Source organism: Myxine glutinosa, chromosome 4 (genome assembly GCF_964187855.1).
Source record: "Myxine glutinosa chromosome 4, kmMyxGlut1.1, whole genome shotgun sequence".
Taxonomy (NCBI): Eukaryota; Metazoa; Chordata; class Myxini; order Myxiniformes; family Myxinidae; genus Myxine; species Myxine glutinosa.
This window is the reverse complement of record NC_136264.1, coordinates 115,344,716-115,416,804: the sequence shown is the minus strand read 5'-3', so window position 1 is coordinate 115,416,804 and position 72,089 is coordinate 115,344,716. Positions and strand designations below refer to the sequence as shown.

At 45.9% G+C, this 72,089-nt stretch overlaps 1 protein-coding gene across 3 annotated transcripts; it reads right to left on the bottom strand.

The window, feature by feature from the left end:
• Nucleotides 1–14,648: 14,648 nt before the first annotated feature.
• On the bottom strand, nucleotides 14,649–60,702 carry LOC137425112 (glucoside xylosyltransferase 1). 3 transcript variants are annotated; one of them, XR_013623136.1, is made up of 10 exons: nucleotides 60,417–60,702; nucleotides 40,700–40,768; nucleotides 37,743–37,917; nucleotides 32,316–32,447; nucleotides 31,309–31,400; nucleotides 30,978–31,137; nucleotides 30,764–30,887; nucleotides 30,341–30,513; nucleotides 19,904–20,255; nucleotides 14,649–16,640 (listed from the first exon to the last, which is right to left on the bottom strand). XR_013623136.1 is itself a non-coding variant. In XM_068113213.2 (9 exons), exons 1-9 carry the CDS (start codon nucleotides 60,551–60,553, stop codon nucleotides 20,115–20,117), a joined length of 1,203 nt encoding a protein of 400 aa, XP_067969314.2. In that variant the 5' UTR covers nucleotides 60,554–60,702; the 3' UTR covers nucleotides 18,798–20,114. The 3 variants fall into 3 exon arrangements, 2 of the variants coding, with proteins under 2 accessions (XP_067969314.2, XP_078632455.1); XM_068113213.2 differs by lacking the exon at nucleotides 14,649–16,640 and having other exon boundaries at nucleotides 18,798–20,255; XM_078776329.1 differs by lacking the exons at nucleotides 14,649–16,640; nucleotides 19,904–20,255; nucleotides 30,341–30,513; ... (4 more) ...; nucleotides 37,743–37,917; nucleotides 40,700–40,768 and adding exons at nucleotides 52,317–55,410; nucleotides 55,953–56,199 and having other exon boundaries at nucleotides 60,417–60,676.
• Between the last annotated feature and the right edge of the window lie 11,387 nt (nucleotides 60,703–72,089).

The following is a 72,089-nucleotide window of genomic DNA, read 5'->3' as shown; positions in this document are numbered from 1 at the left end:
TTTTTGCCCATCTACAAGGACGCGTAAGGGTCGCACTCGGGGCCTCGCGCACGTTGGACGCCGCGCTGGGTTTGCCCCGTGGCTTGGCAAGGAGGTGCGCTGCAGCCGCGGCCCCAGTACGAGACTGCACGTTGGGAGCACGTCCGCCCGGGGTTCGTCCAACCGCCCGTGTGCGGAGAGGAGAGACATTGACCACGGAGGGAGTCAGGAGTGGGGCTCACGTGAGGAAGGTATAAGATTAAGATGGCCATCTTAGAGTTTGTGTAGATGAGTTCACATGGTTGTAATATTGATTGTGCCTGGTTGTGTATTGTTGATTGCTCGGGGAAAATCTCCGTGGTTGTGTCTTTGAAAGTGTTTGGTATCATTACCAGTGGAATTATATACTTGCACATCAGTTGTCTCCTGGGTGAAATTCCTATAGACTGCGTGGCGAATGCGCCTATATAATACTATTTGCTGGCGAGGGTCCTCTCACGGTCCGGGGGTCACCGAGACCTGGTATGCACTGAGGGGACCACGTAACAGTAGTATATTTGCATAAAATCTGGTTAAACTTAGTCAAAGGTCAAGGTCAAGACCATCCGAAACATGTAAAACACCTATTAGGTGGCAATTCGAAATTGCATCAACCAAATTTGCTACGCATAATATTCAATCATGTAAAACACTTGATAGGTCAAATTTTCAAAATTACCAAATTGCTGTTTCCATAACAACGGTTGTTAATTTGGAATTTGCAAGTATCGTGCTATGCATGACATCTTTCTTGTTTATTCATTTGTCTGTTTCTTTGTCTGCACAGAACGTATGTCTATTTGTTACATACTATTGAAATGATAACGATACAAAATGATAATGATAATTACAATCTTATTATAATAGAGCAAACGTATATGGTTATGGATGTCGCTATGTATGTTTATATGCTACGGAAACGTCTTCTTATTCTTCTTCAAATAAAATTACCACCCTCTTAATTCCGTTAAGACTGCTGAGACCCCTCAGACCTTTGACGACCCTTTAATTCCCCCAAGACCCTTCAGACCACCAAGACCCCAGAAGACCTAAAATACCCTGAAGACCCCCAAAGACCCAAAACACCCCAAAGACCCAAAATACCCTTCAAGGCCCTGAGGCTCAAAAAGACCCAAAACACCCCGAAGACCCAAAACACCCCAAAGACCCAAAACACCCCGAAGACCCAAAACACCCAGAAGACCCAAAACACCCCAAAGAACCAAAACACCCCGAAGACCCAAAACACCCAGAAAACCCAAAACACCCTGAAGACCAAAAAGACCCAAAAGACCATGAAGACCAAAAATAACCCAAAGACCCCGAAGACCCAAAGACCCTTAAAAACCAAGAAGAACCAAAAGACCCTGAAGACCCAAAAGACCCTGAAGACCAAAAAGACACAGAAGACCCTTAAGACCCAAAAGCCTCTGAAGACACCAAAGACCCAAAAGACCCTGAAGACCAAAAAAAACCTCAAAGGCCCAAAATACCCTTAAGGGTCCAGAGGATCCAAAAGACCCTGAAGACCCAAATGGCCCTGAAGACCCAAAACACCATGAAGACCCAAAAGATACCGAAATGGTCAAAGATGCCTACCCCTCTGAAACGACGTGTGGTGAGGCGCACAGAGCGCGCCGAGTCACGCTGGTGGTATGTATTAATAATGATAATTGTACATAATAATATTAATAGAAATGACAATATTGATAGTGATAATAATAACGATAATGGTACATGGTAATAATGGTGAGTACATCTATTAATTACATACTATTGGAACATGTGTATATCCATTAATTACATGCTAATGCATGTGAGTACGTCTACTAATTACATGCTAATGAGATGTAATATGTCTATTGAGTACATTTCATTGGAATGTATGCCTATTAAATACGTACTATTGAAATATGAGTCCGTCTATTAATTACGTATTGTTTGGATGTGAGCTGGACCGTGAGTACATCTATTAAATTGGTGTTATTGGACCGTAACTACATCTATTAATTATGTCCTTTTAACATTGGGAGGGGGTGGAGAGTTTGTGCAGAGCTAACAAACATATTGTTGGAACATACCTTTTAGACCTTTCAAACCTTTACACCCTTCGATCCCTTATACCCCTCAGACATCTTTCTACCCTTTCTACCCATTAGACCTTCACACCTTTCAAACCATTTAACACCCTTTGACCTTTGGACCCTTTTTAGACATCTTAAGACCCTTCAGACCTAACATTATTCCTTTTAGACCCTTTTGACCGTTTAAGACCCTTTCGACTCCTTTGATCGAACTATTCAGATCTTTACACCCGTAGACCTTTCCAGCCCATTGCCCTTTAGATCATTTAGACCTTTCATTTGCAATCAACGACCTTTTATTTAGTAAATCCTTCCATGTATTTGCCACACAAAATACACAACACAAAACTAGTCCTGGCGAGTGTCTGCAATCTCTGATTGCTCTTTCTAGTTTACTTATGGGTTTCTTTGCCCAATAGCAATGCATGGTTTGCATACACATATCTAATATATGTCTGAACTGTTAATCCATAGTTTAATTTGGAATTTAAAAGTTGTTGCTTAATGGTTTGTGAGAAGTTGGGTGTACGTGTTGGGTGTATGAGATTACATGCTACATGCACTTGTGTTTTATTTAAACTTTTCACATCACATAAAGACAAAAACAGAATTATATTTCAGGAAACTATTTTCCACAAGTACTCAGCATCAATTATCTGCACATGTAGTGGACATTTTGTAATCCTTTCCACAATAACCTGAAGATGGGATGTGTGTGTGTGTGTGTGTGTGTGTGTGTGTGTGTGTGTGTGTGTGTGTGTGTGTGTGTGTGTGTGTGTACAGAGAGAGAGAGAGAGAGAGAGAGAGAGAGTTTGTGAGTTTGTGTGGAAGAATTCCCAGGATGAGTTAACATCAGGAACAGTAGATATATGGGAGACCAGTCCTGAAGAGGGATCACTGCTTGCAGTCCCTGCCAATCTGCCTGAGTTGTTGCCAGATTCGCCAGCATTGAGGTAGCTCTCTGAGAATAGGTAGAGAAACGTTGACTTTCACAAGCACATGATCAGATGAACCAATTGGAGTGGAGGAAAAGCAGGAGACATTTGTGGGAAAGTTAGTCATCACGAAGTCCAGAAGGGAGGATTTGCCATTGGGCAATTTGCCACTTTGTTTTCTCCAATACTTTATTTCCATGCACCACTCAACCCAGGTTAAAAATCGTGCTGCCCCCATCCTAGTTTCTCCCATGGCCATATGTGATTATCTATCTGAACTGAGTGAAAAGCTTTCCATTCAGTTTATGTGTGTTTTAGCCGGTTTCCCACATAGGGGGAGATGGGGTTTTGCAATTGTGTGTGTATGTGTGTTTGTATGTGTCGTTGGTTGTTATCTCCATTTGTGGGTTTCAGGAGGTCCTTCCAGGACCCATAGTATCCAGCTCTGCTTTGGTAAGGGATCACGGTTCATGGACCAAGCTGCTCAACTTTTTCAGAGTTTTGTTCCAAGGGCTCTTTTCAGGATCATCACCGAACCCCGGATTACCTCCAGTTGTAGTTCATTTGTGGTAATATTCCCGGGGATGGTTTTTAAAATCTCAGTAAGGTTCTTCGTTATCATTCCCGTTGCTCCAATTATCACTGGTACAATTTTGACGTTCTTCAGCTTCCAAGATCTCTTGACCTTATTTTTGAGGTCTTGGTATTTGGTCATTTTTTTTGATTTCTGCGTTGTTTAGGCCAAACGATTTAGGCGATTTCTGCGTATTTCTGCATTGTTTCTGCGCTGGGTACTGATATCTCAATCAGCAATGTTGTCTTTCCCTTTTTTTCCTGAGTACAATGTCCGGATGCAATGCTTTGTTTTCTATGTTCACGCTCTATGGAATCATCAGGTAGTATGTGAGCATGACGTCCTCATTTTCAATGATTGCCCTTGGTTCATGTTTCCATGAGTTTTCTGGTTCTGAAATGTTTAAGTTTTTGCAAATATGCCAATGAATCACTTTGCATACTTTATTGTGCTGTTGTGTGTAAAGTTGTTCTGATATAGTGGGGCGGCTTAGCCCAAATATTCAAAAGAATTGTGCATTTTGTGATACAAGCACCAAATTTGGCACAAATGTACATTAATATGTTGCGAACATTTTCAGATATTGGGCCACTTGAAATTCCGTAATTTTTTTTTTCAAATTTTTTCAAATTTCGTAATTTCAAATTTTTCGGGTGACACCGTCACAATTTCGGTCTTCGAGGCCGGCCGATAGGCAAAGTGTGACCGGAAGGGACGAGGTTCTCCTGACCACGTGGCCCTCGATCTGGGAAGCGAGAGGCATTCCATTAGTGGACGCGCCCCTCACGCCCGACTTTTGGGCGGCCCCGGCAGGCCGTTTGTTTTGACGTTCCGTGACAGGCCCCGCACCCCCACCTCCGGGCCGACCGGAAGCTTGTGCTGAGTACATCATACCTGAACAACTCAGTGAGGCAGAACACAGCAGTGCACACCAGGGTGACCCCTTCAGTGCATAAACCAATTAACCTGTCCACTGCAGGGCATATAGAAATGAAGTTATTTTCTGCATATAATAATAATATAAGTTCAGTTCTATATAACAATTTCTGTTATAACCACTACCACTACAACTACCACTACTACAAGCTTTGTCTGGAATTTTGTGGACTAACAGACAAACAGACATACAGACAAGCTGGGATCAAAACATTACCTCCTTCCACCATTGAGTGTAGAGGTAAACATCATGGAAATTATATCATGCCCTAGATTTAATTCATGCTTACCCGTGTATTTGCTTCACTGGTTCACAAGGTCTTTTGCATACATGTAATTCAGACTCTCGTCTTCATTGCTGACCACACAATGTTCGCAACATATTAATGTACATTTGTGCAAAATTTGGTGCTTGTATCACAAAATGCACAATTCTTTTGAATATTTGGGCTAAGCCGCCCCACTATATCGGCCGGCCTCGAAGACCGAAATTGTGACGGTGTCACCCGAAAAATTTGAAATTACGAAATTTGAAAAAATTTGAAAAAAAAAATTACGGAATTTCAAGTGGCCCAATATCTGAAAATGTTCGCAACATATTAATGTACATTTGTGCCAAATTTGGTGCTTGTATCACAAAATGCACAACAGGTTTGCTATGCTGCTACACTAATAATAGTTATTTGCATCCCGAGAGCAGGTGACGATAACTCTCTGTTTCTGTCTTGCAGAATCTACACTTGTCCGTCTGGCTCAATCCCGCCATATTTTTAAATCCATTGGTGTCGTGTCCTTGATCTTGGGCATTATTATGATTTGTTCGCCGTCCCAGGTGTGTGTGTGTGTGTTATATTATTTTTTAAATTTATCACTGATATGAAACAGTCCAAAAACTGCTGTAGGTGCTCATTGTTGCAGCATCTGATAATTGGTAGGAAAACATCTCAAGATCAATGGCAAGAGACTACCAAAAACTTAATATATTGTTATGGCCCGGGGTTCAAGTCTACTACCAGGGGGTTAGCCTCCGTTCCCTCCTGAACTTACCGGACCTGAGGCTGCCACACACGAATAACACACATGAATAACTTCGTACTTCGGCAGGTTTCGAACCAGCAACTACGAACGCGAATTGGTCCATCGCGCGATAGCAGGGTCCAATCGTCTAACACCACTTACCTGTACCATGTGACGGTTTCAATCTGGGGAACGTACCTTCCCTCCGGTGGTGTAGCACTTTCTTTTGTTCCTGGATGGAAATTTAGACAGTCGGGCAACCGTTGATACCCGCCGGGTTAATGCCAATTTTGTTATGGCCGATCGCTACTCTGGGTGTGAACAATGGTGGACCAATAGAAGAAAAGACATTCACGGACAGAGGGAAGGAAACATTTAACGATTTGATTTATTTACAAATACTAGGGCATGCCCGTACTATATATATATCTAAAATTATATCCCCCCCCCTCTATTTACATGAAATGGTTTGGTCCAAAGCGAACGGCTTGCGAGTACGGTGACAATCCCCCCCCTCTATTTACATGAAATGGTTTGGTCCAAAGCGAACGGCTTGCGAGTACGGTGACAATCCCCCCCCTCTATTTACATGAAATGGTTTGGTCCAAAGCGAACGGCTTGCGGAGTTTGGTAAAGAAATCGCCATAGCGTGCACAAACGCGCAGGACAGCGAAAGAATCGCAAATTAGTTTTAATTAGTTTTAAAACATAGTTTAACGCCAACATAGTTTGCCAACGTGAAATAAATGAATACGCTCTCAAATGTGCCGTCCGAGGCAGAGTCTGTTCGGCACGTTCGGCACACGTGATAGCTCGCTGCTCTCTGATTGGTTGAATCGTTTTTTGGACATAGCTCGGTAACTACTTGTCCGATTAATATGAAACCTTGAAAAGGCACATCCTCGGGTCCCCAGCAATATACCTGGCAAGTTTAAAGTATATCGGACCCGTGGTTGTCGAGAAACAGCGGTCACAGACATACATACATACATACATACATACATACATACATACACACAGAGATTACTGGAATTATAGATAGACTAGGGCATGCCCGTACGTGGGTGCAATGCCCGTACGTGGGTATGTGGGTACGTGGGTGCGAGTACGGTGACAATCCCCCCCCCCCCTCTATTTACATGAAATGGTTTGGTCCATGAAATGTTTTGGTCCATTCGCAACGCCAAAGCGAACGGCGAACGGCTTGCGAGTACGGTGACAATCCCCCCCTCTATTTACATGAAATGGTTTGGTCCATTCGCAACGACCACAGAACCTTCCCCCTCTATTTACATGAAATGGTTTGGTCCATTCGCAACGCCAAAGCGAACGGCGAACGGCTAAATCGCCATAGCTCGGTAACTACTTGTCCGATTAATTTCAAACCTTGAAAAGGCACATCCTCGGGTCCCCAGCAATATACCTGGCAAGTTTCAAGTATATCGGACCCGTGGTTGTCGAGAAACAGCGGTCACAGACAAACATACACACATACAGAGATTAGTGGAATTATAGATAGATGAAATGTTTTGGTCCATTCGCAACGCCAAAGCGAACGGCGAACGGCTTGCGAGTACGGTGACAATCCCCCCCCTCTATTTACATGAAATGGTTTGGTCCATTCGCAACGACCACAGAACCTTCCCCCTCTATTTACATGAAATGGTTTGGTCCATTCGCAACGCCAAAGCGAACGGCGAACGGCTAAATCGCCATAGCTCGGTAACTACTTGTCCGATTAATTTCAAACCTTGAAAAGGCACATCCTCGGGTCCCCAGCAATATACCTGGCAAGTTTCAAGTATATCGGACCCGTGGTTGTCGAGAAACAGCGGTCACAGACAAACATACACACATACAGAGATTAGTGGAATTATAGATAGATGAAATGTTTTGGTCCATTCGCAACGCCAAAGCGAACGGCGAACGGCTTGCGAGTACGGTGACAATCCCCCCCCCTCTATTTACATGAAATGGTTTGGTCCATTCGCAACGACCACAGAACCCCCCCCCTCTATTTACATGAAATGGTTTGGTCCATTCGCAACGCCAAAGCGAACGGCGAACGGCTAAATCGCCATAGCTCGGTAACTACTTGTCCGATTAATTTCAAACCTTGAAAAGGCACATCCTCGGGTCCCCAGCAATATACCTGGCAAGTTTCAAGTATATCGGACCCGTGGTTGTCGAGAAACAGCGGTCACAGACAAACATACAAACATACAAACATACAAACATACAAACATACACACACACAGAGATTAGTGGAATTATAGATAGATAGATGTACAATGCAACTTATCGGTAGGAAAGAAAAAAGGACAAGAGGCAGAAACTTAGCTTATTCTATACCTTATGAGGATTACTACGAATAAACACAACAAGGGCGCCCAGCACTCATTCACGGGGGAGGGGAGGGGAGGAGGAACGAACGTTGGGATCCTGTTCGCAAAATAGTTACGATTTTACCAGATGCTTCTCCTCACGACGACCTTTGTCTTGACCTCACTAACGAGCACCAGGCCGGGAAATGACAGTCCCCAACACGAGCAGGCAAAAGTGATCCCCAGCACAAACTCGAGCAGGTAAAAAATGTCGGTAACTCGGCAGATTGAGTGTGTCGAGACCCGTGCAGGTAAAAGCCAGTACATGTGGAGAGAGCATGTTGTGATCTCGTGCAGAGTAATACCCCCAATCCACTTATGCCGATCGACCCCGATCTGCACAACGGGAACGATCCTATTTGGAACGGGATCAATCGGCATGATCGTAAACGGAACGTCTTCGATCTTTGTCGATCGGGACAAAAAAATAGATCGGGGCGATTTTTTAAACATGTTTAAAATTTCCATCCCGATCTGAAATAGCGGGACTGATCGTGATTACAGCGTGAATGCAACGTAGTCCATCGGAATGATCGTAGTTAGAACGGCTTGATCGTAGTTAGAACGGCTTGATCTTGATTACAGCGTCGTTGCAGCGGGAGGATTATCTTGTGCCGTTTCGACGACGATCGTTACCTGTCCGTCCCGCTCCAATGCCGATCAAAGCCGCTGTATATAAATCGGTCCGGATTGCATCAGCCTCACCCGATCAAGTATTTCGACACGACAATTTTTGTCGACGTTGTTAAGTGGAATTGATAACTGCATGAGCCAAATTGCATTGCCAAATAACCCCATGGTCTAAAATTAAAAGCGGTACAAGTTAAACAAATATTATTAATGATCAATTTTACCGCTTTTAATTTTATGACCTTTTAATTAAGTGAATGCAAACTTTGATCCCCTCTACCCAGCAAAAACTTGTCAAATTTTTAGCTTTTATTTTGAAGACCTTTCATTTTGCAATGCATTTTCATCCCCTCAACCCTTCTGTCAACCATGGCCGGACCCAGAACTGAGGGGCTCTTCTTCTTCTTCTCATTCTTCTTCTCACTTGAGCAGCTCTTCTTTCATTAATTGCATGTTGTTGGAGAAGTAGAGCGAGCTGCAGACGGCCATTTCTCTGATGTTGATCCATGGCTGTCTTCGACGATACTGATGATCGGCAAGCAAATCGGGCCCTATTTATATGGATCGGGACCTGAAATCTGCTTTTTAGTCGGCTTAAAGACGGGAATAGAGCGTAGTTAGATCGGTTTGGTCGGGAATGACGTAGTTGAAACGGCAATAGATCGGCAGCATCGGCGTTGGATCAGTTTTAGATCGGCGGCGATCGGGAATGCATCGTGGTTACAGCGTACGCGAGCGGGAACACAGCGGCTCTAAACGGCTTCGATCGGGTCTTCAGGGACCCGATCTACCCACGATGAGCGTGGTTACAGCGTAGTGATCGTAATCGGAGCGTACTTAGGGCGTAGATACAGCGTAGATGACCAGTTTTTTCCCAAAGTGTCCCGATCACTCCCGACCTGGAGATCGGGGCTAATCGGGGCCAATCGGCATAAGTGGAATGGGGGCATATGAGTACGTAGTAGCCTCGTGCAGAGTAAGAGTATGTTGTGGCCTCATGCAGCGTAAGAGTACGTCATGGCCTCGTGCAGCAAGAAGGATACGTCGTCGCCTCGTGCAGCAAGAGAGGGAGCAGAGATAAAGATCTGTCGGCAGGCCACGTGCACAGAGAGCAAAAAAAAACACATGCCCAGAGCAAACAAAGTCCCAGGCCTTTCTATCCAGCAGAGCGTCATGCAGGCACGTGCAGAGCTAACAAAGTCCAAGGCCAAGAGAGACATGCACACATGTAGAGGGGGCGGAGAGAGACCGACCAAGACCCCAAGTGCACAGCCAACCAAGTCCAAGGCCAAGAGAAAGAAAAACACGTGTGCCAGACCTTTTTGTCCAGCCCTCACTGAGGGTGGGGGGTGGGGTAGGGGTAGGTGGTTTCCAGGCTCCTGATTGGTTGAGTTTGTCACCCTCCCCGTACAAGCCCTCTCAAAGTTCCTCAGGCCCTGATTGGTGCATTTGAAAAGTTCCCTGTCCACAAAATGTTGCTGGCATCCACCCTTTCGAGGCCTTCAGCCTGTCTTCTGTCTTTCAAGACTTTGAATCAATAACTGTGGATGCAATATTGGTGCATCTGCCTGGCTAATTATCCCTTATGAGTGGAGCGCCTGTCTTTCCCTCCCCAAAGCATAAAGACATACGAACCCGAAATAAGGGGAAGGGGCTAAGATAATTGTCTGCTATGAAATAACTATTCTAAGGGACCTGTATGGTGGTTGCGATTACTTCTCACCGTTTTCCCAAAACCGCAACAATATTATATTGCTTGCCTCGTCAGTATTCAAATTGAGTATTAGTGGAACCAATAGTGAAAGTCAAACAATTAAAAAGAAAACCTGTGCATCTCCAACAGACATTTCCGAAACATGCATGGCTATTATTTACTGGATGTTTTTGCCAAGTTGGATTTTATAATTATTATTTAACAAACAGTAATTTTGCAATGCTGTTTCAGTGTTTCCATTTTGTGTCTGTCTGTCTTTGTCTGCATTCCCATTCAAAATCTCAGGAAGGGAAACCTGCCATTATCATGGATGTGTAGTGCAGGCAACCTGCGAGGATTTCAGAATTATTTCTTCAAATTTGGGTTTCTCGGTGCTGGCGAGAAGCAGGGGGAAATCATACCTGGAGCAAATTTTCCAGGCTCTGATTAAATAAAAATATTCACGTAAGACGTCATTAAGCATTGAGGGGTGACCTTCAAATTTTTTGTTCCACCACCGAGGCACTCGAGTATGGATGTTGGGACAATGAGGGTGATGACCACCTAGGGTGAATAGGAACAGGCGCCATCATTTGATGAAGGTCATCCGCTGCTCATTGATGACCAAAACGAGCATTGCCACTAATTGGCCTGTTCACAGATGAGCTAATGAATGGTCAGTCTCACTGATTGCTTTAGCGCCGTAAAATGTGACACAAGAGAAGGACTATAAGAATAGACAGCGCAGAGCAATTTATTGGATGAACGTTGCATTGAGCACGGAGGTGGGAGGTGGGCGAGCGGAGGGGACAACCGTGTCACTCTTCATGAGAAAGGCACTGTTAGCTGTGTTCAGGCGGTGTCATTGCTAGACCAAAGGTCCATTTAGTTCAAACCTTCTCCTGCTTGGGGACATTGTGCTGGGTTGTGGTCATACTGGACGTGTAAACATCATAATGCTTGTTGCTCTTCAAAGCTGGTGCATTGCATGGTTCCTAAGAGATTCCAAATGCCATGTTCCTTTCTGACTCTCTACACTTGTTCTTCTAGAATCCGGAAGCAAAAACCCGCTTAGCTATATTGCAAATGCCCCCGCGCTCATGATGGTGCTTCTTAAAAAAGGAACTTAACACAAATTAACTTTTGGACAGTGGAAGACAAGGTGTACTCATTTTTTTTTAATTACGGGAGTAATTTCAAAAGGGAAAGTCCAAAACTAATAAAGCTTTCAGAAATTCAATTAAAAGTGAATTTTGTCTTCGCACACCTACAAAAGTTAACTCCAAGTACCATTAACAGCATATTATTAAATGTAACATTGAAAATTTACGATTCTCATTTTGACTGGTAATTTCAGCTTCAGATGAAGCTCCAATAAAACTGTGTAAGTGGCCTGTCATAAAGTAATTACCACAGTCCGTATATTTTATCCATTAGTGTCAATATAATTGTTTTTTCCTCACCCGCTTTTAATAATGTATTTGGCAATCTGTATTATTAGAATGCCAGATGTTGAAATTACCGCAATGAAATGGAGACTGGTTATAAATATCACCGAGCCTTTATCATGTCTCTGGTTCCCAGCCCCGTCGACCCGAAGGCCAGGGAAGGCCTGCTGTCACAGATTTTGGGCCTTTAATTAGCGAGGTCTGTGAATTAATGCCTACCGTGCCTATGTGTGAGCACGCACAGCCTGTCGTTAACCCGCCATGGAGGCAAGGGAGATAACGCCCCTCATTACCGACATCCCAATATTTCGAAGGTCAAGGCTGACTTTGGTAAGCGTTGGAGACCGAAACAGGGTGACCTCCAGTCGGGCATTTTCACCTCGACGACACCCACCCCATTTCTCGAAAAAAAAATTTGCAGCATGGACACAATATTTTAAATCCTTTTTAAAAAGTACATAGTTTGACAATGTGTCAAGCCAAATTTAATACCAACAAGCAAGAGCAATCAGAGATTGCAGACCCTTGCCAGCACTAATTTTGTGTGGTGTTTGTGTTTTTTGTGTGGCGTATACATGATGCGTTGACAACATACAGTGTCTTCAGAAAGTATTCACACCCCTTGACTTTTTCACTTTTGTTGTGTTACAGCCTCAATTTAAAATGGATTAAATTGACTTTTTTTTTTGTCACACATCTGCACATAATACCATAAAAAAGGCACATAAAAATGAAAAGCTCAAATGTCAATAAGTATTCTACCCCTTTGCTATGACACTCCAAATTGAGCTCAGGTGCATCCCTTTCATCACCCGTGAACTGTCTCTCAAAGTTGACTGGAGTCCACCTGTGGAGAAATTCAATTGATTAGACATGATTTAGAAAGAATCACACCTTTCCATATAAGGTCCCAAAGTTGACAGTGCATGTCAGAGAAAACCTACACCATGAAGTCCAAGGACCTGTCCGTAGAACGCCGATTTATAATTGTGCGGATGCATAGATCTGGGGAAGGGTATGAAACAATTTCCTGTGTTGAAAGTTCCCAAGAGCACAATGAGCTCCATCATTAGGAAATGGAAAGAATGTAGGACTACCCAGACTCTTCTTAGAGCTGGCCATCCAACCAAACACAGCAACTGGGCAAGAAGAATATTGGTCAGGGATGTGACCAAGAACCCAATGATCACTCTGACAAAACTACAGAGTTCCTTGGCTAAGATGGGAGAACCTGCTGGATGGACAACAGTCTTTGCAGCATTTCACAAATCTAAGCTTTATGGGAGAGTAAAATCTTTTTGGAAAACCACATTTCAAATCTGGCCTCCAAAGCCAGTCACCGACTGGGCATCCTCCATCGTGCGAAGTCCTTCCTTGGCACACCTGAGCTCCTCACCACATACAAGGCTTTCATCCGCAGCTCAATGGAATACTGTTCCCCCCCTCTGGGCTGGTGCTCCTGCCTCACACCTTGCTCGGCTTCACGCTGTTGAAACCAAAGCTTTCAGAATCATTGGAATCTCCCGCGATGAAGCTATCTCCGAGGGCCTTTCACTTACTCACCGCAGGCAGGTTGGTGGTCTTTCCGTCTTCGACCGACTCCTCTCCGGCCTTGCTCCCCCAGCTCTCTCTGGGCTCTGTCCCCAAATATTCCTACAGGTCGCACAAGATCTGCCTGCAACCCTCTTATGGTTAAACTGCCAAAATCAAGACTCTCTGCTCACCTTCACTCCTTCATTCCCATTTTCTCCCGCCTCTGGAACAAACTCCCTCACTCTCTTCAATCCCACTCCTCCCTCCAGGTCTTTAAAACAGCTGTTCACCACCATCTCTTATCAAGAATCCAAAACCTTGATCTTTTCTACCCCCGCTAATTTCACCCCAAATCCACTTTTTTGAAATACCAACTTCTTTCCTGGAAGTCCTTGGTGTCCTTGTGTTTTATACTCCTCCCACCCCCCCCCCACCCCCTTCCCACGCCTCCTCCCCCCAAGCCCTCTCCCTCCCACAGATCTCCCGATGTCCCTGCTCTCAAATGTTGTGTTTGTGTGCTTCCCCTTCTCTCCCCATCTTGTCTACCGCTCCCCTTTTTATATACATTGTTTGTCTGTTTAATTTGTTTGTGTGATAAATGTTAGCTCTTTCATGAGCCTCGATTCTGGATACAAAAAAAATAAATAGTAGCCAGACAGAAGCCACTCCCGAGAAAAAGGCACATGACAGCATGCCAGGAGTTTGCAAAAAGGCACGTGAAAACTCTGAGAGCATGAAGTAAAACATTCTGAGGACGAAAATTGAACTCTTTGGCCTGAATGCAAAGCAATATGTACGGTGGTAGCCGAGCACAGCTCATCACCGATCTATCACCATCCCTATCGTGAAGCATGGCAGTGCCAGCATCATGCTACTGTATGGGAATGCTTTTCAACAGCAGGGAGTGGGAGACTTGAAGGAGAGATTGGAGCCAAATACAGGCAAATCATTGAGGAGAACCTGCTTCAGAGTGCAAAAGACGTTAGATTGCGGTGAAAATTTACTTTCCAACAGGACAATAACCCCAAGCATCCAGCCAAAGCAACACTGGAATGGCTTCATGAAAATAATGTGAAAGCCCTTGCGTGGTCCAGCTAAAGCCCAGACGAATCCCATTGAGAATCTGTGGAAAGACTTGAAGATTTCTGTTCACCGACGCTCCCCATCCAACTTCACAGAGCCAAAGCAAATCTGTAAGGAACAATGCGAGAAACTCCCCAAATCCAGATGTGCAAAGCTCATACAGACATACCCAAGAAGGCTCGAAGCTGTAATCGCTGCCAAAAGCGCTTCTACGAATAGTAAGGGCATTTTATGAGATATTTCACAAATCTGTTAACTAAATTGTTACCAAAAAATTTCTTCACCAATATGTTTGTAAAGGTGTGTAATAACATGTGTTAAAATGTTGAAGTTCAACTCCCGTGGGAAACCCAGAAAAAAAGCTGTTGAATTCGGGTACCGAAAAATTATTTTCGAGAATTTTTATTTTTTTAAATCGGCCCTTAAGTAACTTATGAGGGGTCAAATAAGGGTTTTTCATGATTCTGAGTTGATTGTTAACATTTATATTTTCACTTTTACATTTACACACAAAGTAGCTTTTATTTCACATACATATATAATACTCAAGAGTTATTTCTCATTCACAATGTCAGAAGTTTCAACAGTCATTGTCTATGTCTTCTTCAGACTCAACAACATCATGACTGCAGTTTCTGCATGTAATGCCATTACAGAATCCACAGGCCGAGATGCACGTGACCCCATTCTTCTTGCAGCTGCATCGCCGGTTGCTGCAATCTCCATGACAATTACAGCTCGTGAACTGCAATAGCTCCTCAGGAGCCGTGGGGTCCAGTGTTGGAACTGGCTCATACCCATGCACACCTATTGTCCATCCATAGTCACTGGGGTTCAGAGACATGCTCTGTAGAAGGATCCAGTCCCGGGTCTGCAGGTAGGCACGGAGTGAATGTTGTGCAGCTGCACCCTCTGTTGGAGGTTGGACTATTAAGAAAGCAGTATTTGTAGTTTTGTGTCTCCGTGTAAGACTCAGTGTATCCCAGCCGGTGGAACTTGTTGAGCATCCATTTTGACCCAAATCTATGATCAAGTTGTATGGCAAGCACCATTTGGTGTGGCAATACTCCAGACCGAGGTCGACAGGCCTTAATAAAATTCTGCCCCCAAACGGCAACTCTTTCGTCTGTCTTGACAATCGGTCTCAAGAACATCTGAAGGCTTGCAGGAACAAGTGTCAGCTGACTATAGTCATCGATGTCAGTAGCTATCGATAGCTATCGATGTCAGTCATACTGTGTGTGGTGGGGTATGACTTTGGACCTAAATCAATCAAGGCAATATCATTGGATATGAACTTGAGTGCCGTCTTTATGATCTGAGTCTTCTCATCTCCATGGTCAAGATTAGCATGATGCTCTCGCAGAATATTGTCGGTGCCATCTTTGAGACAGAGTACATCTGCCCTTCTTTCCTGTGTTGTGAAATACAAGGTGTCTTCGTATTTCTCTAGAAGTTTTATCTTTAGCCAATGCTTTGAATAAGAAAGGCTCTTCTCTGGTGACTGATCAAACTCCTGCAGCTTTTCATGGACTTGGTCCATGTTCTTTACCCCATGCTCCAATTCTGAGTCTAACCATTCGCAGAATTCAATAAAAACTGCCTCTCGCTCCTCATCAATACTCCTCTGTCCTCTCTTCCTTTTTCCTTCCTCATCAGTCTTGGACAAACTGTCACCTCTCGCAAACATAAGTTTGCATCGCAAATGGTACAGTGTTTCTTCTGCTACCAAGTCGTTGATCCCTTCCAGGCGTCCAGTGACTTCAGTGCCCCAGTCATCCCCGCGACTCCGTGCTGTCTTCAAGCTTGCCTTCAGTGTATCTGCAGTCAAATTATCTGGCACTCTGCATTTCTTTCTAGCTTGTGCTGGATTATTTTTGTAGAGCTGGGCTGGTTGGTTGCAAAGAATGCATACATCCTTATACAGGAGGTCAACTGACTGTGATCTTCTAGAACTGCAGCCAGTTGATGAACTGAACTCACAAGTAGTGCGTCTTCTCTTCAACTTTGATGACTCTTTCTCTGCCTTTGATGCTTGAGCTGACTTCTTGGTGGTTGCAACAAAGTTGTTGTACAGATCATTTTTACACTTCTGGTGGTACCTCAGTTTTCCTTCCTTTTGAGCCTCCTTCATACGTTCCACAACAGTAACATTTTCGACAGTTTCTGCTTGTTTCAATAAAGTTGAGTATCCCTTTGGAGTTGCCTGTATGAGCCCTTCAGCTGGTGTATCCGAGCGTGCACAGATGAAGCAATTGAGCACAGGTGGAGTAACGTCTTCATCCATATTGCTAGACTCCATGTCCTTCAAAGTAGAAAATGAGATATATTTAGAAATTATTTTTCCACAAAGGAGTGTCTGTGGTGAAATATAAATGTTAACAATAAACTCAGAATCATGAAAAACCCTTATTTGACCCCTCATAAGTTACTTAAGGGCCGATTTAAAAAAATAAAAATTCTCGAAAATAATTTTTCGGTACCCGAATTCAACAGCATTTTTTCTGGGTTTCCCACAGGAGTTGACCTTCAACATTTTAACACATGTTATTACACACCTTTACAAACATATTGGTGAAGAAATTTTTTGGTAGCAATTTAGTTAACAGATTTTCATATGTTTCCCTTACTAGAAGTATTGACTCAGGGGGTTTGAATACTTTTGGAAATTAGATATTTGTGAGCCTGAGTGAGCACAGGACCAGATGCAGGGTGCTATCCATGTGGACACTGTCCAGATTTAATCCGTTTGCAAAGTTGTCAACATTGAGAAAAGAAAATGCGGGAGGATTGAAAGGTCCCATGATGCGAGAAAGGGGTGTGGGTGGCTGGGAGGTGTGGGGGCAGATGGGGGTGTGGGGGTGAGTGGGGGTGGATGGATGTGTAGGGGTCTGGGAGCATAAGGTGATGGTCTGGGGAAGGGGGTTGAGTATCTGGAGGGGATTGAGGGGCTGGGGGGGGTATAAAGTGTCTGGGATGGGATGAAGGGTCTGGTAGGGGGTGAAGGGTCTGGTAGGGGGTGAAGGGTCTGGGATGGGGATGAAGGGTCTGGGATGGGTAGGAAGGTCTGGGAGGGGTGTGGGGTGGGTGAGGAGGGTCTGAGAAGGGGGTGTCTCCTCTCCCCAGGTAGGGAAATTTTGTAACCCAATATAAACCAAACATCGGCACTTTCATTGTGTGAAATGAACTAAGGTATGAATCAAGGATTTGCTGCGATATCTTTGTTGTTAAGAAATGTAATTTTAATTTTTTGAGCTCTTTCAATTTGAGCTCTTTCAATCTTTCAATTCCTTTTCATGCCTCCGCCGACGAAGGCATTATGTTTTCGGGTCGTCCGTCCGTCCTTCCGCCTGTCTGTCTGTCTGTCTGTCTGTCTGTCCGTCCGTCCGTACGTACGGTCTAAACCTAGTTTTTCTCAGCAACCATATGTCCGATCGAGACGAAACTTTCAGGATAGGAGTGACACCCATGCAGAATGTTTTATGATGATTGTGATGTCATAGGTCACGTGGTATGGCAGCCATCTTGGATTAAAAGCAAATAATAAAAAATTATTTCTCGGAAACCGCTGAATGGAAAAATTTGAGACTTGGCACATTGTCAAGTACTCCCAATGGGGAACAAAAGCATCTAATGATGACATCATAGGTGAAGTGGTATACCAGCCAAAAATGTTTTAATTGAAATCCTTATCCTAAAAAATCTGAAATTGCATGCACATGATCTATGACCCATTTGTATTCATATATTTTAAATTTATGACATCATAGGTCACATGGTTTGGCAGCCATATTGCATTGAAGGAAAATATGAAATAATTATATCTCTGAAACCACTCATCCTATCGATGCAAAATTTTACAAATCATCTAACAGCACTGTTGCATATAGTTGGAAAATGATGATGTCGTAGGTCACATGGTTTGGCAGCCATCTTGGGTAGAAAAACGAACCTTATCCGATCAACACGAAACATCACAAACGTGATCCCCTACTCATACATATGCAGAGTGCCATTCTTTAAGGTAATATGTCATGTGATATGGCAGCCATATTAGCTTGAAAGCCGATATTTAAAAAAATCCTTTCTCTGAAACTGCTTCACCGATCGTTGTGAAACCTGTCATTTCTGGTAAAAATGTGATACTTGAGAGAACAGCTGAAGGGATTTAAATCAAACTTGTTTATTTTTGGACAGTGAGCGATGGAATTTACCCGTTGTGGGACTATGCGGAGACATATTGGCAACACAGTCACATTGTTCTAGTTTTTTTTTTCTTTTTCCATCATGGTATTTTACCATGGGCTTCCAGCTAGGAACACCTAATCTTAGGACCATTCACATCTTCATGTTATGAAAAAGGTCAATGTATGGATTTAACGGAACACGATCTTCATACTGAAGAGCTTCTTCAGAACCTATACACTTAATTACATGAAGCAACGGCAAGGACTTCAACATATGGTAGTTAGGATTTTTTCGAATGTTAATTTTATTGTCAGTTTTATACGCCATTTAAAAAAATCAGATTAAAAAACAAAAAACAAAAAACAAAACCTTATTCCATTTTATAAACGATTAATTTTAAAAACTTCATCAGCAGTTGAGCATGGAAACTCCCAATCTAAAAAAAAAAAAAATTAAAAAAAGTCCCAATCTTTGATGTCTCACAAACCTGAACCCCACAACAACTTGTCACCTTTTTCTTTCTCTCTGACATTGTTGAGACATACATACATTCCATCACCACAAATTTCTCACTACTCCACATTTGGTATGATACTACTCCATCCTCAATCACTGTACTCTACAAGCCTTCTACTTTACCTAGGATTAGGTAGAAAAAAAAAACATGAATAAAAAATATATAGATATTGTTATTCAGAAAGACAGCATCACAAAGTTATTTGAAAAACAAAACTAAAACCAAAATGTGTGTCCCTGAATACCTCGTACATCATTTACTCTCCGTTAGTTGACCATTATGGCAACAAGTGTGAAATGGGGTGAGGTGGGGAAAGGGGAATTTTAAAATGCTCGTACGATTTCTAAAATGCCTACTGTACTCCAAAAAATGAATACAAATAAATATACACATACTCACCTAATAGAATTATACATCCTATGAAGAGACAAAGGAAAGGACTAAATTACCAGGAATTAAATACAGTAGTAAAAAAAAAGAAGAGAAAAATAAAGGAGGGTAGGATATGTCTGTGGAGGGCAGCATCAAATCCAGGACCTAAAATAACCTTTTCAAGTTGACAACATGAAGAATAGTCTTATTGGTCAGAAGCAGAGAGTGCCAGTCAATCACAAACATATTTGCTAAGGCAATAGGAAAGGTGGCAAATGATGATAAATAGAAAGGAACATCATCATGTTCAAATGATGTTAAACAAAGGATTAGGCAGGAAAAAAAACGGTTAAAGACAAAATTGCATTTGTTAAATGAGTTTATAGTTCACATTTGGGAAGTGCATGGAAAGACAGTTCAACCAAGAAAAACGTCATTGAGAGAGGCCAAAAAAGTAGCTTTGAAATAAATCACAGAGAATTATTAGTTACCTCTGGTGTGGTTTTCAAGCTTCAATGCTGTATGGTGTTTTGCCTTGACGGGCCAAAATCCTTCCAACAGATTATAGTTTCACCACCAACTTCAGAGCTTCTACACACCTCGGATGACTGCAAAGTGTACTTGCTTCTGGCTGTGCTGATGCAACTCTGATAATGTGTGCTTCAACCCACCACTGTGCCACCTCCCCCAATCAATCGAGTGCTAAGAAGAAGTCAAAGTGCTGCACTGCAGGGATGCTGTGAAGACGGCAGGCATACGTCCACAGTATGTGTGCTCAGTTCCTTGCAGGGCCGCCCGAAGAGGAGCGAGCAGGTGTCTCTCCACGTCCCCACCGAAGGGAAACTGCGAACAAACAAGCAAAAGAGCAGGCAAAGCCACAGAACATTGAACATAAGCCAAGATGAGGGAAACCAGGGGGAAAAGGTAATACAAACAGTTTCCCAGAACAAAGCAAATCTCTTCACAATTCACAACAAAAATTTCAGCAACAAAAGCCTTCAAAAATACAAAGATCGCCCTCACCACAGCTCTCAAAAACAACTTTTAAACAAATGTGTTGCTAAACTGCAGCCTCTGTAAACACCAAATTAATTTGCAGTACCTTTCCCATATAGAAAGATCCTTACAATAATTAATGGACCAGTGCGTGTGTGTTTGTTTGTGTGTTTGTCGCACTAGTTACTACTCCTTCAGTTCTGGACCGATTACATCCTCCAGACTTTCTACGTAGGATCATCATGATCCCAATTAGTGCATCGGGGTGTTTCTATCTTTGCCAGTAATCTTGGGGGAGGGGGATGAGGGGTATGCAAATTCTCGATATAAATGTGCATCGTCTGCAGGTGGGAGAGGTTATGACAAATCCCCACCCTTTGCAGTATAGTATTCCTTGTCCCCACATTTACCAGTGCAGTGAGGTGTTTTGAATTAAGCAGCAAGAGGTATTTTTAATTACAAGTTTGAATAAGGATAATAACATAACCCCCCACCACCACCTAACCCCCTCCCCTTCCCCGCCTTCCCCCTGGCCACTCTCCCTTGCGGAGCGGGTGCTTCTAGTGTTCTATAATAATTTATTATCTAGTTCTGTCAAGTCGTGTTTGACATCTGGTGATATTCATGATCAGATTTCTCCAAACATCCCTATCCTGCACTGTTTGCTGAATCTCTGGCAGAGACAGATTTGTTGCAGCCTTTACCTCATCCATCCAGCACATACAAGGTCTGCCTCTTCCTATATTGTTCCCTCCACTACATCCAGCTTGGTTGATTTCGCCAGAGTTTTCTTTTCTGCACGCATCATGTGTCCAAAGTATGACAGTTTCTGTTTCAGCATCAGCGCTTCCAATGCACATGAAGGTCAAATTTATTCAAGCACTGATTTGTTTGTTCTTCTTCCTTTCTTTCTTTTTCCCTGTCCATGGCTCCCATCCATACATTACAACTGGAAATACCAGAGCATTCACCAGCCTCCTCCAGGTTTATAAGGTCACATATTTGTCTTTCCCAGATCTTTGTCAATCCTGACATTGCTGTTCTTCCCATTGCTAACCGTCTATTCATTCCTCCGCTGTTCCCCACTCATTTCAATCTTAGAACCCAGGAAGATGAAACTTTACACTATTTCCACGTGATCGTCTCTCAATCGGAACACATCGAGTTTCGCAGTTGACAAGCAAGATATTAGTCTTTTTTATGTGTAAATAAAGACCAGCTTTTGTACTTTCCCTCTTCACTGTGTGCTGCTCTCTCAATAAGTCCTCTTAACTTTCTGTCAAAAGAGAGGTATCGTCAGCATACTTTCTGTTGTTGATAGATCTTCCTCCAATCCTAACTCAATCCTCTATGTCATCAAAGTTTGATTTCCTCATGATGTGATCACTATACAGATTGAAAAGTAAGGGGAGAGAATGCACCCCTGTCTGACCCCTTTTCCAATCGATGTTCTTACCATAGCTTCTTGTCTAGTGTACAGAGCTCTTATCAGACATATCAGGTGCTCCGACAACCCCATTCCTCTCAGAATAATCCACATCAATTCATCATCAACACATTCGAAAGCTTTGTTATAATCTATAAAACATACACCTTCCTTTGATATTCCCTTGCTTTTTCCATGATCCACCGCAGACTTGCGATTTGATCTGTAGTACCTCTTCCTCTTCTGAAACCTGCTTGCTCAACGGGCATTTCTCATTTCATGAAGTCTTATATTCCGTGTTGAATGATCTTTAGTAAATATCTTGCTGGTATGTGAAATCAAGGGAATGATTTTTCTTAATTGAACTTTCTCTTGCATCCCCTTCCTTTGGCCATGGTATGTAGACTGACTGCTTCCACGTTTTAGGCCACACAATCCTGATCCGGATCTGCGTACAGGTAGCTGTTCATATTTTGTTTGCCTCCTCCCCAACTATCTTAAAGAGGTCCATTTAATTTCATCGGTACTTGGTGCATTTCCGTTTGCCTGCTCTTTCAAGGCTCTACATGCCTCACATCCTCTCACTATTGGTTCATGCTCGTATTCTCTTTCTTTGAAGGTTGCCATCATATTGCGATCTCGCTTGTATAGAGTTTCAGTATATTTCGGTATTCGGTATAGTGCTTCCATCTTTATTTCAACCTGCGTTTCTTCTCCAATATCTTTTCCTTTTCCACTCTTAAGGACCTCAACCCGAGACCTAAACTTTCCTATGATCTCTGATCTTTCTAAAAAGATCTCTTGCTTTTCCCCACTCTGTCACTTTCTATCTCTATGCATGCCTCTGAAATATTTTGTTGTTTTTCCCAGCTTGTCATTACAAGTCGGCACTTAGCCACTTAATGTCCCTTTGGTTTTCATCTCTCTTCTTCTGTCTGCAATATTTATTGTCTCCTCTGACAGCTATTCAGCTAGCAGCCTTATTGGATAGAAAAATAAACCTCATATGATCGATGCGAAACTTTAATGTGTATAAAGATTTTCTTTCAATGAGGAAAATTAAAAATAAATGAGAAAAATAAAACAAGAGGCATTAATTTTGGCCAAACACTCATACATCTGTCCACACGAATAAACATAGTACACCCATCCCTTTCACCTCAAATTACAATTCTACTTGACCTTTTATTTAATTAGCATGCATGAGCTCGTTGCAAGAGATTTTGACTCAAAAAACATGAAGGTAAATATTTTAGCTTACTGATATGGGTCAACGGCCGACCCAGAAAGAGGTGGTATGCTTGGTTAAGGGGGAGTAAAAAAAGGGGTGGAAAACAGAGGAAGCTGGAAATGAAATTGATGGGGGAGAAGGAGAAGTGGAGAGGATAGAGAATCGAGTAGGGGAGGTGAGGTAAAGAGGAAGAAGTAACTGCATTGGGAAATTATCACATTTTTGCGCTGATATTATAGATGTCCGCAATGCCTACTCACCAATCAGCGTGTAGGCGTTGATCATACATCAAAGGAATTTGATTTATCATGACATGACATCTTTTTGGTACAATTGATGTGTTTTGAGATACCAACAAAATAATTGTCTTTCTAAAACAACTGAAGTTACAGCCAGAGAGAATGACACTCGCAATAGGATTCAACCTACATGGCGCACTCAGGTTCAAGCATCGTTTCGGAAATACCAGTTATGAACATAACCCTTGTGTAGGGATTGTGGGGTAAAACACCCTTGTGGATGCATACCTCGTATTTAAATGCATGACAGTGAACCAGCAGCAAGCAAGTGGGATTAAATACAAAACACTAGCTGTATTTGCTGTCTGTCTTCGTCTTTCCGGCCAAGGCTTTTTTTTTTTTAACACAGCAGGATTTCTATTATCACATCCACCTTCACCTCAACCTGCTGTTCAACATAGACTTGACCAAGATATCGTTCTCTCTAATGAGGGAGAAACTATTTACGGAATAAATACATAGAATGAGTAATAAAGGAGAACTGGTACAAACCTTTCTAATTTCACTGATCAGGAACACTGACATGACAAGAACAGCACTCGGTAGAGAGCATACCTCCACCAGGCTGAACATTTTACATTTCGTATCCCACTGATAGGCCGGATCTGGATTCGGACCTGAACCAAAATCTAATCGGCTTGTTCTCGTCACCTAACCAACTCGTCCACCAAGTTTAGTCGTAACTCAACCACAACTTTTTTAAAAATATTTTCCTCCACCACCAAAGGTGGATGGAGGTTATGTTTTCACCCCTGTCTGTCTGTCTGTTTGATGTCCATTTTAAGACTGAATCAACCTGTCTTCTATCATAAGTTACTTTTTGAAGAAACAAAGCTACATTTTGATTACAACTCATGCAAAGGAAACAAGGTAATCCATGTTTAGTTTGGAGCGACCGTGGCAGTGGTCTATTATACACCGCCCAAAGAAGATGTGTTTTCATAATGCAGAGGAAATAAAATCATGAGGTCTGTAGCAGAAAAAGTTTTGGTTTTCACATGAGTTTTCAAGGCTGAATCATGTGCAAGTACAGGACATGTAATCCACAATGTGAAATAAATAAATTCACACAGAGGGAAAATTGCCGAGATATAAAAAAAATTGCGGCAGTATATAATTATACACCACCCAAATATATGTTTTCATAATGCAGAAGAAAGAAAATAGTGTTTGAAAAATAAAACTTTTGGTTTTCGCATGAGTGAAGGCTGAATCGTGTGCAAGTACAGGACATGGAATCCACAATGTGAAATAAATAAACAAACACAGAGCGGAAATTGCACATGTGGAGAGGGGCAGAGCTTCATTCTCCAAAGACCAGTGCCGAACCTGCAGATGAGGTTGAGTGTTCATGCTGGAACAGATTGAATCTGGTCTGGTAATTGCTGCGGAAGTGGCCGCTGCCGTTCGTCATGATCCCGTGCTGCCACATGTTGTGCAGGTTGTTTTGTCAGGTTCTTGATGCGAGTTGCTCTCGATGTCAGAATATGCTCCATAAGCTTTGCGTGCGTGCGAGCTGTCTTTGGCTCAAGGTTGTGTAATGTGAGGCATGAGGGTAGTCATTCCTGCTTTTTTATGTCAGCGCTGTCTCAATGAGTTGGATGAGAGTCATTTGTAACTGCCATTTCCAAAATGAATAAAAGAATGAGGGAATAGAACGAGATCACCAATGAACGTCATTATCCTCTCCCCATCTCCAGTGTGTGTAATACTCTCCCCGGTGTGTGACCCACTCCCCTATGTGTGACCCACTCCCCTGTGTGTGACCCACTCCCCTGTGTGTGACCCACTCCCCTGTGTGTGACCCACTCCTCTGTGTGTGACCTACTCCCCTGTGTGTGACCTACTCCCCTGTGTGTGACCCACTCCCCTGTGTGTAACCCACTCCCCTGTGTGTAACCCACTCCCCTGTGTGTGACCCACTCCCCTGTGTGTGACCCACTCCCCTGTGTGTGACTCGCTCCCCTGTGTGTGAACCGCTCCCCTGTGTGTGACCCGCTCCCCTGTGTGTGACCCGCTCCACTGTGTGTGACCCGCTCCCCTGTGTGTGACCCGCTCCCCTGTGTGTGACCCACTCCCCTGTGTGTGACCCGCTCCCCTGTGTGTAACCCACTCCCCTGTGTGTGACCTGCTCCCCTGTGTGTGACCCGCTCCACTGTGTGTGACCCACTCCCCTGTGTGTGACCCGCTCCCCTGTGTGTAACCCGCTCCCCTGTGTGTGACCTGCTCCCCTGTGTGTGACCCACTCCCCTGTGTGTGACCCACTCCCCTGTGTGTGACCCGCTCCCTTGTGTGTGACCCGCTCCCCTGTGTGTGACCGGCACCCCTGTTTGTGACCGGCAGCCCTGTGTGTGACCGGCTCCCCTGTGTGTGACCGGCAGCCCTGTGTGTGACCGGATCCCCTGTATGTGACCGGCTCCCCTGTGTGTGACCCGCTCCCCCCGTGTGTGACCCGCTCCCCCCGTGTGTGACCCACTCCCCGGTGCAGTGTGCGTGATGTGGGAGGGTTCGGGGCGGGGAGGGAGAGGATTTAAGCTCTTGAAGTTACATTTTACATTAGGACGAGATCACCACCACCAAACTCCCCCACTCCCTTCAATCCCACTCCTCCCTCCAGGTCTTTAAAACAGCTGTTCACCACCATCTCTTATCTTCCCCCATCGAAAACCTTGATCTTTTCTACCCCCGGTAATTCACCCCAGAGTCCTTGCAGTGTTCATATGTTTTAATCCTCTCCCACCTCCCCCCAAGTCCTCCCGATGTCCCTGCTCTCAAATGTTGTGTTTGTGTCCTTCCCCTTCTTCCCCCTCTCTTTTGTGTCCTCCCCCCTCTCTCCCCATCTTGTCTGCCGCTCCCCTTGTTTTTTGTGTTTTGTGTGTCGGTTTGTCTTTTTGTGTGATTAATGTTTGCTCTTTCACGAGCCTCGATCTTGTATACAAAAAAAAAAAAAAAAAAAAAAAAGAAGGTGTAATTACACATTTCAAACTGTATTTCCCATGATAAGCACATGCATTCTCTCACCATTTACCGGTCACTATATTTATTATTTGAAAGCACAATTCAAAATAAATTTTGTGGATTACCTCAATGTAACCATTTTGTAATACTGAATGTGCAGGTGCAGCACCCAAATGAAGATGTCCAAATGTCACACACCTCCATGCCCGTGGGATTCCCACGGCTGCCCCCACTAGTGTTATATATCGTTTTTTGCCCGATCTCTCAATGGTGAAGAATCACTTGGAAGGGAAATAATTCACCTATCCGAATCCAAAATCCATCCGTAACTTTTTGAGATATTGTGCTATATACAGTCGTGGCCAAAAATATTGGCACCCTTGGACTTTTTTCAAATAATGCACCATTTCTTCCAGAAAATTGTTGAAATTAAAAAACATTTTGGTATCCACATATGTATTTCTTTGTTTTGCAGTGGAACAAAACAAAAAAAGCCGAAACAATGACTAAATCTTAGCTTATTCCACGCAGAAATCCTAAAATGGTCCGGACAATATTATTGGCACCTTTTAGAAGTTGTTAGAAATAATTATATTTCAAGGAGGTGATTCTCTTTTACTTTCGAATTGAACGCGACCATGGTGAGTTGCAAGTGTCTGCAATATAAAAATCATTCATTCACCCAGTTTGAATAGAGAAAAGGAGTCATTCTGCTGTTTTGTATCACCGTGTACACCGCAATGAGCATGGAGAAAAGAAAGAAAAACTAGAGAATTGTCTGAGGAGGTCAGACACAAGATTGTAGCCAAGCATGGACCATCTCAAAGCTACATGTCCATCTCCAAAGACCTTGATGGTCCTGTGTCCACCCTATGCAATGTTATCAGGAAGTTTAAGTCCCATGGCACTGTAGCCAACATCCCTGGACGTGGCTGCAAGAGAAAACTTGATCATAGATTGCAGTGAAGGATTGTTCGAATGGTGGAGAAAGCACCTCAATCAACTGCCAAACAGATTCAAGCTGATCTTCAGACACAAGGTACGACAGTTTCAACTTGCACCATCCGTCGCCAACTCAATGAAAGGGAGTTCGATGGGAGGAGACCCAGGAGGACCCCACTGCTGAGAGACAGACATATGTAAGTAAGCCTGACTGGAGTTTGCCAAAACACACCGGAACAAGCAAAAATCCTTCTGGGAGAATGTCCTGTGGACAGATGAGACCAAGTTAGAGCTTTTTGGTAAAGCACATGATGTCTATGTTTTCAGAAAACAAAATGAAGCCTTCAAAGAAAAGAACACCTTCCCCACAGACAAACATAGATAAGGTTCAGTGATGTTTGGGGTTGCTGTGCAGCCTCTGGCACTGGGTGCCTTGAATGTGTGCATGGCATCATGAAATCAGGAGATAACCAAGGCATTTTGGAGCGCAATGTTCAACTCAGTGTCAGAACGCTGGGTCTCCGTCGAAGGTCATGGGTCTTGCAGCAGGACAATGACCCCAAACACACTTCAAAAAGCACACAGGAATGGTTCACTACAAAACGCTGGACTGTTCTGAAGTGGCCAGCAATGAGTCCAGATATAAATCCCATTGAACACCCGTGGGGAGATCTGAAAACAGCCGTTGGGAGAAAGCACCCTTCATATCTGGGAGAACTGGAGCAGTTTGCACAAGCAGAGTGGGCAAAACTGCCAGTAGAGAGGTGTAGGAAGCTCATTCATGGCTATAGGAAGCACTTGACTGCAGTTATTTTGTCCAAAGTCGGTGCTACCAAATATTAAGTCTTGGGTGTCAATAATTTTGTCAATGCCCTTTCTTTTTATTTCCTGAATTAAAAGGATATATTAAGTTCTGAATCAAAAACAAAGGTTCTGCAATATTAACAGTGAAATAAAGAATTGTGGAGACCAAATACTTTTGTCAATTTCAACTTCTTTTCAGAGAAAATTGTGAGTTATTTGAAAAAAGGGCAAGGGTGCCAATATTTTTGGCCACGACTGTATCAGGTTTAGTCCTATCATTGAATGATGAAGAATGACTTAAAAAATTATCTCATCCGGATCTGGATTCCAATCTTCACCAAATTTAACCGATTTGTCCATGTCACACAACCAATCTGTCCACCAAGATTCGTCCGAATCCGTCCACAACTTTTTGAGATATCCTGCTATATATCGTTTTTGGCCCTATCTCCCAATGGTGAAGAATCATTTTAAAAATTATACTAGCCAGATCCGGATCTTCACCTAAATCTCATCATTTAGTCCTTATCACATAAGCTACCTCTTCACCAAAGTTCGGCTGAATCCATGCACAACTTTTTGAAACATCCTGTTCACAGACAGAGACAAATGAAAAATCACTCATAGAGCGACACTTGGCAAAATAGAACAAAGAATTATGGCACTCAGTAGAGCATCTTTTTGACCTAAAAAAAAAAAAAAAAGTTGATTGTTAGGCGCACTGAAATGAAAAAGTCTCATTTTATACTAAAGGTCACGCCTTACAATCGTGTAAATAAGATGTTTTCAGTGCCTTCAGAAAGTATTCACACCCCTTGACTTTTTCACATTTTGTTGTTACAGCCTGAATTTAAAATGGATTAAATTGAGATTTACTTTCACTGATCTACACATAATACCCCATAATGTCAAAGTGGAATTTTATTTTTAAAGACATTTTTAGAGATAAATTGAAAACGAAAAGCTGAAATGTCTTGAGTCAATAAGTACTGTATTCAACCCCTTTGCTCTGACACTCCAAATTGAGATCAGGTGCATCCAATTTCCTTTGATCATCCTTAAGATGTCCCTACAACTTGAATGGAATAAACCTGTGGCCAATTTAATTGATTGGACGTGATTTTAAAAAAACACCCCTTTCTATATAAAGTCCCACAGTTGACAGTGCATTTCAGAGCAGAAACTCAACAATGGAGTCCAAGGAAATGACTGTAGAACTCCGAGATAAAATTGTGAGGAGGCATGGATCTGGGGAAGGGTATAAAACAATTTCTAGAGTGTTGAAAGTTCCCAAGAGTACAATGAGCTAAATCATGAGGAAATGGGAAGAATATAGAATTATCCAGACTTCCAAGAGCTGGCCATCCGACCAGACTGAGTAACTGGGTATGAAGGACCTCAGTCAGGCAGGTGACCAATAACCCAACGATCAACCACTTTGACAGAACTATAGAGCTCCTTGGTTGAGATGGGAGAACTTTCCAGAAGGACAACAGTCTCTGCAGCACTTCACAAATCTATACTTTATGGGAGAGTGGCCAGAAAGAAGCCACTCAAGAAAAAGGCACATGGCAGCATGCCTGGAGTTTGCAAAAAGGCATGTGAAAGACTTTGGGAGTTATGAGACTTAAAGGGCCACAGACACAGAAAATCATGTTTGGTTTAATTAATAGATATTGCTTCACTTAACACTTAATCGTCCTTTTTTTGAATAAATATCACTCGATTGGCCCCCGCCACCCAAAAAACGGCGATTTGATTGCTCATGTGACTGGCTACGTCATCGAGGGAATTTTTGTTGCTGCTGGTAGTTTTTAATAATGATTTTGACTATCAGAAGATTCTTGGTCAGGCAGTTATCATTGCGTGCTGAGAAACCTTTCCCTCGATTGCATCACACAGGTGACATCATGAATGAACATCACGATTTTAGGGGCGGGACTCCACTACCAGCTAAAAACTACCATTAGGCAAAGATCCTGCAACCAGGATCTTTGCCTAATTCCCTCAGAACAACCAGGTTCCTTAACTGGACAACCTCATGATAAGAGTATGGAAATGCATTACACGAAATAAAAAAACAATTCTTAAAGAACAAATTAATCCTAACTTCCACTTATTCAGAGGCAAGCACTTAGACCACAAAGCGAAGTGCCCATCAGGGCAAATACAATTACAAAGTGCCGACACAGACACCAAAAAGTACATTTAAAAATCTTTTTCGACAACATTAAAGTCGCAACCAACAAAGAATGGTTATATGTAAACTCACATGGCGAATGGCTTCATATACAGCACTGAAGGCCGGCTGCTTATCATTGTGGTACACTCCACGATTTCCATGCAAAACATGAGCCCCGAGTGGCAGAGCTGTTGCACAGTTGAGTCCATACATACAGTGATCAGGGCGGAAGTTCCACTGGCAGGGCAACACGTACAGTTTTTCTGCATGCAGAAACATGGTGGAAACTGAGCCTAAGCACAAAGGATGTGCCCGCCCAAAACAAAACAGCTGTCCACATTTGCTTTTGAGATTTGCCATCCAAACTTCCACACCAAATGGCAACTTAGCCAATAGATAATTTCTCACTCCTCCATCGCCTTTCCTTTCTGACTCCATCATGTACCTCGAATGCTGAAAAGAACATCGGTGTGAAAATTGTATCTCCATTCATTGATGGGGTGTGGAAGGTACCTGAGTTGTGGTGAAAGATGATATTGAGTAGATCCTGGTCTCCCCACGTGAGGTTGAGCCGGTACTTGTGGTACAGAGGCAGCAGCAAGTCATCCCATGGGAGAGGAGATGGACTCAGGTCATTCTGAGGATAAGGCAAGTTCAGACTAAGGAATTGTTTTCAATACATTAAACCTAACCACATGCTCATAAATTGAACAAACAATTATCTTGCCTTAAAGAAAGTCTGTCGGACACGAGTGAGGTTGAAAAGCATCACACCGGAGTTGATGCCTGTTTTGCCAAAGTATGGATGCCGTGCAAAGCGGTTGTACCAGCCAATCTGTGTTGCTTCATGCTCTGGCGCCATTCCCGCAAGTTGGCTCGAGTTGAACCTACCATGGTGAAAGATACTTTAGAAATATAGTGCCATGGCATTTTCCATGGGGAAATGTTTTTGACCTGCAATGGAAAAATAATCAAAAGGACACAGCAGCACACTGCCATGTGTGTTACCTCTCCTCCTCATGCATCACTTCATCCTCAATAATGTGCTGCCATTGTACCTGTAGAAGTAACTCCAGAGATCCTCCACCGGTGACAAAAATAGAATGTCAGTATCCACGTACAGCACGGCATCCAGAGACTGTAGAATAAGCTGCAGAGAAGATGGCATTTGGATTGATTGCAGGCCCTAAGAGTCTACTTCCACCAGTACTTCTTTAATGACCCCAATAATTCCCACCGGCTTGTGGTGTTAGCCAGGGAAAGTTTGTGGCGCAAGTCTTTCATGATTTGGCTGGCCAGGCCTGATGCTTGACTGAAGGTGCTAACAATTTGGAATTGTTCAAGATGTCATCGATAACTCACCTACAATTCATAAAAGACCCCTCGGGATATTCACCATCCATCAATTAATGCTAGCAGATGGGACAATCAGATTAACTTCTATCCAAGGGCCAGCACACTTTGTGATGCAACACCCTGCCTTTGAAGCACCAATCCAAAAGTTTATAATCATGTGAAGAATCAAACCCAGACTAGACAGCTCAAAGGTAAGTATGCTACATCTGCTCTATCCTGTCAGACTCTTGCAGGCCTTAAGAGTAATGGTAAATAATGTGACAAGAACCAGAGTTCCATGGGCTAGCTTCATATTACATATAGAAAAAATATTGGGTTTTTTGTTCCCTTTATCCCGGTCCCATGTCGTATACATCCTCAATCACTCTCCTCTCTCAACCCCTTATATAATCATGACCTTCTTTTCCTTCACGCCACTCACAATGGAAACTCTACTAATCTTTATTTTCTTCCCTATCCTCCCGACTTTCTTTCCTTTTCCAAATTGACCTCTATCTCCATCGTCTGCATAGGCACTATATTTTGCCGCCATCATGTTTTACCAAAATATGTTTGCTTGGTCAGCGGTTTTCACGTGACGCAATGGCAACACCCCTATTCAAACATCAGAAAAAGTAGGTTGATAAATTTGAAGCAGAATACATCATTGATTGCCAAAAAGGCACAACATTATACTGCATCAGCAAAGAGCCACTTATATACAACTCACCGGGAGAAACAAACGCTGGGATGCACATGGCTTGAAGAGCTGCTTCCAATTTGCAGTATGGCTTTGTGGAAAGCTGATGGCATACATGGTAAAGGAAAAACTCTTCTTGAAAGCCGCCGGCCATGCAGCCAACTGTAACAGAAAAATGGTTCGATAGATAGTATGTTTCTATTTGAACTGGGTTCACATCCACCATCATCTAAATCAAATAATACATCTATCTATAATTCCAGTAATCTCTGTGTGTATGTATGTATGTATGTATGTATGTATGTATGTCTGTGACCGCTGTTTCTCGACAACCACGGGTTCGATATACTTGAAACTTGCCAGGTATATTGCTGGGGACCCGAGGATGTGCCTTTTCAAGGTTTCATATTAATCGGACAAGTAGTTACCGAGCTATGTCCAAAAAACGATTCAACCAATCAGAGAGCAGCGAGCTATCACGTGTGCCGAACGTGCCGAACAGACTCTGCCTCGGACGGCACATTTGAGAGCGTATTCATTTATTTCACGTTGGCAAACTATGTTGCCGCTATGTTGGCGTTAAACTATGTTTTAAAACTAATTAAAACTAATTTGTGATTCTTTCGCTTTCCTGCGCATTTGTGCACGTTATGGCGATTTCTTTACCAAACTCCGCAAGCCGTTCGCTTTGGACCAAACCATTTCATGTAAATAGAGGGGGGGGGATTGTCACCGTACTCGCAAGCCGTTCGCTTTGGACCAAACCATTTCATGTAAATAGAGGGGGGGGATTGTCACCGTACTCGCAAGCCGTTCGCTTTGGACCAAACCATTTCATGTAAATAGAGGGGGGGGATATAATTTTAGATATATATATAGTACGGGCATGCCCTAGTATCTTCAATGAGATCAATCTTGTCAGGACCAGTCGATATAATTGATGCCATATCTCAATTCCTCACTTCCATAATTAACCGATGGATGTCAAAATAGAATTTAGAAAATTATTCTGGCCAAACCTAACTCTCCACTGGATCAAAATCACAACTAAAGTGATTATCGTCACTCTGATCCATGCAGGCTTAAGAATTTAAACCTAAAAAAAACCTCCTTGTATACCAACGGAAAAATTTCCTGTGCATCATTTACACCGATGTGAAATGAGAAATAAATAAAAAAACACACCACGTTGTTTGGTCATATCGATATTAAGTGTTTGACAAAGATGAAATCGACACGAGAATGTCAACACATATGTGCAAGACATGTCTCCAGAGGCTCAAAGAGGGGTACAGTCAAAAGTCAGTTAACAGCTCAGTATCTGGTGTGACCACCATTTGCATTGACACACATTGGCAACGGCACCTTATTGAGGACACAGGAGGGTTGAAGAAGGCTTGAGGGATGTCATTCCAGATCAGTACCACGGCCTGCTCCAGTTAGGCCAACACCACAGGGTGGTTTTGAAGACGGTGTAATTGTCATTCAATTTCATCCCACGCATGTACTATGGGAGAAAGATCAGGATGGCGATGAAGTCGTTGACCACTTGTGCGACACAAAGGGTGTGCATTATCTTGTTGAAGTGTGACGTGATGTCCATGAATCTGTAGCAAAGGGAGGACGTCAGAACAGAGAACTTCATTTATAGTGTGAAGGTACCGAATACCTATCAAATTGCCATTAATGACTTCTGGCTGGGATCTGTGATGTGCGGTGATGCCTCTCCATACCATCACACTTCCACTAACGAATGTTGCAGAACACATACGTCAGCGTAACATTCCCCTTCCCATCATTAAACGTGACAACGGCCATCACTACTGTCAAGATGGAAGCTCGACTCATCTGCAAGAGGATAGTACCCCATTTTTGCCTCCTGAACATCATACATTGTCTCCACCAAGCTAGGCATGCATGTCGATGACATGGCAACAAAATCAGACATACTGCTGGTCGGCATGGTCAGATGCTATGCTCGCATAACCAATTTCTGACAGTTCTGGCACTGATTAGAGTCACAAGCCAGGGATGCTGTGAGCTGTCAAACTTGCTGCCTGGAACTGATTCCTAAGGTGCACAAACTGGATATGGTTATCCTGCCGACGTGACGTCACACGTGGTCTCCTGGAATGTGGACGGTCTTTGATGTTGACAGTTGGTCGATAATGTCTCTAAATTGTATGATGTTGCGATGAATACCAAAACTCGTAGCCACAACGTGTTGTGGCACTGCTGTCTCAGGCATGCCAATATTACATAGACACTCATATTTGGAAAGGCATGGCATCACATTTACAACGTTTAGATGTCAATATTAATGTTTTCCACAGCTTGAATGGTTTACCGAATCGTGCCACGGTCCAATTTTGTCAGTAGCATGTGTAGCTCTGTCACATGATTCAGCACACGTGCATGGCAATTTGTGCATTCAGTGCACAGTATGCACGAGAAAATCCCAGATATTCATGGGTAAACTGGGAAACATGTCAAGGCACATGTTGGCTGACCATAATATTGCTAGGGTACATTTCAGTATCATTTTGTGTAATTTCTTATGGTGCACAGGAACTTTTTTCCGTTCGTATACCGTACATCCCCCCACATGCACTGCTCATACCCTTCCTCACACAAAAACAACTGACACATTCGCTACCCAAACTCATTTAAAGCTATATTCGTGTGTAAAATAAAAGGAGGGCGATTTGATAATTATATCAAGGGAACCAAAATGATATTCAAAAATTGTATTCATAAATTTCAAAAACAAATAAAGGGCTGAAGACATTGTTTTCTCTCGCCCTAAGAGGAGCAAGGTGTGAAGCAGAAGCACAAGAAAAAAGGTGGGGAGCCACAATCCATGGGGCTCCATATGAAAGCCTTGCATATCATGATGAGCTCAGTGCAGCTCTGGGATGTCTTAACTATGGTAAATAGCCAGACAGTGACAAGTCTTTATTATCTTTATTTATTATCTTTATTATCTGGATTTATTATCCAGTTTTGTGATATGATCTTCCCATGAAGGGTCGTGGCAGATAGTGAGACTAAGGAGTACCAGAGACTGCACCTCTTCCAGTGGTCATCCAGAAAAGTGGACTAGACAGTTTGATTGCCAATCCTTGTGGCGGAAGTGTGAGAGCATATATGGCTTGCCGGTATTGAACGTCATGTTCCAAGTAGCTAAAGGGGTTCATCAGCCGTCGACCAATCTCAAGAGTGATGCATCATTTATACACAGGGTGGAGACATCAGCAAAATATTAAAGTGGGTTATCAAAAGAATCATATTGATCACAAATAATGGAGGTCTGAAGACACTGCCTCGTGGAACCCCAGCCTGAATGAAGGGATCATAGGAAAAGACAGCATCAAGGGTCAACAATAGTTTCCGGTTATAAAGTAAGTCAATCACTTGAGCAGCAGGCCATCAATAACAAAGGAAGAAAGCTTAGAAATCAGGACTGGATGCCAGAAAGTGTGTGCAAAGGCTTGAAGATCTCCAGAGATGCGGCCCTAACCTCTTGCTTCTGGTTCAGCGAATCCATCGACAGCTGCGTCAGAAAGAGTCACATATCCAAGGTGGATTTGGTTGTTAGAGATTGGTGAGTTAGAGCAGAGACAGTGCCTTAGGTCAGCTGCAGTGATGTGTGCCATGACTTTGCGTATGATGAGGAGAAGGCTGATAGGTTTGTAGTTGAGGGGGTAAGTTTTAGAACTTTTCTTATGGATAGGAGTGATGTTTGAAATTTTCCAAAATGGAGGAATTTGCCCATCCAAGAAGGACATGTGATGTCTGCTAAGAATGTAACAAACATGACATTAAATCTTTGTAAGGTTGTTAGGGTTAGTAAGGTAATATTAAACAAGCAATGCATTTATGACAATCGACAACCTTACATCATTTAATATTACTTTTCTTCAAAATAAACAAGCAAAATTACCTAAGGATTACCACACCTGTCCCAAAATGGCAAGAAAGTGGTGGAATGAAGTCGTTGGTCATGAAAGAAAAGAATAAATTATCTAGACGATTATATTATCAACTAGAACTGCCACTTTATAACCGCTGGCAGTGTTGACCGGTTTCCTCCGCCTTCCTGCTTTCACACAACCCCATTTTCATCGGACCCGCTTTGATACAACCCCACTTTTATACAACCCCGCTTTGATAAACCTTGCTTTCATACAACCCCAATTTCATCATAATGTTACCTACACCGAAAAGTCACATGGCTGGAGAAGATAAAATGATGAGTTTCTTCTTCTTCACGCAATAACAACTTCTACCTTCCCAACCGTACAACCAATCATGTTGAAATTTTAAACACTTGTTCCACTTGAGGGCATGTGCATTATGTCAAAGTTTCACATTGATCAATCAAGCGATTCAAGAGAATATTTTTTTAAATATTTCGCTTTAATTATTTATGGCTGCCAAACCGAACAACCAATCATGTTGAAGTATTAAACACTTGCTCCACTTGATGCCTTCTACATGGCTTTAAAATTTCACGTCGATCAATGAAGTGGTTCAGTAGATACAAGGTTTTAAAGATTTCTGTTGAATTATTTATCGCTGCCAAACCATGTGACCTATCGCAAATTCCAAAAGGTCATTTTAGCATTCAGACATGGGAAACATATGTATGAAGTTTCCACTCGATATGATCAAAAGTGAGGCAGGAGGTAGGTTTTAAAGGTTTATGCTTCCAAAAATTATAGCTCCCAAACCATGTGACCTATGACGTCATCACTCGGCATGGGTATTCGATAATGCATGCAAAATTTGGCCTCGATTTGTTCGGCCGTTGCGGAGAAAAAGGAGTTTTAGTGTTATGAAAAACAATATAGCGGCCAAATCATGTGACGTATGACTTCGAAATTTTTTCGATTTTGATTTTTTTCTTCACTTAAAGTCATGCACAAAAAATATCACATCCGTGGCATCAGGGGTTCTATTTGTCGAATTCTAACCTCATAAGGTTAGCACTTTTAATATACTAAATAAACATTTTTTTTGTCCCGAGTTCTAACCCCGAGGCTGAAAGGGGAGTTTTTGGAATGAGCCATGACTCAATTTTTTCCATTGAGCCGTTTCGGAGATATAGAGGGGCAAAGTTGAAGGTTTTTTTCCAAGATGGCGCCCATACCACGTGACCTCTGAAGTCATAATTAACAGTAAAAATTCTGCATGTCAAGGCAATCACTTGGTGAAAATGTTGTGTCAATCTGACCAACAGCTGCTGAGAACATGAATTTTAAAGTTTTTGGACATGAAAAACAGGGGCGGAAGAAAAAGAACAAAAATTATATACCAGAAACAATAGGTTTTCCTCTACATTGTATGTAGAGGAAACCTAATTGAATATTTCTTAAGCTTGAAAAACTGTCACCCACAACGACATCTACCACACACGTCATTGTAGATCTCAAAATTAACATCAGGCTAGGATACCTCCGCTCTGAAGGCACCATGAAGCTCATCTTCTGCAAAAATATGAGCATGGACACAACTCCGCATCGTCAGGACTGACGACTTCAGCATCACGAGTGTTTCTTGCAGCCGTGGTCCACACGCTACTACGCTCAGCTGGATGCATGGAGTGCCTGCGGTGGGGTTGGTACCGAGGCTGCGGTGGATGTTGGATTAGTGAAAGGGGATGGTGGAATTGAACATATCACATAATAAAAACCAGACCTCCTTCAATAACCAATGATCAATACACTTGGTCCTAGATTTACATTCATTCTATTTATGTTTTTCTCGACTTAACTAACGCCTTAGACCAAGTACTTAACAATTTTCAATTTATGCCTCGTAATTTTTCAAATAACGGATTTTTTCACGAGGTCCCTCTGCTCTGTTTGTGCTCTGTACCCCAAATATTCTTGCATCACACACAATATCTGCCAGCAACCCTCTTCTGGTGAAACACCCAAAATCAAGACTCTCTGCTCACCTTCACTCTTTCATTCCTCTTTTCTCCCACCTATGGAACAAAATCCCACAATCCCTTCAATCCAACTCCTCCCTCCAGGTCTTCAAAACAGCTTTTCACCACCATCTCTTATCTTCCCCCATCCTAAACCTTGATCTTTTCTACCCCCGTCAATATACCCCAAATCCACTTCCTTCAAATTCCCTGTTTTCTTTCCTGAAAGTCCTTGTAGTGTGCATCTTGCTTATCCCATGTATCCCGCCCCAGTTCTCTCTCTTCCACAGATCTCCTGATGTCCCTGTTATCTGCCGGTGTTGTGCTTCCCTCTCACCCTTATTGTACCCCACTTCATTTATTATATGTTCTATGTTTAGCTATCATACAAGCCTAGACTTAGTATAGAAAAACAAGACCGAGAGTCTAACAGCAGCGTAGCCGGGCTTGTTTGATACTTTAGTTGAAGAGGATAGTATGACGTGGGTGGAGATACCAGTTAGCAAATAAAGTAGGTATTAAATTATTTTGAAGTCCTTTAAGTCTCGAAGCTGTCACCATGGAAGTGAAGAGATTACATTGAGACATTGGTTTATTCTATATGTTGGCAGTTAGTCAACACTATCAAAGTGACCTCAGCACCATCCCAACACACACCGCTGTGTGTGTTACGGAATGAGGTGTTTTACGGCGGCCGGAGTGCAAATTTTGCCACCAACCTCCTTGAGAGAGGACCCAGTGAGTTGGTATTCATTCATACCCGAGGATCCCAAGCCCTCCACCCTAACCATTAAGCCAACAATAGGCTGAGGAATCCAATGGGCATGCAGAACACTAATGACGTCATGACTGAAGAACCAATCGGTGTCGCAGAAACGTAGACATGCTTATAAATGCACTAGTTCTCATCTCTTCCGGTCTCTTTGCTGTGAAACGCCTTGAAGAGTACAGCTCGAAAAGCTTCGGTGTTACATATGGAAGAGTTTCACCCATGTAATCCCCATAAATATATCTATGGTGCTTGACAACTTTGTAGAGATCATCAACTGAAAATGGATATCACCACCAGCAGTTTCCATACTAGTCAAATAAAGTTCATCCAAACGTCAATCACAACACATAAAAGGGGTATTTTAAGCTGGAGCATCTCCTGACCATTTTATAGCAAATATACCCATGAAGAGTGGGTGATGGGATTGAATGATATGAGATTTGATATGAGAGGATGTCCATAGAACAACAATACAAACAATAACGATCCCATGACCAATGAAATACATTGACACAACAACAATCCCTGATGGTTGGGGGCTTGAAGCACCACCTTCCAGAGTGTCATGATGTCACACGGCATGGTGAACACTTTAAGAAGTCCAATTGTGACTCGGCCAAATGGAATAAAAGGAAGAGTTGTAGGTATATTTAGATGCCAAACACAGCATTGTAAGGCCTTAATGTAAAGGTGCTGTAAATTTGGTGCATGTAATGAAATAGAGTAAAACAAATTGAAAACAATATTCCCCATACTTTATGTTCACCAAATATCATTAAACTATTTCATTTTTTGTTTCAAAAAGAAGGGGTGTTTAAAGTTTCAAGGCCAGGAAGAACTTTTACTTAAAATTCTAAAATCACAACATTATTCGCCAAATGATGTAATCGGAAACATCTTTACATGCACTTTACTCCCACAAACAACCAAGAAGTGTCAACTCCAATTTTAAGATTTTCCAAAAGATGTCCATCATCCTAAATTTGGCCAATCACAGCACGCTTATGGTGTAGTTACAAACAAGAATGGTTTTGAATAAAACCGTCACAGTTACTGACCGTGCTTCTGCTATTACTACGAGTTGATGATTATAATGACTAAAATATGAATGAAGGTGTGTCTAATGAAACTCAAAAGATATATTTAAGATTGGCTGAACAAAGGCCTCAGGGATGGAAAGGCTAACTTTATCCAAAATAAAAAAGAAATAAAATGTATTACTGCTGAACTCTCAGACGGCCAAAATAAAACCTTCAGAGTGCATAAAAAACCTTGTTGTGACAAGAAGAAGAGCTCTGGAACATGAAACGCAAGTTTGGATGACCTGAGTAGATGAGGTGTGACATGTTCAAATAAGTTAACATTTAAAAAAAACATTAAAACAAAGTAAAAGTTATGTTTTTATTGCAGATACTGTACATTCTGTCCAGGTTCAAAATGAACTCCACAAGAAAACTGTCATAATAATTGCAATTGTATTATATGTACGTTTAATGCCCAAATATGAATGCATTTGTCTGACCTGCTGCACGTCATTAGAAATAGACCATGACGTAAGAAGCACTTTTTCAAATGGCAATGGGAAGAAATATTTGCCAAAAAACGAGAACATATAGTATCATGGAATAAACAAGGTGTTGTTGCTTGATAGTGATGTGAGCTTGTGTGTTAATATACAGGAATGAAGAGGTCCATTGTATTTAATACCTGGTCATAGGAAGCAGTTGGTGAGATGGACATACTGACAACTCTGTGCCCCAATACGAACAGCCTTCCCTGCATGAGAAAAAACAGTCAATGAGTGCAGTAAGGTAGAATGTCCAACTACACCATTTTTGATTTAAGTGCAAGTTTTTATTTCTTTAACATTAAGGTGACAAACAATACCAAACAAAGGTCCATTCTCTCGTAAGTGGTCCAACAGCGAAGAAAGTCATGCTACATATAAAGCGATGAATAGTTTATATTTATTCCCTACATGTTCAAATTGCATGAAATAGCATCAACTGTGTCGACTGTCCATTAGACCTTGGGCGAGGTCACATGTGGTAAGTAGACCACACATGTCACATCACACATGCATGCATGCACATCACATACATACACATGGCACGACATATACACATGGCACCATATTGGCCAGCTGGGGCTAGTGGAGCCATGGTCCTCACAGGGGACCGAAGGATTGATGGTGTGTCGCACCCTTGTGGACACTCCCGTAAAATCATCAACCATCATCAAAACCATCAAACCATCAAAATGTAATGAAACCATGTAATCAAAATGGTGTAGTTGAACATTCTACCTTGCTGCACTCATTGACTGTTTTTCCAAAAAAAACGCCGACCGTGGGTGGGCATGTCTCTACCTGCTCCGATATTAGGCCCTTTTCAGAGCATGTCATCATGTCCCGCACTCCCTCTGGCCAATCAATTTCCCCCGAATTTTCCCTTTTTTCCGGCTGTACTGGCGAGCATGTGGATCCCCTTCCTCTGGTGACCTCTCCTACACTAAACCACACCACTGTGGTGCCCACGACTAAGGTTGACGATGCCATGACTATGGTTATGGTGGTATGGTTTATGGTGCCCATGCTGCCAGGCACAATTTGGTTGGCAAGAACTTGGATGTTTTCTCTCTCTCCCCCGAGGATGTTGGACGCACGAGTCTCGACAGGCACAAAATTAATACTGGTGAGGCTCGGCCTGTTTGCCAACCACCACAGCGACTCCCTTTTGCTAAGAAAGAGGAGGCAGAAGAACAGGTGAGAAAAATGGAAAAAGCCGGATTTATTTGAGCCCTCGGGGAGTCCTTGGGTGTCACCCATTGTGCTGGTGAAAAAGAAGGGCGGGACCACTCGGTTCTGTGTGGATTATCGCTAGCTCAATCATGTGACACTCAAGAACTCATATCCCCTGCCAAGGATTGATGACACCCTCGATGCCGTTTCAGGCTCAAAATGGTTTTCGACAATGGATTTAAAGAGTGGTTATTGGCAGGTGGAGATGGATAAAGTGGCGAGAGAGAAAACAGCATTCTCCACAGGAAAGGGCCTCTGGCAGTTTGTCGTTATGCCTTTTGATTGTGCAATGCCCCTGCCACGTTTGAGTGTCTGATGGAACGTGTCTTAATTGGCTTACCATGGCAAACTTGCCTTGTCTATATAGATGGTATATTGGTCCACGCTCCCACATTTGAACATTCTACCAGAAATTTGTCAGAGGTATTTGAGAGATTATGGGGGGCCAGGTTGAAATTGAACCTGAGCAAGTGCGAAATTTTCAAGAGGGAGGTGACTTACCTGGGTCACGTGATTAACGAGAGCGGCATAGCCACTGATCCGGGAAAAGGTAAAAATCGGTAAAAGAGTGGCCCGCCCTCAAAAATGTAAAAGAAGTCAGAGGATTTTTTGGGCCTCTGCTCTTACTAAAGGAGACTTGTGGCAAACTTCGCAGAAATTGCAAGACCCTTGCACAAATTGACAGAGAAAGGAGCCAAATTTGTATGGTCAGAGAGCTGCGTCGAGGCATTCAATCATCTAAAACAACGTCTGGTAGAGGCCCCGGTTTTGGCATACCCGACAGATGCTGGCAATTACATCCTTGATACGGATGCAAGCCAGGAAGGATTGGGAGCTGTGCTGTCACAAATGCAACAGGGAGTCGAGACGGTTATTGCGTATTAGTCAGACACTTTTGAGGCCCGAGCGAAATTATTGCGTTACAGGCAAAGAACTATTGGCCCTACTGTCTGCAGTTGGACAATTTCACCCTTACCTTTACGGGAAGGAGTTTGTAATCCGAGTGGATCATGCGTCCTTGCAATGGCTTCTTCGGTTCAAAGAACCGGAGGGACAGATTGCAAAGTGGTTTGAGAAACTGTAGCCATATAATTTCACTGTGCAACATCGACCTGGCAAAGCACATGCCAATGCAGACGCTCTCTCTCGGCACCTCTGTTAGCAGCTGCAGTGTAAATTCTGTGACAGGCAAGAAGCCAAGGATTCAATTGGGCAGGACCAAATTGATGCATGCCTATATGCAGCGAGAGTGACCCGACGAACTTTGCCACAACCCCCACCTGAATTAGGAGATGTGAATTGGCGAGAGAGTCAAAGGGAGGATCCCATTTTAGGCCCCCTTTTTCATTGGCTGGAGGAGGACAAAAGACCTTCTTGGGAAGAAATTGCTCCACACAAGGGCCAAGTAAAGGCCGACTGGGCACAATGGCAGGTATTGGGTTTGAAGGATGGCCATTTCTATAGGAAGTGGGCAACACCAACGGGCAATGTAGCTCCCTGGTTGATCGTTGTACCGGACAAATTGAAGGAAGTGGTTATGGGGCACATACATGGGACTAGGACAATGGGACATTTGGGTGTGGCCAAAACAACTGCAGCAGAGGTTATATTGGGTGAATTTTGGCAGGGACTTTCATAATTGGGTGAGATCCTGCGATCTCTGCTGCGGTAAGAATGGACCCCAACATGCGTGCAAGGCCCCGCTCCAAGTGTACAACGTGGGAGCGCCGCTTGAGCGGGTGGAAGTAGATGTGGTTGGGCCCCTATCAGCCACCTGCCGAGGGAACCGGTACATCATAGTGGCAATGGACTATTTCACAAAATGGCCAGAAGCCTACCCATTGCCCAGCCTGGAAGCTTGGCTGGTAGCTCAAGTTCTAGTTGAAGGATTCTTCTCCCAGTTTGGCATACCAAGAGAGCTGCACACTGACCAGGGCTGGAACTTTGAATCCGAGCCTCCTGTGGTCGGTGTGCGAGCTCCTCCAAATTAACAGGACCCAGACGACCCTTCTTAGGCCCCAATTGGATGGGATGGTGGAGAGGATTAACCCCACCCTGCTGACGCAGTTGGCCCTCTTCACCTCTGAGCACCAGCAAGATTGGGACGAGCATCTCCCATTTGTGTTGATGGCTTACCAGACCGCACAGCATGCGATCACTCGGTGCACCCATGCCTTGTTTATGTTCGGTCATGAAATGCGAGTCCCCACAGATTTTTTGATGGGACCGTCACCAGAGGAACCGGGTGGAGCATCTGTGGAAAGTTACGCTAACAATTTGAGAAAGAGCATGGAAAAGGCTCACGAGTTTGCGAGGAAGCAAATTAGCTTGGCTTCCTCGGATATGAAATTGCGGTATGACGCCTGAGCACACTCACCCAGTTTCCTTCCCGGAGACGTTATTTTGGCACTACTGGCCCAAAGGTGGTGGAGGAAGGGTGTGTGCCCAAAACTCACCTCACCCTAGAAGGGCCCCGGGGTAGTGCTCCAGCAGGTGATTGATGTGGTTTTCAAAATTCAGGTGGACCCACATACCCTTCCCTTCTACAGATAGTCCATGGGGATAGATTGAGTCCCGACCTGGGTTGGGAGGCTACGGGATGGATTGTAAGCGTGCGGAGGAAACTTGGTGTGGTGGATGACACTCTTGGACCGGCCCAACCCACAACAACCTGCACTTAAGGTAAGGTGCCTTGATGCGTACTCTCCCAGGGTTTTGGTCGGTGAGGGGATCAGAGTGTGTGCCACAAAGTGTCTTGTGGGTGGCGTTTGTTTTTGTGGAAAAGTTTTGTGTTTTTGTGTTGTCGTGAGGATGAAAATCGAGTTGTGGTTGGAGTGTGAATGTAGAAATTCACATGTAAGCAGGCTATGGCAGTGTAGGAACACAATTACATGGTCTTTTTACACTACAGTGTTTGAGAATTGAATGGCAGCGGGGTTGTGTGTGTCTGCAGGTACGGATCAAGCTCTGGAGGAGCGGTGACTGCGGCCCCCCCTGAGGTAATTTGCTCCTGGCAGCCGGTGGTGTCTGGAATTGGAAATCGGTAGGAGGGGGGTCTGTTGGACGATCAGCGGGTATGGAAACCCCTGGACACCCGGAAGAGCTCAATGGAATACTGTTCTCCCCTATGGGCCGGTGCTCCTGCCTCACACCTAGCTCGGCTTCACGCTGTTGAAACCAAAGCTTTCAGAATTATTGGAATCTCCCGCGATGATGCTATCTCTGAGGGCCTTTCACTCACTCACCGCAGGCAGGTAGGTGGTCTTTCTGTCTTCTACCGACTCCTCTCCGGCCTTGCACCCCCAGCTCTCTCTGTGCTCTGTCCCCCAAATATTCCTACAGGTCGCACAAGATCTGCCAGCAACCCTCTGATGGTTAAACTGCCGAAATCTCGGCTCTCCGCTCACCTTCACTCTTTCATTCCTCTTTTCTCCCGCCTCTGGAACAAACTCCCTCACTCCCTTCAATCCCACTCCTCCCTCCAGGTCTTTAAAACAGCTGTTCACCACCATCTCTTATCTTCCCCCATCCAAAACCTTGATCTTTTCTACCCCCGCTAATTCACCCCAGATCCACCTTGTTTGAAATTCCAACTTCTTTCCTGGAAGTCCTGGCATTGTCCATATGTTTTATACCTCTCCCACTGCCCCCTTCCCACGCCCCCCCCCCCAAAGCCCTCGCCCTCTCTCAGATCTCTCGATGTCTCCATGTCTCTCGGTCCCTGCTCTCAAATGTTGTGTTTGTGTCCTTCCCCCTCTCTCCCCATCTTGTCTACCGCTCCCTATGTTATATGTTTTATGTGTCGGTTTGTCTTTCTGTGTGATTAATGTTCGCTCTTTCACGAGCCTCGATATTGTATACAAAAAAAAAAAAAAAAAAAAAAAAAAAAAAAGAGGCTATGAGACCCTGGTGCCATGGGAGCCTGGATGTTGCGGAGACCCTCCTCGGCGGGACATACAGCTAAGGAGCTGTTTGGCTGTCGGGGCCGAGAGTTGAAGATGGGTGGGAAGGGTGCGGGGGGGTTGAAGAAGTCGCAAGTCGGGTGCTTGCTTTTTGACTGCGGCACCACAGCCAGAAGCGCCCCCACCATTTGGTTGTACATTACCTCCCCGCTGCCAAATTGAGGAACACACCTGTATGTAATGACATCTAAGCCATGGTCTTGCAGGGGGGTTGGAATGAGTGTTTTGGATAATTGGGGTTTCTGTGAGTAAATGGGGGAGGATCCACTGAGCCATGTCACTCACCTGTATCAGTAGGACAGGGCCCACAGAAATTTGGGTAAATTGGGATGGCTCCGCAGGTAACGGTGGGCATTGTGGCATCCACCGGGGGACGTGGTCTTTAGAAGGGTTTTTTTTTTTTTTTTTTTTTTTTTTTTTTTTTGTATACAAGATCGAGGCTCGTGAAAGAGCGAACATTAATCACACAGAAAGACAAACCGACACATAAAACATATAACATCGGGAGCGGTAGACAAGATGGGGAGAGAGGGGGAAGGACACAAACACAACATTTGAGAGCAGGGACCGAGAGACATGGAGACATCGAGAGATCTGAGAGAGGGCGAGGGCTTTGGGGGGGGGGGGGGGGGGCATGGGAAGGGGGCGGTGGGCGAGGTATAAAACATATGGACACTGCCAGGACTTCCAGGAAAGAAGTTGGAATTTCAAACAAGGTGGATCTGGGGTGAATTAGCGGAGGTAGAAAAGATCAAGGTTTTGGATGGGGGAAGATAAGAGATGGTGGTGAACAGCTGTTTTAAAGACCTGGAGGGAGGAGTGGGATTGAAGGGAGTGAGGGAGTTTGTTCCAGAGGCGGGAGAAAAGAGGAATGAAAGAGTGAAGGTGAGCAGAGAGCCGAGATTTCGGCAGTTTAACCATCAGAGGGTTGCTGGCAGATCTTGTGCGACCTGTAGGAATATTTGGGGGACAGAGCACAGAGAGAGCTGGGGGTGCAAGGCCGGAGAGGAGTCGGTAGAAGACAGAAAGACCACCTACCTGCCTGCGGTGAGTGAGTGGGTTTGTACAAATGTCTATTGTTTTTGGTTAAGGTTTGTGGTTAGGGCAGATTTTGTGTGTTGTTGACGTTTTCTTCCCGCTCCAGGAGTTAGGAGCGAGGAATCAACGGTGTAAATATTTGAATTGTTGCTTAAGGGGTGCAGAACGTTAAGGAGACAGGTAAGTTAGTTATGGCTCGCTTCCCACAGACCTTCTAATGTATTTCATAGGTTATATATATATATACATATACACATATACATACATATACATACAGTCACGTGAAAAAGTAAGTACACCCCATGTAAAGTTTTGACCTTTTCAACATATAGCTATTTGATCTTCATTTCAACAATATTGATAGATAAAGGTGATATTGTAGTGGCTACCGCTGGGTTTTCACAATCGCCTTGCACCTATCAAGGACGCGGAGCGATCACCATGCCGGGCTCGTCCAGGACGCCCGGGCAGGCCCGCGCTCAACTTGCCAGGCCTCGGTCGGGACACCCGGGCATGCCGCCTCTCGCCTTTCCTGGGCAAACGCTCCGGGATAATATGTATATATATTGCTGCCCGATAAACGGGCTTTTCAGAGTGCCTGAGTGTTTGGTTTGAATAAAGCAACTCGGATGAATTCCAGCTTTTTGTCGCGTCCATTCTTCCGATCGACGTGGGAGCCCCAGCTCCTTCATTGGTGACCTACCGACATGGACACGGCAGTCGCCCTTAAACTGCCTACCTTCTGTGAGGCTCACGCGGTGGTTTGGTTTGCACAGGCGGATTCCCTGTTCGCCCTGCGAGGCATCACGGCCGACGACACCCGCTTCCACCATGTGGTAGCAGCGCTCGGTTCGGCCACCGCGGCCCGCGCCCTGAGCCTCATCGAGAGCCCGCCAGCCGCTGACAAATACGGCGCGATTAAGAAGCTTCTCTTCGACGCTTTCGCCCTCCCATCGGCGGAACGCGCACGGCGCCTGCTCGACCTGCCCGAGCTCGGCGACACGCGCCCTTCCGAGCGAATGGACTACATGCTTTCACTGCTCGGCGAGCACTCTCCGGCATTCCTGTTCCGGGAGCTGTTCCTCCGTCAGCTGCCTAACCCGGTACGCCTCGCCCTGGCAAGCACGACGATCACAGATCCCCGGGCCCTTGCCAGAGAAGCCGACAAGATCTCCGCTGCAGGTCAGCGCATCGCAGCGGCGACATGGGACCCACCGCCGTCCGACGCAACACCCATGGCGCCCGAGCACCCGGCACGGTCGACGACCGAACTGCCGATGCAATTGGCGGCCGCTACACCGAGCCGACCACCTCCAGCACGACGACCGGGGCCTCCACCTGACCAAGCGTGGTGTTACTATCATGCCAGGTTCGGACAGAAGGCCCGGACATGCCGACCCCCGTGCACCTTCGGCAGGCCGGGAAACGGCCGGGCCGGCATTCATTACCAGCCATGAGCGCCGGCCACACGGGCAACTTACTGTTCATCACGGATAAAGCGTCCGGACAGCGCTTCCTGTGCGACACCGGCGCCCAACTGAGCGTCATACCCGCCTCTGACCAGGACAGGCAATCCGCGGTTTGCGGCCCCTCCTTGGTTGCGGCCAACGGATCGACCATCCGCACCTTCGGCCCGCGCAATGTCACCCTCTGCTTCGGCGGCCAACGCTTTGCTTGGACGTTTGTAACCGCAAACGTGCCCATGGCTCTGCTAGGCGCCGACTTCCTCTGCGCACACGGACTGCTGGTGGACGTCCAACGGCGTCGTTTAATCAACGCCGAAACCTTCAGCTCCCTGGTATGCACATTGAGCAGCTCCGCGCCGACCGAGCTGGCATGCGCCGTCCCGGCGGCGAACAAGTTTGCTCGCCTGCTCACGGAGTTCCCGGCCCTCACGCGGCCGACGTTTTCGGCCGTCGCAGTACGGCATGGGATCGAGCACCACATACCAACCACGGGCCCGCCGGTCTACGCCAGGGCCCGCCGCCTCGACCCAGCCAAGCTCGCCGTGGCGAAGGCCGAATTCGACGCGTTGGAGCACCTCGGCATCGTGCGGCGCTCCGATAGCGCGTGGGCCTTGCCACTGCACATCGTGCCAAAGCCGGGGGGTGGATGGCGCCCGTGTGGCGACTACCGCCGTCTCAATGACGCTACCACCCCCGACAGGTACCCGATCCCGCATATCCAAGACTTCTCCGCCCGTCTGGCGGGACGGGTCATTTTTTCAAAAATTGATCTCATACGGGGATATCACCAGGTACCTGTCAGGGCGGCCGACGTCCCTAAAACGGCAGTCATCATGCCGTTCGGCTTATTCGAATTCTTGCGGATGCCGTTTGGTCTCAAGAACGCGGCTCAGGCGTTCCAGCGCTTGATGGACGGCGTGCTGCGTGACCTGCCGTTCCTTTTCGTTTACCTGGACGACATCCTCGTCGCCAGCACGTCCCGGGCCGAGCACCTCCTCCACCTCCGAACACTGTTCGGGCGCCTCAGCGAGCACGGCCTCATCATCAACCCAGCCAAATGCCACTTCGGCACGACGGCCGTTGATTTTTTGGGCCACCACATCACCAAGAACGGGGCCGTGCCGCTGCCAACCAAGGTCGAGGCCATCACCACGTTCCCGCGTCCCCGCACCATAAAGGCCCTGCAGGAATTCCTGGGAATGGTGAATTTTTATCACCGCTTCGTGCCCCGCGCTGCTCAACTCATGCGGCCCCTCTACGAAGCCCTCCGGGGCAAGCCGGCCAAGCACGACATCGCCTGGTCCGCAGCAATGGATGCGGCCTTCCAAAGCTCAAAGCGGGCCCTCGCCGACGCAACACTGCTCGCTCACCCGGTGCTCAACGCTCCCATCGCCCTCACCACGGATGCCTCCGACTACGTGGTGGGCGCCGTACATGAGCAATGGGTGAACGGGGTTTGGCAGCCACTCGCTTTTTTCAGCCGGCAGCTCCGGCCGAACGAGCTCAAATACAGCACGTTTGACCGGGAGCTCCTCGGTCTACACCTGGCCGTCTGCCATTTCCGCCACCTCCTGGAGGGCCGACCTTTCACGGCGTTCGTCGACCACAAGCCGTTGGTTTACGCCATGGCCAAGGTCACGGAGCCGTGGTCGGCCCGCCAACAGCGCCACCTCTCCGCCGTGTCGGAGTTTACCACGGATATCCGGCACGTCACCGGCAAAAACAACGCCGTGGCCGACTGTCTTTCCCGGGCCAGCGCGAACGCGGTCCACCTGGGCATGGACTTTGCGCTTATGGCGGCGGACCAAACCACCGACACCATGGTGCAAGCCCTCCGGGCGGCGGACACGGGCCTCCGCCTGGCCGACATCCCCTTCGCGGACACTGTCCTGCTCTGCGACGTCTCCCAAGGCCAGCCTCGCCCCATCGTGCCCGTCACCTGGCAACGCCGCATCTTCGCCTCCCTCCACGGCCTTTCCCACCCGGGCCGGAAAGCTTCCCAGAAGCTGGTGTCGGCGCGATTCGTCTGGCACGGCCTTCGTCGGGACGTCCGCGATTGGACCAGCACCTGCACGGCCTGCCAACGGGCCAAGGTCCACCGACACACCCAGGCCCCGCTGGCACCTTTCACCGTGCCCGAACGACGTTTCGACCACGTCAACGTGGATCTGGTGGGCCCCCTCCCCCCGTCACGGGGGTTCACACACCTGCTCACCATGGTGGACAGGACCACCAGGTGGCCGGAGGCCGTTCCCCTCGTCTCCACCACCACCGCCGACGTGGCGCAGGCTTTCATCGCCACCTGGGTCGCCCGCTTCGGCGCACCGGCGGACATCTCGTCAGACCGCGGACCACAGTTCACCTCCGAGCTGTGGGGCGCGGTCGCCCGCAACCTGGGGGTCAAGCTCCACCATACTACGGCCTACCACCCCCAAGCAAACGGGTTGTGCGAGCGATTCCACCGCTCCATGAAGGCCGCACTCATGGCCGGCCTTCAAGACGGCGGTTGGGCCGACCGGCTGCCGTGGGTCCTTTTGGGCCTCCGCACGGCCCCCAAGGAGGACCTCCAGGCATCCACCGCCGAGCTTGTCTATGGCCAGGCGCTACGCGTCCCGGGCGAATTCGTGCCCTACGCTACCAGTCCCTGGTCCGCAGCTCACCAGCGCTCGGACCTCCAGGAGGCCGCCCGACGGTTTGCCCCCGTGCCAACATCCCACCACGGTGACCCCCAGTCCTACGTCCCCCCAGCACTTCGCACAGCGGAGTATGTTTTTGTGCGTCACGACGCACATCGGGGGCCACTCCGGCCGCCGTACGACGGGCCCTTCCGGGTGCTGCGACGGGACGACAAGTCGTTCGTCATCGACATCGGCGGCAGGTCGGACCGGATTGCGGTGGACCGCCTCAAGCCGGCGCACGTGGACGTCGACCACCCACCACGGGTGGCCCTTCCGCCGCGGCGAGGCCGCCCCCCGTCCACGGTGCCCCCCACTCGACCGCCCACCACCACACCGGACCCCCTCCCACGACCCGCCAGGGGTCGCTTCGGCGGGTCATCAGGACCCCCCTCAAATTGACCCTGCCGGTGCAAGTCGATTCTGGGGGGACGTGTGTAGCGGCTACCGCTGGGTTTTCACAATCGCCTTGCACCTATCAAGGACGCGGAGCGATCACCATGCCGGGCTCGTCCAGGACGCCCGGGCAGGCCCGCGCTCAACTTGCCAGGCCTCGGTCGGGACGCTGGGCCACGCCCCCTCTCGCCTTTCCTGGGCAAACGCTCCGGGATAATATGTATATATATTGCTGCCCGATAAACGGGCTTTTCAGAGTGCCTGAGTGTTTGGTTTGAATAAAGCAACTCGGATGAATTCCAGCTTTTTGTCGCGTCCATTCTTCCGATCGACGTGGGAGCCCCAGCTCCTTCAATATAATATAACAAATATCATGATACATTTACATTTTGTAGTCCATTGTATATATTAAACATGCGTTCCGCAACCTTTTTAGCCCAGGACCCAATAAAAAACACAGGCATCCAGTCGCGACCCATCGAACCCCCCACAAACCGTCACGGAAATATCGATTGCTTATGACGTTAATATCTTGGTAAGGGTTCGGTTCATCATCTTTGTACAGTAATACAATTAAACAATAAAGCAAAGTGACATCAAACCAAACACTGTCATTATTTTGTTGTTATTTTGTACGGATCTCCACGACCATGAGGAGAGAGAGAGCGAGAGACCACGCCCCCCTTGAGAACGAGCAGCGACTTCGATCACAGACACCGCCCACTTGATATTATTGTCAGCCAATCAGGCGTAAACTCCCTGCCTTGTTAGCAGCTTCGGAAGAGATGAATCCGCCCCTACGATGAATCCGGATGAAGATTTAATGAAGAAGATGAAGATGATGATGAAGATGAAGAAGATGAAGATGATGATGAAGATGAAGAAGATGATGAAGATGAAGATGAAGATGAATCTCACAACATTCATTGGCAGTGTATCTTTTGTGAAATAGAATAAAACTTTAATTATTAAAGTGACACGCCAAGATAAGGTGTTTGAACTTTATTTTAATCTTCATCGTGAATAGATGATGAACTTAAAATGTAACATGAACTGATAAACAAAACAAGAATAACTTTTACTGAAAAAACCCGATATGCATCTGAACTTATATCCAGGTTCAATGTTCCGTTATCATGAACAACATTAATAAACAACTTTCACTGATTAAACCCAAAAGTGAAACTTGCAAGCCGAATTCAAATGTTCCGTTAGCAACATTGTAGATGTGGATTATCCACATCAGTGCGATGGTTGACTTTGCATATTGGCTTCGAGATCATCGATTCGGCTTTGAAGCGGCGACAATGCGATTCGCAGGTTGGCGCACAGGGCCACTGTCTCCAGTTTGTTTCGATACTTGAACTTCAGATATGTCACCGTTGAGAAACCTGCCTCACACATCCACGTCGTCGTGAATGGCATCAGGAACTTTACCGCGAGATGTGCAATCTCTGGGTACTCATGGTCATGAGACACTGTCAACCAAAACTATACTAAAGTGTTCTTCCTGAACAGTGTCTCAAGTGTACCGTCGGACACGATATCGATGAAGTCCTCTTTCAATCTGTTGGACAAGTTGCAACACTGCAGAACGTCGACTGAATAAGGGTCTCGGATCCACTTCTTCTCCACGCGTGGATCAACAGGAAAGTATTCGTCAAATCGTTTGCGCAGGTTCACCAGATGTTCGACGATGACATCCTTAATGTCCACACGTTCCTCAACACTCTTGCTGAGCAGATCATCCAGGTTTTCGAACATGTCAAATTCATCATTGGTCTGTACTCTTCTCTTCCATAGATCCAGCTTTGACTTGAACGCCGCTATCTTGTCATACATTACGAACACGGATTTCGCCTGCTTGTTCGTTTTGCCCTGGAACGATATTGTTGTGGTTTTAGAACCCTCACTTTGTAAATAATTCTTGTAAATATTCCATTATTAAAAGGTTAAAGGTCGCACCCTTAATTAGTCCATATGCAACACGTAGACCACCATAGGAACTTTAGTTATTTCATTAGTATGTGTTTTAGATAAGGCCGTGTTCCCAATAGTTGAATCTGCGTTGCATTAATCAAATAAGATAGGCCCCATTCGCTCATTTTCCAATCGCTCTCTCCAAACGGCACCATTATGCGCCCCCACAGACGGTGCCTTGTCCCTCCCAATTCTATTACACGCCTTTTGTTAGCAGCGTTCGCTGCCTCGCTGAGCTTCCGCCCAAGCAACACCATTAACCATGCGGTCGGCCCGAGGAAAAAGGGGGCGGAACAACAAGAGCAAGGCGTGGCCCTGTCAACTCGCCGTCAAGGGCGGAGCCGATAAGCCCTTACCAGCCAACCAGGGCTGAGGTGAGCTCGCTGGCGGGCGTGGTTTCCAAGCGTGCGCTCTGATCTTGAAGCGCGTTATATAAGCGCCAGCGCAAGCCTTTTCACGGAGTCGACTCGGGTTGGAGACGGCGCTTGGTGGGGTCTGGCTGAGACGGACTGCTTGTGGGAGGTGTGCTGGGAGCATCGGCTGCTGGGAGACGAAGCCACGCAAAGCCCCTGCACGAACTTGCGAGAGAGAGAGCGTTGCTCGATAAACGTATTACATACGCAGCATCCCAGACCCTCGCTATATGTAAGGTCCGCTCGCGGTCGGCGACACGCGAAGCTGCCTGCAGTTCTTCGCCCACGGAACCGGAGCCTGGACGGAATCGACCTACCTGGAACCATCTACCTGGACCTTCCCCCCTACCAGCTACCATCCCATGTGAGTGTGTATGTTTGTCTGGGGTCGTTAAGTTAAGACTGTATAGTTAAGCCTGCCCTGTGTCCTTCTCCTGCTTCTTCTTCTTCTTCTTCTTGTACATTCTTTCCTTTCCTCTTATTTTGGCTTGTAATAAATTCACCTTGTTATTTCTTGGTTTTTCCCTAATCCGATCGCCTCTGTCCTTTCTTTCCATTGAGTACCTGTGGCACGATTTCGGAACCGCTAGAATCGGGTTTAGCCTCTTGGTTAATGGCTCGGATCGCGGATTGCTAACCGCTCGGCAATATTCCATCAATATCCGTGGTTCGGGCGGGAGTTATTTCCCTGCACACGGTCGGTGTTGGTAATTAGGTATTTGGGACCCAAATTGACCAATCACCCTACCCAAGACCGACCGGGAGGAGCGTTGTAGCTTCCAGGACTCGGGACGGCCAGCTTAAAAGACAAGGGGATTAACCCCCCCTTGATAAGGGGAGAGCCGACCCCCGAATCCATAACAATATGTTCAGATTGTTCAACAAGTTGAAGATGTCGGCCATGTATGCCAATGTTGCGATGAATTTGTTGTTTTTGTAGTAGACTGCCAGGTCTGACCTAGCCACCTCCAAGAATGCAAGGACCTGGTCGCGAAGTTCATACAATCTTGCCAAAGCATCTCCTCTGGAGAGCCAGCGAACAGCTGCAAAATACAGCACCGTGGTGTGTTCTGCATCTTGCTCCTTACACAGCTCTGCAAATAACCTCGAATTTAGGGCGCTCTTCCTGAGATGGTTGATTGTTTTCACTGCAATGTCCATTACTTCGGCAAGTCCAGGTGACATCTCTTTCACCGCTAATGCCTCGCGGTGGAGGAAGCAGTGGGTCCAGCTTGCCACTGGTGCCACATCTTGGATGAGCTTAATGACACCGCTGCGCCGACCTGTCATCGATGCCACACCATCGGTACAAACACCAACACAGTCTTCCCACCTGAGGCTATGCGATTCGATGTGTTTGTTGACGACTGCGAATATTTCTGTGGCCGTGGTCTTGGTCTGTAGCTCGTCACATGCCAGAAGATCCTCCATAAAATCATCGCCATGCCGATAACGAACAAAGATGAAGATCAACGCCTTCTGTGCGATGTCCATTGACTCGTCCAACTGGATGACAAACTTGTTGGCTTCTAGGTTTGCGTACAGCTGGTGGTCGATGTCTTCGCCCATGTCTATTATTCGTCGGCGAATCGTGTCGGCAGAAAGCGGATTGGTGCTCATCTTGGAAGCCGCCGTCTCTCCAAGCACTTCTCTGCACATCGCCTTGGCGCATGGCAGGATGAGTTGCTCTGCAATACAAGATAAATAAAATAACACATGAACATTTCTTTCACTTTATGATTAATGTTGACTTTGCTCCAAGGCAGCGCTTCTGAACCTGGGTGGTCGTTTGGGGTTTTCCGGGGGTCATGAAGGGGTCATAAATAACACCAATTTGTTGAGCCCATTTTTAGGAACCTAACAAAGGTACATACCACACACAGTATTTTGTTCGCGTATGCACGTACGTCACGACCCCCAGGTTAAGAACCGCTGTTCCAAGGCATTATAAAAATTCAATATGTACGATGTGATTGTCGAAGGTACTTTTAAAAAAGAGGCAAAGTTTAAGAATGGCTGTATTGCAACAAACAATAAAACCTACGAAATTGTGATATACCAACGTATACATGGCACGAGTTATAGTAAGCAAGAACCCGACACATCAATATTCTAAAGACGAAATGAAAAACTAAATTTAACTATACTTACAGCGCCATGTATTACTTTATGAACCTACAAACCGCCAATGCAGTGAAATACTTTTACGAAAAAAAAACAAAAAACTTACCCGCAATAGTGTACGGTTCCTTTTCTTTGGCTATCTTCTCTGCCACCAGGTAGCTGGCTTTGGTCAGTCCCTTCGACGGAAAAATCGCCGAACTCATTACTGACGTGCTGTTGTTCATCTCGCGTTCTTTCCAGAGAAAAAACTCCCGCGACTTGTTGACATGATCTCCATGTTTCTTCTCGAGGTGCCGTTTCAGCTTTTGGGGCCTGAGGGACTCGTTGGCCAACACGTCAAGGCATATCACACCCTGTGGTAGACGAACATTGTGCTTATCGATATTCAAGGTGAACCCATAGCTCAGGAACACAGGCTGATACTTTCTAGCCATGGCGAGTACCTGACGCTCACAGCTCAATCTTTCGAATGAAAAGCAATGGACATTCGCGTGTCGGAAACTAAACGTATGATCTGACTGACCGGATGCACACGCGGTACATCGGTACAGCGCGGTAGAAGAGTCCACACTATAAAGTTTGTGTCGGCGTTCGTTTTATCTCTGTTCTGTTCAGTCGATAACGTTTTTTTCCCGCGATTTCTGAAACGATCGTGCGACCCATTGAAAATCCTTCGGACCCAAACATTGGGTCACGACCCATAGGGTGCTGAAGGTCAATTTAAATAAACATAAATGCAAATTTCGCATGTGGAAAAAGTAAGAACACCCCTACATTTATCACTACTTCAAACACCAAAAATTTGAATCAGGTGCACTAGCTCAGGTGCAAATGATTAGAACATCATTAGAGAGGATCTTGGAGAAACCTGTCTTATTTAAACCTCAGACATTTAGTTTGGTTTGCTCTTTTTTTTTTTTCTTTTTTTTTTGTATACAAGATCGAGGCTCGTGAAAGAGCGAACATTAATCACACAGAAAGACAAACCGACACATAAAACAAATAACATCGGGAGTGGTAGACAAGATGGGGAGAGAGGGGGAAGGACACAAACACAACATTTGAGAGCAGGGACCGAGAGACATGGAGACATCGAGAGATCTGTGGGAGGGAGAGGACTTTGGGGGGGGAGGCATGGGAAGGGGGGCTGGGAGAGGTATAAAACATATGGACACTGCCAGGACTTCCAGGAAAGAAGTTGGAATTTCAAACAAGGTGGATCTGGGGTGAATTAGTGGGGGTAGAAAAGATCAAGGTTTTGGATGGGGGAAGATAAGAGATGGTGGTGAACAGCTGTTTTAAAGACCTGGAGGGAGGAGTGGGATTGAAGGGAGTGTGGGAGTTTGTTCCAGAGGCGGGAGAAAAGAGGAATGAAAGAGTGAAGGTGAGCAGAGAGCCGAGATTTCGGCAGTTTAACCATCAGAGGGTTGCTGGCAGATCTTGTGCGACCTGTAGGAATATTTGGGGGACAGAGCACAGAGAGAGCTGGGGGAGCAAGGCCGGAGAGGAGTCGGTAGAAGACAGAAAGACCACCTACCTGCCTGCGGTGAGTGAGTGAAAGGCCCTCAGAGATAGCTTCATCGTGGGAGATTCCAATGATTCTGAAAGCTTTGGTTTCAACAGCGTGAAGCCGAGCTAGGTGTGAGGCAGGAGCACCAGCCCATAGGGGAGAACAGTATTCCATTGAGCTGCGGATGAAAGCCTTGTATGTGGTGAGGAGCTCAGGTGTGCCTAGGAAGGACTTCGCACGACGGAGGATGCCCAGTCGGCGACTGGCTTTGGAGGCCAGCTTGGAAATGTGGTTTTCCCAAGAAAGGTCATGGCAGATAGTAAGACCCAAAAGCTTGAGCGACAGAACTTCTTGGAGAGGATTGTTGAGAAAGTAGATGGGAGGGTTGTCCAGTCGATCTTTTCGGAGAGACATAGTAAGAGTGTGAGATTTGTCAGGCTTGAAAGACATATTCCACTTGTTTGACCAGTCTGTGATTTTGTCCAGGTCTTCAGAGAGTGAGGAGGCTGCAGTGTGCGGCGTCACCATCACCATGTCACTTTGTTGTTGAAGTGTGCGGCGTCACCATGCCTAGATCAAAAGAGCTCTCTGATGCCTTCAGAAAGAAGGTTATAGATGCCTACGAGTCTGGGAAGGGATTTATAAAGATCTCCAAATAATTAGAAATCAATCATTCGACTGTCCGGAAGATCATCTACAAGTGGAGAAGATTCCAAACAACTGCCAACTTGTTCAGGCCAGGCCGCCCCAGCACGTTCAGCCCGAGAGCAGACCGCAAGATGCTGTAAGAAGTCTCTAAGAACCCCGGAATGTCATCACAGGACCTACAGGTAGCTCTTGCCACGGTTGATGTCAAAGTGCACGAGTCTACCATTAGAAAGAGGCTGCACAAATTTGATCTACATGGGAGGTGTGCCAAGAGGAAACCTTTGCTGTCCAGAAAGAACATCAGGGCAAGACTAAAGTTTGCCAATGAACACCTCGGCAAAGATCAGCACTTCTGGAACAATGTGCTCTGGGCAGATGAGTCAAAGGTAGAGCTATTTGGCCACAGTACCAGAAGACATGTTTGGCGAAAACCAAAGACAGCATTTGACCTGCAAGAACCTGATACCAACTGTAAAGCATGGTGGTGGAAATATTATGGTTTGGGGCAGCTTTGCTGCATCAGGGCCTGGGCAGCTCATCACCATAGAATCCACGATGAATTCTTCATTGTACCAGAGGGTGCTTGAGGATAATGTGAGGCCATCTGTCGGAAAGTTGAATCTCAACCGAAGGTGGACCTTGCAACATGACAATGACCCTAAACATACCAGTAAATCCACCAAGGAATGGCTGAAAAGAAAGAAATGGAGGGTTCTGGATTGGCCAAGTCAAAGCCAGGATCTAAATCCCATCGAGATGTTGTGGGGGGGATTTGAAACGAGCTGTGCATGCAAGAAACCCCTCAAACATCACACAGCTGAAAGAATTATGCATGGAGGAGTGGGCAAAAATTTCTCCGAGTCGATGTCAGAGACTGGTAGACAGTTATAAGAAACGCCGACTTGAGGTTGTTTCTGCCAAAGGGGGCAACACCACCTATTAGAGCCAAGGGTGTACTTACTTTTTCCACATGCGAAATTTGCATTTATGTTTATTTAAATTATACAATGGACTACAAAATGTAAATGTTTCATGATATTTGCTATATTATATCACCTTTATCTATCAATATTGTTGAAATGAAGATCAAATAGCTGTATGTTGAAATATGTTGAAAAAGTCAAAACTTTACATGGGGTGTACTTACTTTTTCACGTGACTGTATATATATATATATATATATATATATATATATATATATATATATATATATATATATATATATATATATATATATATATATATATATATATATATATATATATATATATATACGTATATATATATATATCTATATATATATATATATATATATATATCTATATATATATCTATATCTATATATATCTATATCTATATATATATATATACATATATATATATCTATATATATATATATATATATATATATATATATATATTATATATATATATATATATATATATATATATATATATATATATATATATATATATATATATATATATATATATATATATATATATATATATATATATATATATATGTTGGAACCCATCTGTGGATCGGTCCCATTGGCCGATGGGTCTGACCCATCTGTGGATGCACGAGAAATGACAATGCAGACCCATCGGCCGATGGGTCTGCGCCATCTGCGGATGTGTTGTTCACCTTGAAGGAATGTGTTGACAGAATGGTGCTCTTCAATCAGGTACACAGTCATTGGAATTACATGTGGTAGGAATTTAACAGAGATGATTTTTAAATGTTTTATTATCTATTTCTACCCATCTATTTATACATTTTGTCAATACATTTTGTAATTAACAGATACATGGCAGTTTTAGTAAAGCTTTACATAACATACTCAACATTCATACAAAACATTATGTGTTCTTCTGATAATGGCGGAGGGGAATGGTGGCAGGGTAGAGAGTGGCAGGTGCTGATGAAGGTGATGGCGAGGGTCACGAGGTCACAAACCACATGTCACGGACTGCTTTATAAACATTTATGACATCAATTGCTTATTTTTAGGTTCAAATAAACATACTCATCCACCATTGATGCATACACATTCCTTCAAGGTGAACAACACATCCGCAGATGGCGCAGACCCATCAGCCGATGGGTCTGCATTGTCATTTCTTGTGCATCCACAGATGGGTCAGACCCATCGGCCGATGGGACCGATCCACAGATGGGTTCCAACATATATACATACATATATACATAGTTGTCATAGCTTATAGTTTAGCTTGCCCCAGGAATCAATCTTGTAAAACCTTTGCAAACTATACTGTAAACTGGTGAAGGTGCCATTAACATTAACGCTACTTTGCCAGTGCTCCTTATGGTTTAAGTCCCCTCTCGAGTCTCGTCGTCCGCTCGAACCGACCCCATCATATACTGTATCGCGATCCCGAACAAACCTTCCGTGTGCCCGTGGAGCGCCCCAAGCAAATGAGGCCTGGCACTGTGGGCTCGGCTCTCTCAATCTGTTGCCGCTCGAAACACGGCCCAAGAGTGGCCAAAGAGCTACCATCAGCGGCAAAGATCCCGGAGCCATGTCAAGGCCTCACGTCCTGCACGTTTACACAGTGTTCTGAAAAGTTTGACAAGCTCCGATTTTGACCGAACATTCCTCACATTTGGCTGACTATTCGCATAGAGGCCAGGAGATGGTGCACGAACATTGACAACGGCTTCATTTCTTGTAGCACTACATCAGCTGATTCGGCATGGAATCCGAATCTCTACACTCCACTGTGTGCAAGTTCTGCTTCAACAAAAGAAATGTTAATAATCACAATCAATCATACCGTTGGTTACCGAAAATATACCCACAATATTTGTCATGGCGTCGGTAGAAAGGTCGACACATTGTTTTTTTATTTCGTTGCCGGTATAATGCTGCAATGCAATAGCATTATTACTGCTACCACTGCCGCTGCTGGTGAAAATATATATATAACTAGAACGGCACTCTTCGACGTCACGACGTCGACTGATATGCCTCCGCACACATTATTACATCATTATTATACTTGTACCAAGTTTGATTTAAATCCATTCAGCTGTTCTCAAGTCATGACATTTTTACATGACATGATCTCTGACCTTTGACCTCTTCACCCCAAAATGTAATCAGTTCATGTTTACATTATTATACATATCTGTACCATTTTTTAATTTAAATCCCTTCAGCGGTTCACAAGTTATCACACTTTTACCTGATATGACCTCTGACCTTTGGCATTTGACCTCGTGACCCCAAAATCTAATCAGTTCATCATTACCTCATTATACATACCTGCACTAAGTTTTACTAAGGGCCATTCACCTGTTCTCAAGTTAACGCGGTAACGAAAACCTATCACGGACAGACGGACAGCCTGAAAACATGATGCCTCTGGCGACATAGTTGACGGAGGCATAATAACTAGCAGGTACTGCTGAAAATCGCATAATGTAAAAATCCTCAACTACACCCCCCCACCCACCCCACACCATCCTAGCCCCAAATGCTCAACCCTCTCGACCCACCCACACCCTCCTAGCCCCAAATGCTCAACCCTCTCACCCACCCCCCCCCCCCCACCCCACACCATCCTAGCCCCAAATGCTCAACCCTCTCGACCCACCCACACCCTCCTAGCCCCAAATGCTCAACCCTCTCACCCACCCCCCCCCCACCCCACACCCTCCTAGCCCCAAATGCTCAACCCTCTCACCCACCCCCCCCCACCCCACACCCTCCTAGCCCCAAATGCTCAACCCTCTCACCCACCCCCCCCCCCCACCCCGCACCCTCCTAGCCCCAAATGCTCAACCCTCACACCAACCCACCCCACACCCTCCTAGCCCCAAATGCTCAACCCTCTCACCCACCCACCCACCCACCCCTCCCCCAACCCCACACCCTCCTAGCCCCAGATGCTCAACCCTCTCACCCACCCCCCCCCCCCCACCCCACACCCTCCTAGCCCCAAATGCTCAACCCTCTCACCCCCCCCCCCCCCCCCACCCCACACCCTCCTAGCCCCAAATGCTCAACCCTCACACCAACCCACCCCACCCCACACCCTCCTAGCCCCAAATGCTCAACCCTCTCACCCACCCCCCCCCCACCCCACACCCTCCTAGCCCCAAATGCTCAACCCTCTCACCCACCCCCCCCCACCCCGCACCCTCCTAGCCCCAAATGCTCATCCCTCACATCCACCCCCCCCATCCCACACCCTCCTAGCCCCAAATGCTCAACCCTCTCACCCACCCACCCACCCCTTCCCTAACCCCACACCCTCCTAGCCCCAGATGCTCAACCCTCTCACCCACCCACCCCACACCCTCCTAGCCCCAAATGCTCAACCCTCTCACCCACCCCCCCCCCCACCCCACACCCTCCTAGCCCCAAATGCTCAACCCTCTCATCCACCCCCCCCCACCCCGCACCCTCCTAGCCCCAAATGCTCAACCCTCACACCAACCCACCCCACACCCTCCTAGCCCCAAATGCTCAACCCTCTCACCCACCCACCCACCCCTCCCCCCACCCCACACCCTCCTAGCCCCAGATGCTCAACCCTTTCACCCACCCACCCCACACCCTCCTAGCCCCAAATGCTCAACCCTCTCACCCACCCACCCCCCCCCCACCCCACATCCTCCTAGCCCCAAATGCTCAACCCTCCCAACCCTCAATACACCCTCCTTCTCCTCGGCAACTCACTGCCCCTCCTGGCTTTGGGCTTACCACCCTTTCAGGTGATGATCATAGTTCCACCCTCCCACAATTCCCCACCCCCCATTCCACTCCTTGGCTGGCATAATCCCATAGCTTTCTGATTTTCTGATTCGTTCTTCTGGGCTGGTGCAAGCTCTGTTCTACAGAGATGTCACCCAGCACACCCGTTGGATGTGAAGATGAGGTTTAACACACGTTTCCTTAACTTAATCCCTCTCTATCTAATCGCCAACACAACCCTTGTATCATGCACATTCAAACACAATCCTTAAGCTAACAGGTCCCTACATCCCTACATCGAGATTTTCTTCCTACTCGCATACGTTCCATGCTATTCGATCTCTTCTATATATTATATATTGTTACGTTTGTGGGGGGTAGGTAATGAAATACCTTCGTCCAGATAGAATGGTATAGATTAGCTTGCCCCGAATGTCACGAAGAAGAAGATTTTAAAACAGCTGTTCACCACCATCTCTTGTCTTCCCCCATCCAAAACCTTGATCTTTTCTACCCCCGTTAATTCACCCCAGATCCAATTTTCCTGAAATTCCAACTTCTTTCCTGGAAGTCCTAGCAATGTCCATGTGTTTTATACCTCTCCCACCACCCCTCCCCCCCCCCCACCCCTTTTCCCGTGCCTCCTCCATCAAAGCCCTCTCCCTCCCACAGATCTCCCGATGTCCCTGCTCTCAAATGTTGTGCTTGTGTGCTTCCCTCTCTCTCCCCATCTTGTCTCCCACTCCCTTTATCTTATGTTTTATGTGCCAGTTTGTCTTTTTGTGATTAATGTTAGCTCTTACATGAGCCTCAATCTTGTATACAAAAAAGAAAAAAGAAAAAAAACGAACCTTCATGTAACTAAGTGTGGAATCCGTTAGCCCGCATGTCCGGTAAGATCGTATATGTGTCTCCATGTGAGGGGTGGAGCTATGCTAATTAGGTAGGTGTTAAGAATAATCCCCAGTGTGTAATTGCCCCTGTGATTTTTCACTTCGTTCTTATAAAGCACACTCAGGCAGCCTTGACCTCAGCACATTACAACACCGACAAGCCCGACAGAAACCCATCACATTTGCCGATCGGCAAGGGAACCCCGCCCCCGAATGTTCCCGATGGGCGTCAAGAAAGGCCGTGAGGCCCCGCCCCAAAAGGAACGATTGGTCATGGCCATGGAATGAAGTGGTGGGGCACTGAGATTGGTTCGAGTGTGACGTCAGCGAAAAGAGGGGAGGGTGGGGAGGGTGCGTTCCCCCACCCTCCTTCTCTCTCTTGGTCCTGGCTTTGGTCGTGGGTGGTCACGTTTTGCGTTTTGGCTCCTGTGAGGAGATCTGTGAAAGATTTTGGTGCTTTTTGGGAGCTTTGCAAGTGGGAGGGAGGAGGTTTTGGCGGCTGTGTTGTTCTTCGGAGGCGGAGGAGGCCGCGAGCGAGCCGAAGGAGGTTGTTCTGTCTGCTTGCTTCATGCCAGTGGCTGCTAAGGGCGTGGCACCACCACCATCATGTGCGCTTCCCGCGCCGTGGCTTCGAGCTTCAACGACCACGAAGCTCCCCAAAGTGCTCGAGGAGACCAGAGCTGAGTACCAGCTAACACTACACACCACATTTTCACTTTCATTTATTTCTCCCTGTGTCTGTATATGAGTCCGTTGGGAGATGTCTCAATATAGGATTTATTTTACCTCAGCATTCTTTTTATCGTGGTGCATTTATTTTCATTAAACTTTTATTTTTTGCATTTTCAATTTCGTGTCTGTCTTGTTTATCTGTCGTGGGTTCCAGGACGCCCAAATGAAATCCTTACAGGTAAGGACCTCGCTGCCCTCCACTACCCCCGAGCGTGTCACTACCGCCATAGTTGGGTATACGCCTCCGAGGTAAAGCTCAGTTGACCATCCGTCACCCTGCGGTGTTCACTGTTCACTACATCACGTGGTGTTTATGTCGCACATACATGATGGGCTAATGGCCTCCAACTACATCAATGCTCTTTGTGTATCCCTGTGCCTTACCTTTTTAAAGGCCCCAATAAGCATTCCCCACAACGTTTAATCAGGGTTTCATTGCCGAGGGTTTCTCACATCTTTCATCGTGCATTTTTTTACTCACTTGTGTTACGTGGTCCCCTCGGTGAATACCTGGTCTCGGTGACCCCCGGACCGTGAGAGGAACTTCGCCAGAAAGCTGTATTAAATATGCGCTCTCGCCACGCAATCCATATGAATTTCACCCCAGGAGACAACTGACGTTCAAGGATATATTTCAATGGGAATGACCATACAATTGCAATGACACAACCACAGAGATTTTCCCCGAGCAATCAACCCTATACAACCGTCAACAATTCCCCATTCACAAGCACTTTCCTATGAGTAAGATGGCCATCTTATATACGTGTGTCTCGGTGAGTACTCACGACACCCTTTTGGTCTCGGTCTCGCACAATGTCTCTGGGCCCCTCCTGACCAAGATGATGGTCGCCGTCACCGCACTCGGGCGGTAGAACGAACCCCGGGTGGACGTGGTTCCACCGGGCAGGTATCGTACCAGGCACCGTGGCTGCAGCCCCTCGTGGCCACGCGCAGCGGATACGGTAAAGCAAGCCAAACCCCACGCCGCTTGCAAGGCGCGTTAGGCCCCGACGTGCGACCCGCACGCGTCTGTTTGGACGGTCCGCGAACGAGGCCAGACGCGGGTTCGATGCACGGCCCCACGTCAACTTGACGTCTCCACCGGGCCGGTACACGTTCCGGTAATTCCTCTCGCCAGACAGGCTTCGGAACGCCGCTGTTTCACGCAGCGCAAGGTCGATCGATCCCACCTTTTGTCGGAGCGGGGCGAGGAAGAATAATCACCGTCCTTTTTTCCCCTCGTGTCGTTTCTTCTTCCGTTTCCGGTCACTTCCGTTTCCGGCCACTGGTTCAGAAGGGCTCCTGACCCTCCAATCACAACCACCCTTAATATACTACACACGGATAAGCAAAGACCTGAATGGTAATCCACATACATTCACATAAATATGTAACACTTGGTAATGTGTGGTGTTTGCTTTGCTTCACGAAAATTACACGTCCGTAGCTGTAGTAATTAAAATAAAACCAAAAATTTGCTGCATGTTTTTATAAATCAGATTTTTAAGCTCGCATTAACGAAGCACAATACTATTCCGACATCAGCATTTCACATTGAGCAATAAGGTATTATGTTTGTTAAATTCGCAGAGGGTTTTGGGGAGAGTGAGGGGTTTGGGGAGAAATGGAGAAAATACAAAGATGGGAGAAAGAACAAAAGAAGATGGGGGACATTAAAAAAACGATAACATTGTGTGGTAGGAGTGGGTTCGCCAAGAATTTGACCAGGATCCTGGCACACAACTACCCACTCTTTTCTATAGGCACAGTGGGATCCATTACCAGCTAATGCTACATAGCAAATGGGACACCAAGTCTAATGTCCCGATGAAGGGCGACATACTAATTGATGCAACATGCTGCCTGTAAAGCACCAGGATCACAGTTTATGGTTGGGTTGGGAAATGAATCCAGACTATCTATCCTGTCTGCCTCTTGTGACTAACAGGGTTGGCGGAAGGAAGGGCATCCGGCCATAAAACATTGCTTCAAAAAGGGGACCACGGTGCCCTAAAAAGGCCAACCCCTGCTCTGCGGGGGGAAATGGCCTCTAAAGGTGGTCCATCCTGTCTGCCTCTTTTTATAATGGATGCACATCCTTCAAAAAAACAATGCAACTAGAACGGCACTCGGTAGAGCACATACCGTCGCAAGGCTGAACAGCTTATGTTAGTTATCCCTCTGATAAGTCGGATCTGGATTCGGACCTGAGCTAAAATCGAATCATCTTGTTATTGTCACCTAACCAACTCAACCACCAAGTTTTGCCATAACGCGTCCAAAACTTTTTAAAATATCATGTTATATATCGCTTTTCAGAGCTTCGTGCAGGGGGCGCAAGCGTCAGGGTGCTTCGTGCAGGTGCTTCCTAACCCTAACCTAACCTAAACTAACCAACCCTAACCTAACCTAACCTAACCTAACCTAACCTAACCATAACCTAACCTAACCTAACCTAACCTAACCTAACCTAACCCTAACCTAACCCTAACCTAACCCTAACCCTAACCCTAACCCTAACCCTAACCCTAACCCTAACCCTAACCCTAACGTGCTTCGTGCAGGGGGCGCAAGGCTGAACAGCTTATGTTAGTTATCCCTCTGATAAGTCGGATCTGGATTCGGACCTGAGCTAAAATCGAATCATCTTGTTATTGTCACCTAACCAACTCAACCACCAAGTTTTGCCATAACGCGTCCAAAACTTTTTAAAATATCATGTTATATATCGCTTTTCAGAGATATCGTGCTAGATATCGTATTTGCCCCCCCCCCCCCCCAATTATGGTTTATCACTTAAAAAATTATCGTATCCGCATCCAGATCTTCATCAAAATCGAATCAATTTGTCCTTGTCACACACCCAACCTGTCCACCAAATTTTTTCCGAATCCACCCATAACTTTTTGAGATATCCTGCTCACAGACAGACAGACAAACAGCGGTGAATATATAATCTGCGTCCACCTTTGGTGGCGAATGTAATACTCAGCGCTTCCCATGAGCCGAGTGTCGGCTTAACGGTTAGAGTGCCGGCTTGGGATACCTAGGATGGTGAGTTTGAATCCCGGTCGATCCCTGAATTAATGCCAGGGGGGTTGACTCAGCCTGTCATCCTTCCGAGGTCGGCAAATTGAGTCCCAGGCTCACTGGTTTAATTGGGGCACTGCATCAGCGGCACAAACGCGCTTCCAGAAAAATGATGCAACCAGCAGCCATAGGCTGCATACGAAACATGCAAGCACTTCCCATGAAAAAAAATATGTAATATGCTCGGTTTTCTAAAGCTGTACCCGAAATATAATAGTAAGAGAAAAATGTATTTCCTGATCACTGTAGATGAAAAAAATACAGAGCCTAAATTTTTTAATAACTAAATGCAGAAAAGAGCAAAAATAACGAAAAGGCATTGCATGCCTCATATATGCGTAGACATGAAATAAGTTTCAAAAACAGCTAATTTAACCGAGATGCAAAGGTTAAATAATTTCAGACTTACTATGAGTCATTCATTTGGGACGCTGCTGTGCAATGTGATTACATCTTCATGGTGATTCAAAACATTATCCACACTAGACGATGCAGGTTCTGCAAAAACATTATAAATTACTGAAAGTTTCAGTTGTTTCTGCAATTTATATTGAATTTGATTTTTGTTAACGAGTCAGAGTTCTGGAACTAAAAACGAAATTTTAAAATGGTAGCTTAAATCATTTCAGGCATTTTATGAAGAGCAAAGCCTCATGCTGGAGGAGCATGTGCATATTGTTACGGATCGCGGTTTAGATGTTATGATGGGCCGAGCGGATGGTCCAACCGCGACCGTTACAGGATCCCCAATTGGCCCGATTCCACCCGACGTTGACCAGATCGCACCACAGATATTCAATCGGGAAACCTCTAAAGCGACCGAAAGAGAAGGAAAAGAGAAGAAGACAGAGTACGGAGGAAGAACAGATTTATTATACACACACAAGCAATGGATGGAAGAAGCAGTCACACAGTGAATCGTTAACTTATACTATTCAATTTACTTAACCCCAGGACAACATTCAAGACAGACGACGTTCACACTTACACGGGGGAAATTGCAGGCAGGAATGGCGGAGGTGGGTTGCTGGAGAGGGAGGCAGGGTCAGTTCCCTGCAACCGGCAGGGCTGGAGGTAGCAGCTCCCAATTCTTCGCGTTTTTGGCGGGAAAACCCTCGGTCGCGTCGACGCTGCTGATGCTGTAGACGTCACGCGCTGGCTCGGTCACACCTGCTCCTCTCCTTCTGGTGGAGCCGTCTCCCTCCTCTCAGCGCGTCTCTCCAAAGCTGGTTTCCTCTCCAAGTATCTCTCCTTTTTGGTTTGGAGCGTCTCTCATCTCACAGCTCACAGCTCACAGCTCACAGCTCATCTCTCATGTCATCTCCGGTGTCATCTCCCATCTCATCTCCCATGTCATCTTTTATTACTCGGGGCGGAATCAAGCCGCCGGCTGCGAGGGCACGCCTACCGGGTCGCTAACCGCGGTGCTGGTTGGCTGTTAGAGCTGTCCGATTCCTCCTTTGATCATGACGACGTGCCACGCCTGTGAGTTGGCGGCTCCTACCCCCCTCTTCTCCGAGATGAGCACATGGGCAATGGCGGCTTGCGGGATTGAACACCACTCGCACCGCTTTTGAAAGGAACTTTGGGGAGCGGAGATGATTGGGGAAATTGAAAGGGGCCTACGCTTATTTCGTTTGATACAATGCAGAGTCAATCTAGTGGGAAACACATATTTAGCCTACATGGAATAAGGAAATAAACTATTTAAAAAGATATATCGTGGCCTGTGTGTAAGTTTCATGGAATTAACTAGGAGGACGGCTGCGACCATTATTTACATTACGAGGGTGTTACACACAACAAAACCATACTTTTCACATTCGTTACACTTTCTCCAAAATTGTTACACTTCTCAAAACCGTTACCCTTCTCAAAACCGTTACACTTCTCAAAACCGTTACACTGCACCCTCCTTTCTTCAGGCCCGTACTCGGGCCTACAAAACTTTAACTTAGTGTGACACGTAGGTGTAATTCCCTCTCCAATTAACCTGACCCTGAGTGTGACAATCTTAAAACACAAATAAGTATGTCCCCCTATTGCATTGCACCCTGTCTAACAGACTCAAGCCCACAGCTAACCGAATTACGGAATTGTTCTCCAACTATACATTTAAGGTGGGGAGCATTATTTACAGTGACGTTATTTCTTATTTACAACGCAACCCAGGACCTGTGTTTTTTTTTTTGTTTTTTTTAGGGAACAAGAAAAAGAAATTCCTGTTGGGAGGGAGGAGACAGCACGCATTGCATCGATGCACCAGTACCAATACCACCAAAGCACCCAAAAGCACCAAAAGCACCACAAAGCACCACTCGGTGCACAGTCACCACGGTTCATAATAAACACAACAAAACAACTGGTGGTGGTCTTCTCTTTCTCTGCTGGGCCGATGTTCTTCCCGATGTCTTGTTGCTTCATGCGGCCTACTTGGAAATATAAAAAGCACAAACCGTGTCCATATTTATTTAGGGCAACAGGGGCCAACTAAGGGTGGTCCACCTGTTTGGCATAGGTGCCACCTTACCGAGGTCCGCAAGCAAGATTCCCTGGCCACTATGGCCGGTCTCCAACAGAGGTGCCCTGCCCCAGAACCTGGGGTCCATCAAGTGGTACTTGGCCGCAGAACAGCGGTCCATAAAGTGGTACATCAACGCAATGCATGCTGGTTCTGAGAATCTCGTGCGCACAATGGCCATCTCACGCACGCTCCCCTCGGCACCCAATGGCGCACAGGTCCTCAAGTGGGAGACAAAAGGGGGGAAGGCAAATGAGCGAGGGGTAAGGTCACAAGGGTACATGTCAATAAAGGCAATGCAGGGTGAAGTGCGTACGGAGAGCGAAGTGAGAAAAACTCGTCCCTACCGTACGTCACCCCCCCTGTCACCTACACTACCCTTGCCCTTACCCCATATTTACAACAATTTACACCTTTACAAATCCGTCGCTACTGTCACGTCTTCCCCTTATTTCCCCTACCAAATTCGTCTCCACAATCCCACTATCCAAAATTTGCCATCACCCAATTCGTCATCAATCCTCATAAGGAGGAAGAGATGGAACATCAAGCACAATGTCACACCCACGTCATGATGCGTCTCACAATCCAAACATTTGCACAGTAAAAAATAATCAAAACATGGCATGGTGTGGAGTTCCTGTCACCTCAGGTGAGTGGATGCAGATGGTGCGAGGAGATCCTTCATCCTAACTATCCTCTAAATGATTTTAACACACTTTACACTACCCGGGGTCTTTCCCTGCCAATCCATTGGCCAACTTACACTATGGGTTCTAAAAACCAATTCCCATTGTCCAATCTGTGGTGCTTCTCAATTTGGGGTCTCACTCCCCCGATTCATCTCCCGGTGCCCTCGCACAATTTCTGGGCTGTGACGTGTAGCTCTCCCAGCAGGTCTACCCACCTGCACACCTCCACCACTGTAGTTGCCACCCGAGCTTACCTAGCTCCTCACCCTAACCTAACTAACTGGGGAAGACCCCTCCTGGTTCTGTCACCCCTTGGTGCCCTCTGGCACTGGGCTACCCGGGTCCGTCCTCCGGATCCTCGGGCCCCATCCACAACAACTACCGGCTCCCAGAGCCCACCTGCAGCCTCACCTGGCCGACATCCTCACAGTGGTGGAGTGCCCAAACCAACTACACACACTAACAGGCTACACGCCCAGCCATTTCCACAACACTAATGCACCCATCCAATCACCATTCTTCCACCCGCACCACAGATGCCAATATCCAACCACAATTTACCTATACCCTCTACCTAACACTTACACTACCCACCCCGGGTATTCGTGATGGGGGTCCACTCTTCCCCCATTCACACCTTCGCACCATCCACTCCACTCCATTGCTTCCACCATGCTCACTCCACGACCATCCATTCCAATACTCCATACCATTTATTCCATACACCTGTCCTCCATTCACCTGTCGTTGCACACCTGTGCAATCATACCTGGTGCCACCTGCACCCTCCTTCCTTCCTGGACCAGTTGGTCAACACAACACACCTCACCTTCACTCACTCATACACTGCTCCACACACCTGTTCAGTTGCACACCTGTGCAATCACACCGGTTCAATCCTCAAACACACGGCATCATCTCATCTAACTACTCCCCTCTGAAACTTGCGCTTCCCAGTCGTCCCTTTAAACTATTGCGCTCCCACGTCATTATCATCCATACTAATCTACCTGCGTCCCTACTACAGGTATCAGTCACTAACTAAACCTTAACGTTACCTAATGTCAATCTCTTATAGATCCCTACACACAATATCCTAACCCACCCGGGCTAGTTTTCACTGCCATAAACCCCAAAAACTATAGCGCATTTGCCCCACCACCTGTGAGGGACGACAGAGTTGCCATCCCACCACATGGGGGGCATTCCCACTCTCATCCCCCCCAGTCCTCTGACGCTACGAGCCCCCGTCGCAAGAGGTACTGGGTCCTGCCTCGGCATCTAGAGCCGAGGCGATCCATGAGGGCGCCTGCTCGCCGGCATAAGGTCTTATCCGGTCGGCATGGACGATCCGAGGGGGGGCCCGTGGCCCCATTTTGATTTTAATGACCACGTCACAGATTTGCGACAGGACGACTCCCGGGCCT

Coding starts and splice junctions, on each gene's coding strand:
- LOC137425112 (XM_068113213.2), bottom strand. CDS start 60,553: ATGGCTCCGGGATCTTTGCCGCTGATGGTAGCTCTTTGGCCACTCTTG. Junction 31,401..32,315: donor CCCAGCGTTTGTTTCTCCCG/GTGAGTTGTATA, acceptor TCTTCTCTGCAG/CTTATTCTACAGTCTCTGGA. Junction 20,256..30,340: donor TATATGAAGCCATTCGCCAT/GTGAGTTTACAT, acceptor GTTTGTTCGCAG/TTTCCCTTCGGTGGGGACGT.